The 72,089-nt window shown below is 42.0% G+C and overlaps 1 protein-coding gene across 1 annotated transcript; it reads left to right on the top strand.

Moving 5' to 3' along the window:
• Window positions 1-16,381: 16,381 nt before the first annotated feature.
• VAT1L (vesicle amine transport 1 like) lies at window positions 16,382-71,879 on the top strand. Its single transcript, XM_041458725.1, has 9 exons — window positions 16,382-16,705; window positions 22,645-22,774; window positions 26,485-26,700; window positions 36,961-37,103; window positions 39,214-39,317; window positions 40,152-40,207; window positions 41,905-42,099; window positions 67,081-67,164; window positions 69,008-71,879. The coding sequence occupies exons 1-9, from the start codon at window positions 16,476-16,478 to the stop codon at window positions 69,104-69,106; spliced, it is 1,257 nt and encodes a 418-aa protein (XP_041314659.1). The 5' UTR covers window positions 16,382-16,475; the 3' UTR covers window positions 69,107-71,879.
• Window positions 71,880-72,089: the final 210 nt, after the last annotated feature.

Below are 72,089 nucleotides of genomic sequence, written 5' to 3'. Positions count from 1 at the left end.
TATGAGGAGCTACGAAGACAGGCAAATATTAGCTAGCCAACTGGAAGTTACTGAGATGTGCTGCAGCTGAGCTGAGGGTTTCCAAGGACAAAGGCTTGGATGAAGCAGTTTCTGTACCAGCAAGTCAGCAGTCACAATTTCCTCTTTGTTTCTGTAAAATTAGGTGATCCTCTGTGAATCCCTGGCATTCGTTAAGCTGTTTTATGTGAGTGATTGGAGCTGGTATGAAAGAGGAGCCTGGTTCCTCTGTCCTGGGACCTGTGTGCTGGGGCTTTGACCTGCCCTTCCTCAACTCTTTAGTAGCTGAATTGGAACAACAGAAGTCTAATTGCTAATAAGCAATTGCTTTTTTACTGTTCTTGGAAATGATCTTTACTGATGGTGACGATGATGTGTTTTTGCCTTCTTGCTTTTGTACTGCTTTCATGCTGTGCTTTTGCTTGTTGCATAAGTCTTATCTCACTGCAGCCAGGAGATTTGCCATACCTCATCTGGTGCCTCATTATTTACCTGCTGTACTGCATGATTCAATTAAGTGAAATTATTTTTAACTGTTATTGTGGAAGGCTCAGGCTCTTTGGAGCAGGTTCCTCTTGTGAACGGCCCTGAGTGGATTGGGAAGAGTCTGGTGGGGGGGCTGTGTTGTGGGGTACAGGAGCGCCAGGCAGGGAAAACACTGTGGGTGGCCCTTGCTGCTTCGCTTGCCTAGTGACAAATGGGTGAGTGCCAGCTGAAATTGTTTCTGTGCCTCTCCTGCAGCTCTGTGAAAATTAGACCCCAAACCCTGACCTTCACCGTCAGCGGGAAGGCGCACGAGCCGCAGCTGACAGTCGTGTGCCCGTGCGCTCGCAGCAAGAGGGGAACAGCCGTGCTGCGCTTCAAGAGGCTCCGGGTGGGGCGTTCCGAGGTGCTGCCCCTGGTCATCCGGAACGACGGCATCATCCCTCTCAAGGTGAGGAGGACCTGCTCAAGGGATGCTCTGCTTTGGGAACAAGCGCTTGTGGCACAGGGGAAGGGTCCCAAAAAACATGGCAGACCTGGAAAGAGGTGTCAGAAATTCTTTTTAAGCAAGTGACTGACGTCTGTTCTCCAAGAAGGGAGTTCTTGGAAATTTTCTGTCCAGTCTGTCTTCTTTAAGCATATATATATATATATATATATATATATATATATCTCAGGGCACCTTTTGTTCTCATGGACATGTGTGATTTTCCAGTTCCATTAGATTGCATTTGATCCCCGTTTACTACATTTTAAGTAGACTTAGATGTGGTTTAATTACATTCTGCTTGTTACTTTCTGTCCTGTTTGGTTCTGTGTCAGTTCTATCCAGAGGCCTCTCTGAACTCCCTTTTTTCTTGTCTGGTTTGACTTAACTTTTGTGCTAAGTGCTGTTTGTAGTGGGAGAGGTGCTGAGCTCCCATGCAGGACCAGCAGCACTGCGGTGTCAGTCCCTGTGCCATCCTGTACTCACACCAGCATCACTGTGCTCTGGGTTCCCTTTTCTCAGTTTATGTTACGCCTGGAGCACGAGTACGGAGCGTTCTTCTTGAAAGGCAGAGCCTCCACACTCAAGGTATTCCACACTGAAGATGTGGAAGAGGACTCCGCTGGAAACGGTAAATTCATTAACCATGAAGTGTGATCCTGCACAGAGGGAAAATGTGTCCTCTGCTCTTGGCTTCTCTGAGCAGCAGCCAGATGTTAGGCACACTTTTGTTCCTTGGGCTCTCTGTGCCCCAAGCTTTTCCTGAGGCCTTTTTGCAGGGTTTCCTCCTAGCTCAGGCACTGTATGACTCTATGGAGGAGTCCAGAGAAGGATCATCTCCAGAGACTCTTGCCTTTATTGTCATTATTGCCATGCACACTCTTCTTGGGTGAAGGTTTTTTCTGAGTTTCTGGACCATTTTAAGGCTTTTAAACCATCCTCTTTTCTGTCAGAACATCTGCAGCTGGAGACTTTCCCAGTGAGATCTTTCACATCCCAAAATGCCCATCCCCGGTTCCCAGCAGTGTGGCTGTTGGTCCACACAAGACATCTGGAGAGCACTTTCTCCTAAGACAAGAACAGAAAGATGCTTTCTAGAACTCTTCAGTCTTGGGGTTCAACATCCACAGAGCTCCAGCAGGGGAACTTAAACCAAGTTTTGAGACCTGCTGGATTTATAGGGGACCAGGAAAAGAGTCAGTCCCTCTACAATGTTGAAGTACAGAGACTGGAGCACAGCTGTAGACTCCATGGGGATATTAACAGCTGTGGTAGTGACTGCTTTGATCGGTGGGTAGAAGCATCTACTGTAGCAGAACAGTCCCAATTGTGTCATCTTTCCAGGGAAGTAAAAGTGGATGGTCCTTTCTAATCCCTCTATGAGGCTGATCTCGGAGGCCAGAAGATCCCCTTCTCAGCCTGACTTTCTGGGCTCTGCTCAGTGATTCCTCCCTCCTCTGTTTGCAGGTGGTCAAGATAGCCCCGGAACCGGTTCACACTGTGGTGGAGGACAGCAGCCAGGAGGTCGAGGTGTACCTCAGTGCTGTTGTTGGCTACCCCGAGTTGAAGCTGAACACAGTGGTGGTTCAGTTCAAGGATACCTTGCCCTTCCACACAAGGACAGCCACGTGAGTTCTGGAGGCCTGCCTTTGCCCAGGGCCGGCCCAGTACCTGCTTCCCAGAACTCTGCCCCAGCCCAAACCAGCACAGGCCCATTTACGTGCACACAAAGCCAAGCAGGTGTGGTGGTCAGGAGAGGTTCAATGCTGCCAGACCTTTCTGCTGAGAGCAGCCATGACTTTGCTCACTGCATGTCACCTTTCCTCATCTGCTCAAGAATAAGTTTGCAGTGAAACCAAGACCTAAAGTCCAGAGTAAGCCCCTTAGCTTCAATGTCCTGGGCACCATGTTGGCCCTTTCCTCTTAAACATTCAGACTTGGAAATACTGTTTTGGGCCACCTAGCACAGCAGTCTGAGCATGGCAGGGTTGCCTGGGGAAGAAGATGCTCCTCAGCAGAAAGTGGTACCAGGAGTCCATCAGACAATGTTACTGTACTATTTGCTTTATATTTATTGGACATTTTTTTAATTCCTCCTTTTTGCTTTTCAGTTTCAGCATGCACAACACAGGGAAGGTAGCCCTGGAATACTACTGGGAGGAACCTGCAGATAAACCAGCGAAGAAGCCGTACTCAATCACTCTGATGCGTAAGGGCGTTTCACCCCAAAACACGAATTGCTTTTTCATCCTTGTCCACACGTCCACTTTCCTCAGCATCTTCCCAGCGGCAGCTGGAGAGTTTTCTCCTTGTCCTTCTCTGCCTTTCAGCCTTTCGTTAATTGTCAGCTTGTCTTGGTTGGAAAGACAGGTGTCTGCGGGACCTCTCTGGAATGGAGAATGGGGCCCTCTTCCCTCCAAATCACTATAACTGAAATTAATGGGGCTTTCGGGCAAAGATACGGGAGAGGAGTAGCCGTCCTTTACTAGTATGTATAACAAGGCAAACAAAAACAACAGTGGCAGCAACAACAAACAGAACCAGGTACCCAACCACAGCCCTCCCTCGGCTGCAGGCTGATAATGAATAAAGTAATTGCTAGAGAAATTTTAATTAAGCTACACCAAGGAATACACTGGAGAGCTCAAGCACTGTGTGATCAGTTCTGAAGCACTTATTGCTGTGAGGGAGTCTATACAGGAACCAAATAGAGACTGAACAATGCTCAATTTGTTAAAAGATAAATAAGAAAGTGATGAGAAAACACCCTAGTGAGGAAAGAGCCTAGCCCTTAGACCCTTTCAAAATATGCAAATAGATTACACTGAGTTCCCCAGAATACAGAGATGGAAATACCTTCTTGTAACAGTTGATCACCTCACCCACTGGGTAGAAGCCTTTCCTACCTCAACTGCAACTGCCTCCAAAGTGGCTAAGATGCTATTAGAACAAACCACTCCCATATGGGATAATTGAAAGAATAGACTCAGATAAAGGAACACACTTTACTTCAAAAATTTTATATTCTAGATGTGTTGTATTAGACATTGCAAATTTCATACCCCGTGGCACCCTCAAAGCTCTGCATGTGTGGAGAGAATGAATGCTGTCCTTAAGAACCATATTACCAAATTAATGATTGAAACCAGATCAGCATTATTAGGGATCAGAACTGCTCCAAGAAAGGGCATAGGAGTTTCTCCCTATGAAATATTATTTGGGTTACCTTATCTGGGAAGGTAAGTGGCTGAAACTAATGGCTTATATCTCAGAAATTCTTTCAGGCAATTGCACTCTCTCTCATGGCTTGTCCGCAGTGTATTTAATCTTAGTTTTTACATGAGATGTGGTCATGCATACTCTGGAGAACTGAAAACTGCTACGGGATTGAGGAGGAGCCAGGACATCTGCTACTGTGACACATAGTCTTGGTCACACATCCCACCTCAAGCTGCTGCCACTGGAACCCCTCAGCCTCTGCTGAGTCCCAAAGGGTCTCAAAAGTCCCAAAGAGACCGCAGGTCATGAGCTTCCCAGGGGCTTGGTTTAACCCTTTCCCAAAAATGGCTTTTCCTTTAAATCCTGCAGTTGGAAATTGGAGAAAGATCTGTATAGGGCCTGCCTGCATCCTGCTAAGGGGTGTCCTCATGCTATGGAAACACTTCAGCAGGACAGGAGTTCGCTTATTATCTCTGGGATAGAAGCAGCAGTTTTTAGCCTGGATGGGTCAGCCGAGGAAGCAGGAACTGCCGCACGATGGCATTGTCTGCTGCAGAGAGAGGCAGAGACTTCCAGCTCAGAAAACTCCGCAGGAGCCTTCCCTGGGGGCAGAGTGCGGTGTGAGCTCCTTGCACTCGTGTCCAGGATAGGGTTACACTGCCACTAGACTGGACTAACCCTCTCAAAATGGCTTTTTGTTCATGGAGGAATCTCTCTGTTCCCAGCTCCTGGCTGAGTTGTTTTAGCAGAACAATCAGAGCCTGGCAGGAACCTGCTCTTGCACTACAGTATTGCATGAGGGAGGTGTTGCCTTGCACTGAGGGAAACTGCAAGCAGCTCTTCTAGAATTAGATGGTCAGGAACGAAATTAAGAAATTAAGTCAACTGAGACAAACATTTATAAGTAACAAAAAAAACCCAAAATAAAAAAATAGTTACTCTGCTAAAGATGGCTAGAAAAGACAGAGCAAGAGGAAGAAAAATGGGAAAGGAACTGGGTGGTGGGGGGGAGAGACAGAGGCCTGGTTTGGAGGCGGGGAGGGCTGGACACAGGTGGCTCAGGGACACAGGTAGCTCAGGGACACAGAGATGAAGCAGGCAGGGCATCATCAGTCAGGGATGCAGGGAGATGGGACATATGTGAGGGTGAGCAAGATCCAGTGAGGGCCTCAGCAGGCTGGAGTCAAAGAAGAAACAAGATATAAAAGACCCCCGACTCAAAATACAAGTCTCAAAGCCCCCCCAAAAGCAAAAAGCACAGTCTCCAAAGCTTCCCCCCACTCAAAAAGCCAGGTTTGAAAAAACACCACGGGTTGTGTTGCAGTTATTTTTATGCCCCTGTCTCCTCCCAAAGCCTGCCTGCTGACAGGAGACCACTGGCCCAGTCCAATGTCCCAGTGCAGTCCATCGGCAGAGACCTTTTGCCATGGATTGCAGAGTGTCTCTGGGGTACAGTGCCTTTGGGGTTCCCCTGCTGACAGCCTGTCCCATGTGGCACACGAACTGGCTGCCAGGCAAAGTGTCCCCAGAGACAAGGCTTTCCTCCATCTCCTCAGTGCTCATGGATGTGGCACACGTATAACCCCTTCCCCATGTGCCTCTGACAACTAGGGTTGAGACAAACCACAAGTAAATTGGCTCCTCACCCAGGGTCATATGCTGTCACTGGTTTGGACACTGATGTGTCTGTGCCACAGTTTCCCAATTAAAGGCCTCAATTTTCTCTTGTTTTAATGATTTAAGGTTACCTCCTCCCTTTTAACTTCAGTTGTTCCCTTTCTGATGTTGCTTGCCAGCAGCAGGGGATGTGATCACTGTACCTGTCCATGAGAATCTTTGATAGAATTATTGGCAACTCCCTCTAAAACTCAGCAAGACTTGGCTCTGTATTTATCTGAGGAGGGCTGAGGTGCCCTGGTTCACATCTGCCTGCTCATCCAGGGAGCTGTCTGATGGTTGTGCTGTTCAGTGGTTTCTGTAGAGCTTTTGAAGTCTCCTGCAGGCCTCAGTCTCCAAAGCCCTGAAGCTGGAGCATGACTGCAGGAAGTGTGTTCTGTGGCCCTGATGCTTTTCGCCCACAGTACCTCAGACCACTGAACACTTAAAAGACTTCTTGCCTGTCCTAAAGGAATGTTTTATTTGGATAGGGCACACACTTTCAAAAGTAGCTCACAAACCTTTTTGAACAGCTTCACATGGATTTCTTTTTTGATGTGCTTGCTTCCCATGAACTGATAGCAGATTCTTTTCTTTAGGTATGTTTGTAGGGCACTGCCTTTTGTATTCCTTTCTTCATGTTCCTACCCACGCTTCTCTCTCAAAATAGAGAAGGTTCAACACCCCTGCCACCACCACCTTGTTAAAATAAAAGAAATAACCCGCAATGTTCACTTTCTAGAGCACTGTTCAGCTTTTTCTAGCTTATAATTAAGCTTCTCTTTTAACTTGATTAACCCAACAGTAAATTTAACTTTTCTAAACTGAAGAAATTAAATGCTTGAATTAAAGATTTGAAAGTAGTATAAGCCTTTTCCATTCTCCTCCTATGGGGATGACTTCAAGGTGATTAGAGACCCAACCTCTTAGTGCAGAAATTCCTTTTTGGACTACACATGCTTGACAATCCCACTGATTTCAAGGTCTCTGGGGAAACTTGGGTGACATTCAGCAGAAATAATTCTGATGCTGCAGCTCAACCAAGATAGTGTTGGTATTTGGATCTGATTTAGTAACACAATCCCCCTTCTCCAGCTGAGGTTCCAGATACTAGTCAGCATCTCCATGTTTAAAGAGAGATGCTGGCTCATTACCTGCCATGAAAGGACATTGCTTAGCTCATTATTAAAATATGAAGCCAGAAGGTTTCTATATCTTTTTCTTATGTGGGGAAAAAAAAAAATCTCTTTTTGTAGTGCAAAATACCAATACCCCTAAAAACCTCAGTTTCCTTTGTCCTGACTTCACATCTCATGTTACTTCTTCCTAACTTTTATTTTTGGCTGTAGATATAAACTGCATTTTGAATTATTTCTTCAAAGACTAAGGCAAATGCCAGCACTTGTACTGTGATTTTACAAAGACACTCCTGCTGAATTCCAAACTCTTGCCTAAAATGGTTTCCAACTTTTAATTTAAATCATCTGATAAACTGACCAGCTAGACTTTAGATATAGCTAGACTTTACCTCAAAGTAAGGGGAAATCAAAATACATACTCAGGAAGTAGTTGTGGCCCTTCCATTTTGCCCTGAAAGAAAAAAGATTTATCCAGAGTGCCCAAGTTTTCTTGCAGGTTTTCTTACACTGGATAAAAAAGATCAAGCAAATGATAGTTTACATTGGTACCCAAGTGTGTTATGTCATACAGGGAGATAGCAGGTGTGATCTAAACTCCCACAGAGGAAGATCATTTCATGAGGACTTTAAAGCCCTCTACTAGTGTCTCAAAAAGACAGAAACTCTTGAAACACACCAGGCAGTGCCAGGACATTGTGGCAGTAAGCGGTCCTCATTTCACCCCTTAACTGGGACTTCAAAGTCTTATGTGGCCAAGTTCTGCCATTCATCTTTAAATACCTTCACTGATCACTTGTTCATGATAGTTCACAACTTAGCAATATTCTAATCCATCTGTGCAATTTCTAGAGGGAGAAGAATAAGAATGCTGCCCCTATACAACCAGATGTGTTTGCCACAATGAAAGAAGTCAGAGAATGCTCTACAGGCTTTCATCTCCTGACCTTTTCCCCTCAGAATTTCCAAGCACACTGACAAACCCTGGAGTTTATTTGACCAGATCTGATTTCTCAAAAGACTGGAGCACTGAAGAATCATTTTTCTTGGTTGCAGCCTGGAAGGTTTGCTATGCAGCTTTTACATTAATTTTGTCTCCAGAAATCACCTTTATCTAACATTTATCTGATTAATGTTGAAAAGCACATCCAAAATTATTCTAATTCTTCTTCAAAGTCCCTAAATTATGTCCAGGTGTTAGAAACATAAATTACTTTTTGGTAGAATTGCTTTGTTAAGTCTAGGGCTTGACAGGCTTCAATGATCTCAGAGCTGGGGGAGGTTAGCAAAGCTTGGGAAGAAGGATGTGATTCTGATAGCAGGCACAGAGAATGCAGAATTTACAGGCCACAAGGACACTTTGCAGAACTCCCAAGATAAGGAGGAAACTAACAAAGTCAACTCAGCAACCATGCTAAAATCATCTCCAACTGGGTACAAGGCAATTCAGCCAGGGGAATATTGCAACCACTACCTCACAGCCACCAACCCAAGAATCCCACTGTCTGAAAAGAGAAAGACTGAGCATGGGAATAATTAGCATGGGAAGCCAAAGAATCATTTAACCAATCAAAGGCAGAATACCAGTAAATAAGAGAACCAGGTATCTTTTAGCCAGTGAATGCTGATACCTTTGTTTACTAAAATGGTGTGAAGTTTTGATGGTCAGAGAGCCATCCTCTTGTGGCTTACCCCCCAGCTCCCTGCTTTGCACAAACTAGAGCAGAAAATAGAAATACCTCGCCTTGTGCCTTGGTGTGTGAATTGGCAGCGTGCAGTGGGCAGCGAGCCCACACTGGGGTGAGAGAAGAAACAGAATGGCACAGTCAGTCCTCTTGTGTAGTTACACTGCTGTCAGCAAATGGTCCCATTTCAGACTACAACGCCTTTTTTTCCATTATCTTCCACTACAGTCAACTACAGCTACAGATGGAATAAGTACACAGAATCATAGAATCACAGAATCACAGAATGGTTTGGGTTGGAAGGGGCTTTGAAGGTTACCTCATTCCAACCCCCTGCCATGGGCAGAGACATCTTCCACTATCCCAGGGCACTCCAAGCCCCGTCCAACCTGACCTTGGAAACTTCCAGGGTGGGGCAGCCACAGCTTCTCTGGGCAACCTGTGCCAGGGCCTCACACAGTAAAGGATTTATTCCTAATATGAATTATAAATCTACTCTCTGTCAGTTTGAAGCCATTCCCCCTTGTCTTGTCACTCCAGGCTCTTGCAAACAGCCTCTCTCCATCTTTGTTGGAGCTTCTTCAGGTACTGGAAAGATCCACTTGGGTAGCCCTGAAGCTTCTCTTCTCCAGACTGAATAATCCTAATTCTCCCAGCCTTCCCAAAGTCATAAAACTGCAACACTTATCCTAGTGTTATTATAAATATTTCATACTGTGCCATTATCAATAGTATAAGCTCACCCAAAGAACTTCACTAGTATGCTTAACTATAAAATAAGGAACTACTTCTCTAGGTGAACATGGCATTAAGATTTTTCAGGCCCATTTCCTAATTTATGAGTTTACTTATTAAAATCAGTATAAAAAGAGAGATGTGGTTTTGGTTTTGCTGTGGGTTAACTCTAACAGGCAGATAAACTTTCTCATCGCTCCTCTGCAGTGGGGTGGGGCAGAGAGTCAGAAGGACAACACTGACAAAACTCGTGGGTTCAGAGAAAGACAGATTAGTAAGTGAGGCAAAGCTTTATGTGCAAGCAGAGCAAAATAATTCATTTATTCTCTGCTTCCTAGGCAAGCAGATGTTTGGCCATTTCCAGGAAAGTAGGGCCTCAGCCATAACTCCAAATGTCCCCCTTTCTTCCTTCTTTCCCCCAGCAGTGCTTGCTCAGCAAGATGCCATGTGGAATAGGATTCACCTTCCATCTGGTGGGATCCAGCTGTGTTCTCTCCCAGCTCCCTGTGCACCTCCTTGCTGCTGGGGTGGTGGGAGAAGCAGAAAAGGCCTTGGCACTGCGTAAACACTGCTCAGCAATAACAAAAACACTGGTGTGTTATCAGCACCATTAAGGTTGTAAATCCAAAACATGGCATCACATCAGCCTCTGTGAAGAAAAATAACTCCATTGCAGTAAAAGAGAATACAGGTTCTGAACCTCGCCTGCAAACTCAAATGCATTTATTCAGTGAAAATCCCTGTTTCTACCAGCCCAAGTGAGATGCAATCTAGAAGCTATGTAATGAACAGTTCCATTAGCATCTTAAGAGTGCTCAGAGGAAACCAATCTCCTAATAAGCTGGTGTTTATATTTGGTTTTATGGGTATTTTTTTTCCTCCATAGGGAGAGTAGAAAAAATACAGGGAGAGTAGAAGAGAATACAGCAGCATGCTCAGTTGGTTTATTAAAATCAATGAGTTGGAAAGCAGTAAGTAGCTATGGAACTGAGGAAAAGAAAATATTAATAGACCATGATAAAACACTCCATAGAAAACACAGTTATGCTAAAGAGTATCCTTGTCCTTTCTGCAAAAGGCCCATCACAGAAGGCGTAACCAGGATGGTACAAAAAGCTGCATCAAGAGCTTGTGGCGGGGGAAGAGAGTTCTTTGTGTTGTAATGCCTATGGAAATTCTGTGCAGTGTCAGAGCTCTTGCAAGAGCTTTAAAATGGTACAATGCCTTCAGGTTTAAATTCAAGATAGAAGCATTCCTGCTCCCAGAGCAGCCACTTTCTGTCACTGCTCTTGGACTGCAGCTTCAGGAACTGGCAAAACAGACCTCAGCTTACGAAACCTGAAAGCTCTCTTTGGTTTCCTTGATCAGATTCAGGAGCCACCTGTATTATACATGTTGATACTGAACAAAAAAAACAGGAGCCTAAAAAAGGCAAAACAGCTTGGTAATTTGTAGAAAGTTACTTGGATCAAAAATAAAATATGTTAATAATCTGAAGTTGACATTCACAGTGTTCCTGGTGATCTTGTGCATTGTACTGCAACAGAGGCTAACAACTGGACATAGCCAGTAGTAGGATAACTGCATATGCTTTTCAAACTTATTCTTAGTATTCATTGAATTATTCATTGAATTGTCATTCTTCTATACACTTCATCTCTGCTGTAAACTTCAGAGACATTTTTTCACAAGCTTCTAACAAGTTACTCTGGATCCATAATTACTGAGACCAAATTGAGTCAAAATGCCAAGTGGGATTACTCCTTCTCAAAGCCTGGAGTGACACAGAATGAAGCAGAATGAAGTACATAAATCATGGTGTGCATCCCATACACATATCAGCCCAGTTACTGACCATTGTATTTACACAGGGAGATTCAACATGTGCAATCATTTTTTACTTTTGCTACAAATTACCTAAAAGAATAAGCTACAAATAATATCTTGAACCTGTTTAAATTCAGGGTGGCATTGCAATACCCTAAAAAATTCTAAAGGTACCTACTGCTGGTGCAGTAATACAAGAGAACTGTAAGTGTGTATTACTAGTTGTTATTCATATTAGGTAAAAGTGGCTAAACTCAGCTTTACAAAGCAGGAAACAAGTCATGGAGAGTTGAAGTTATGGACACAGGAAGTGTAGCCAGTCTGCTTTTTATGAGAGATGCTCTTAAGCAGTGGCAGTAGTAATGTACTCATCTCCTGTAACTTTGCTCCTTGTGATCTACTATCCACCTCCGCAATTTTTTCTGACTTTTTTTTTCTACATTTCCTCAGCTGAGTACCAAAAGAAAACACAGAACTTCAATGTTACTACCAAAATAATGTATATTCTTTCAAAATCAAAAATATGCAGAGCTTTTAGAAAACACAACAGAATTGTTGGAGTGTATAAACTACAAGATATTGAACAGTATTTTTACATTATACTACATCAGCCAAATAAATGGATAGTAGGGCATGAGGAACAATAATATAAATGAAGTTTTGTTAAAAGGGCTTTTTTTGGTCTCTATGTGATAACTGTCATCACCATGATGTAAATACTGCACAATCTATTTAAATTTTCCTAAGTTGTATTATTTCATGATCAGCTATGATTTATTTAATTTCTGTTGTACTCATTGCTGAATTATCTGAGCACAATCTCTGAACAAGACAAATGGTAAAGTAGCAAAGGGCTGCAATAACTGAGCAGCCAACAGGATAAATCATGTATGGGCTTTGCCAAATCCTCTGTGAGTGCTTTCATTTCTTTTCCTCTTTGGTTTAAAATGCAACATATTTTCATTACTTCTGATGATGCCAAGGAGCTCTAAACTGCATCTGCTGAAGGGAACTGTACAGTTCTTTTTAGTGCCTATGATCAGAGAATTGCTTCATTGCTGCTATGATTCATACAGAGCTTCACCAGCAAGAGAAAGCCCCTGGCTAAGGTAAAATAAAATAATACAATTATCTTAATGTAAATCAACCTTAGGAAATGGAGGTCTCTCATTTTAAAAAAGCCCAAACAAATAAATCTAGCATCCTGTACTCTTCAAGATTCCTTTGGAAATATCTTTGTTAATATAGTCTACACAGGGTTACAGGTGGGAAAAGACACTAAACCAATTTTCTTATTGATAAGAGATGTTGTGGACTATAGGGCATCACAACAGTTTAAATAGGTGTTCTGAACATGTTTACAAAACATCATTTCTTTCAGATTTCTTTTCGGCACTAGACAGAATTCAGTGACAACAGACTGTAAAAAAATGCAATGTTTTGGAACTCAATGTATTAAAAACTGCCTTGATAATACATTAAAGCAGCCAGAACATACATCACTATGATTTTCTAATTTAATTTATAACTACTAGAAAAATAAATAATTTAACCTAACAAAAATGTTTATAATACTTTATTCTAAAGACAAAACATGATTTATGCTCCGGAGAAAATTACAGAGATAAAAATTGCATTCTAACTGAGGATCTGTTTTTGCCATTTATGTGTTACTTCCTTTGAGCAAAGTGGTTAGCCCTTATTCAGGTCTTCTTGTTCTTGTTAAGGATGGAAACTGATACAAAGACATCAAGTCCTTCTTGAACACAAACCTCATTGTTCTTCCAAAATGAAGTGGTCTCAAGTACGTCAGGAGTATCTAGTGGAGGATATTTCTTTTGCACAATGGTCCAAGAGTTGTTTGGTTTGCTTTAGTTTGCTTTCATTTGGTTTCATCTCCAAACAGCATCAAACCTTGCATTTAACTCATCTACTTCAGTTTTTGATTGACTTTCCACTGGGTCTGTGTTTCCAGTAGCAACTTCAAATTCTTCTTCTAACTTCTTCCAGAAGTATGGCAATACTACAGTCAGATTTATCCTGAATGACTGCTCCACACCATGAAATTCAGGCCTGAACCCTCAAAACAATCTGATGTAGTCATCTATAGGTTCCTTTGCTGAACAAAGGAACTTTATGTTCTGAATGTAAAAGATCTGAATCAGGAGGAAATGTTGACTGTGCCTGCCAGCATTTATCCACAAGTACACTGCTCCATTTCCCTCCCTTTCTGCACTGCATTTTAAGCACCACTTTCTCAAAGAGACATCCCAAACTTGACCAGCAGGTACAGAAGGTGGCGAAAGAACTCTTAATTCCCTTCTGCTCAGGTTCTCACAGCATGTTCATTAATATTGTCACTGCTTGTCTATATTTATCAAATCAAGTTCTGTGTTTTCACTTTTGCAAGTCCAATCTACCAGCTGCTGAAGTCAGTGGAAAGCCACCATTGGAATGCTTTTACTGAAGGCTTAAGTGATATGAATGGCCATCCTGCAGACTCTTTCTAGGGTGGTTAAATTTACAGTCAACTGTCAGAATAAATCCTGCTTTTACATCAGTGTATGCTTCTGTACTGCATCATCAAATATTCTTATAGAAGTGCTCAGGAATTAAATCAAACTAATGGAATCATGATTATGCAAAAATATCTGCTGTACATTACTTCGGTTGCCACAACTGACCTGTGCAATTACTGGTTCTACCACACATCATGTTTCTACAAAATGGCCATCCTTCGACATTTTGACTTGCAGACAATACAGTTAAGGTATTTTGGATAAATTACTTTTGGTTCAGGACCAAGGGGTAATAGAGGTAGCTTTAAATCAGTATGGGGAGGCTTATTGTTATTACAATGGAGAACCATTGCAAAACAAATGCAGTTTGAAGGCGCAGATTCACTTCTTTGGCTGTTGCGGACTGCTGGAGTGATGCGAGTGAGTTGTCCCCTACTCTCTTCATCATTCTGGATGTCACTTTGTTGCAATATGTTACCTGCTTTACTTTCCCCAGTCACTCTCTGCTTTACCATTCATTTGAGTTAGAGCTGTAACAAGATGCCAGCGGAGTGAATCATTGGGAGACAAGTGCATGTTATTCTTTATTCAGCTGCTGCCCGCCTGGTCATGCATTCAAATGGCCAGATCTAAAGTGACAGAACCTTGTATTCCCCATTACAGCACTGAATTAGCCAAGTGCAGGGAGCAGGGAGGGGATATTAATGCCATTACCATGGAGGAAAAAAGGTTCCTGATCTTTAAAACAGTTGGATCTTTTGACATACTGATACTTGGAAGGAAGTGAATGGCATCGCTTTAATATGTCACACATAAAATTCTTGATGGTGTTAATGGGCTTGTTCTGAGTCTTTGTCAAAACATATCTTCAGGACAACTTAAGTGGTGTTTGAGGCATCAGACTTCACTTTTGATAAAATCTGCTTAAACTTCTCGAGGTAATGGACCTAGTGAAGCTTCCCTGAGGCTAGTTCTATTTCTCCTTTGCTCCTAACATGTATTTATTTACTGCTTCATTTATGGCAGGCTAAGATGACAAATTCTCAGAAATGGCCTTTTAAAAATATGTTATCTAAAAGTTTTCACAGACTACAGAGAAAAAAAAAATTTCAAAAGAATATGAAAATTCTCTCCATTCCTCCACTATCTCACTTTCTTGTTAATGAAAATGCTTTTATCCCATTACCTGTTATAGCTAAGATATTTCCAACATTTTTGGTTCCTTCAAATACATGAACATTGAATACATGACCCAATATGAAATAAATGCACATTGTGAAATTAAGGAGTATTGATGAACTCAGACCACTACAACTCCACAGCCTAAAGAGAGGGTGGTCATAATCCCCATCAGATGACAGAGGGGTCCTGAAACTTCTTAAGGACTCAGTTGCTGCAGGTGGGGGTGGTTTGATGGAAGAACTGTACCCACAGGGAGGTCTGCAGGACCACTCACCATGCACACAGCATGCTGCAATGAATTTTGGAACTCCATAAATACATGCATCATTTTAGGCTGATTTACTCAAACCGTGGGGCCATCCACAAATTGGTACAGGGATCCAATACTGAACTCAACAGACACTCCACCACAACTAGTGATCCCCCCAAATCCACACTCAGCTGCCCCACGGGAGGCTGCAGGCACTGACCCTCATTAACACAGAGCTAAGTGGCTGGTGTCCAAGCCTCTTTAGGGACCCAAACCAGGACAGTCCCAGGGAGCTCTGCTGGGTGGGTGCCTTGCAGGACACCCTGTGCTCATATTAAAGGATTAAGCTTCCCACAGGAACCAGCGAAGACCAGCACTGATCACCAGGTAAAGATCTGTTGTATAAAGGCTTAAAAGTGCTCTACAGCAGAGTCTCAAGCTTGTGTTTCGTGCTGCAAAGGTGTGTTCCACTCGTGAGGCGGCTGCCCGCCCACATGGTTCTTGTGACACCAAGAGTGCTCACTGAGCTGGGCCGGAGAAAAACTTCAGGACACGGAACAGGGAAGGTGTGACTCTGCACACTGGGCTCCCCAGTGAGGATCAAGACCTGGGCATCTCGAGTGGAGATTTAATCCACAATGCCATGAGCTCTGGAGCACAGAGGGTGGCTGCTCCAGACAGCCTGGCCTCAGACTCAGCTCAGCGGGCTTCAGGCTCTGAGCTGGCCTAAGGTGACAGTAGGGCTGTTCAGCCTGGAGAAGAAGAGACTCAGTCAGGAGTGATCTTATGCCTTTCTTCAACTACCTGGACGGAGGGTGGAGCCAGGTGGGGATCTGGGGACCGAGCTTTTCTCCCAGGTAACGAGTGACAGGACTTACTAAAGCTGCACGAGGGGAAGTTGAGGCTGGACATTGGGAAGAATTTCTTCACAGAAAGATGATTAGACATCGGAATGGACTGACCGGGGAGGTAGTGGAGTCCCCATCCCTGGAGGTGTTTAAGGACTGGACGTGGCTCTCAGCGCCATGGTCTGGGTGACAAGGTGGAGATGGGTCACAAGGGTGAACTGTGTGATCTTAGCGGTCCTTTCAGCCGGCCCGGTTCTGCGATTCCTGCCGGGGGCTGCTGCTGTCGCGGGGCGCCGCGGGGGCGGCGCGGGGCGGAGGGCGCTGCGCAGCCGGTGCAGTGCGGCGGGCGGGCCCCGGCGGCTCCGCGGCCATTCCACACGGCGGCACCGGCCTCGCACGGCGGCACCGCGGGAGCCGCCGCAGCCCCGCCATGGCCAAGGAGGGAGCGCAGCGAGCCGAGGAGACGGAGCAGATGATCGACAAGGAGGGCGGCAGGGAGGCGGCCGAGGGCGGCGCGGGCGGCAGCCTGCGCGCCGGGGACGCCAAGGAGATGCGAGCCGTGGTGCTGTCCGCTTTCGGGGGGCTCAACAAGCTCCGCGTGTCCAAGAAAGCCATGCCGGAGCCGCAGGAGGGCGAGCTGAAGATCCGCGTCAAAGCCTGGTCCAGTATCGCCCCTCGCCCTCTCCTTGCCCCGGGGCGCGGGCGGGTGCGGAGCCCGCGGCGCCGGGCGGGGTGCGGGGTCCCGCGGTGCCCTGCGGCCGGGCATCGCTGCGCTCCGAGCGCGCCCTACGAGCCCCGCAGCCCCGGCTCTGGCGCCGACTTCCCTCACCTGTGGCTTCCCCGCCGGAGCCCCGCTCCCGGCCGCCGCCGCCCCGTCCCTTCCCCGGCTCAGCGCTGAGCTCGGGGCTCCCCGGTCCAGGGCGGGCAGCGGGGTCGTGTGCGCTCGGCACGGCTGCTAAGGGAAGGAGATTGGCCGTGGTACTTCACGCTACCAGCTAGGGAAAGCCTGGCCAAGTGCGTTCGGGGTTTGGGTTTCTGTGAGAAATGTGGATGCCAGGTTGTGCGTGTTGCTCAGCACCTGTCTCTTTCCCTTCTGACACGCTGGCTGTTGTTTTTCTCCTGGGAATCACTTACTTAAGTCAGCATCCTTTTTCATCGGAGCTGCTGTGGCAGAGTGGCCAGAGCTTGGGATAATTTCCCAGTGTTAGTCCCTGTGTCCAGGTGACAAGTGTCCAAGGTCGGGCAGCATCCTGCAATGAGTTTTCCTAGATGGCTTTTTTTCTCCTTTCCTTTCCTTTCCTTTCCTTTCTTTATTTTTTTTTTATTCACAGACAAGCAGAGCAGACTGTTCTTCCTAGATTGCTGGTTCTTAGTGCACGTTCTTTCATGAAAGTAGGATTAATTTTTTTTGAGTGGCAGAAGCCACATTAGACTCTTACTACACAACTTGATGTTTACCAAAGACTGAATTAATTTTGCCTAGGATTTATCTTCTGTTGTCCTTTTCTGCTATATGAAAACATGGTGCTTCTGGAAGATAAATTCCAAGGTGAAGGCCAAGTTGTTTACTTTAGAAGGAACTTTTGTTAAAAATGTTACTGGTATGGGGGAGTGAGCTTGTTTTGAATCACATATCAGTGGATCTGTTTCAGTTCGGAATATCCTGGTAGGTTAATGCAGCTGAGTGTCTTGACCTGTTCAGATGCTGTACTTTCCATCCTGTTCTTAATGGGGCTCATAAAGTTTGTGACCATTGTGAGTATTCCCACTGCCAAGGTGTTGCCTATGAAAAATAGTGATATCCATTCATCTGCATGAGTACTAGTAAATAATGGGCTGGGATTTTTTGCATTAACATTTGGTATTAGGGTTTCTTTTCTCTTTACTAGCCACAATGGAAAATTCAAGAAATTCTGTGCTAAATGAGTAGAAGTAATGTTTCTTGTTTCCCAAGTGGTTTTTTTTCCCAGCCATTGGCTTAACAAAATTTAACATGCAAAACTAAAAATGTTATTAGCACATGGATATAGTTCTCTAAATGCATCAGGGATTTACTTTTTCCAGTACATGTATGAATTCCACTTTCATGAAAGCAGTAGCTGTGTATGTATCACAAATAGCAAGCTACCTGCACAAGAACGCTTGGCTGTAAAATAGAATTGTGCAGCCACAGCTGCAGCTGCTCTCCAGGGCTGCAGTGTCTGTAGGGCTGTGAGAGTTGCAGGCGTGCTGTTTGACATCAGCAGACCTGCTCAGCTGCTCCACAGGTGACTGCCAGGTTGCACAATGCCCCCTGTGTTTTGGGAGCTTCCCTTCCTGTGGAGGAGCCTGCAGGCGGGAGAGCATCTGCTTGTCATTCCTGACTGGAAATGGCCACAGGGCTGAAATGTCACCAGGTCACCCAAGTGTGCTTCCAGGCAAGGCAAAATCAATTTGCTGATCCTCTTGACCCAAGCCTGTAAATGCAGAGGATTGATTGGGATGATGATGGACTCGGGAGATCGAGTGAGAAAGGGGTTGGCTTTGCGCAGGGCAGCGTGCACACGTTGATGTGGGCAGTGCTGAACACACACTAGATGGGTTGTTCCAGTCACCAATACTTCTTACAAAACACGTATTCTGTTGAATCAGTCTTGTAGCTGACCACCACTAGAGATTATTATTATTTTGACTCAACAAATTGGTGGAGGAAAATAAGATTTCTTTTAAGAAGGATATGTACATGCTTGATAAATAGTATACACCAGTAGAACAACAAGTTCTGTGTGGTCTCTGAATTCCCTGTGGATAAAACTAATTGAATCACATGTTTAGACCCCTTAAGTTGTATGTATACACTTCATAGTGTGGTACTAGAAATGGAGGAGATGGAGGAGATGCTGCTATTAGCACTAAGCCAGATGAATAATTCTTTTGAAGGTCTGGGATATCAGTGATACAATTGAAAATGTGTCAGCTGAGATGAGTCATGTGTTAGGCTCATTCAGTGACTAAGAAATGGAACAGCCATCGATGTCCAAGCTGAGTCACAGCTTCTGCATATTTCCTGAAATAATTTTTGATTGATAATGATGAAGCAGTTGAAACTCCTGTGTTTGTTTGTATTGTAATTTGCAGGCAGCAGAACATTGGGACACAGAGTGTTTAAAAGATGAGACAAGTAGCTGGAATGAACGGAAGCCATGTTTCAGATGGGCTGTGTGAATTAGCAATGGTGTCCTATGATCACCTCCCTCTATTGTTCTTTTTTCTCTTACTGTTATTTTTTCCTTGTACTGCTGTACATGTGTATTATGAGGAATGAGCAGAAGTGACCCTTCTGACTCTGTGACTGTGAGATAAAGGCACTTTAAAAAAACTGGAGCAGATAAAAGAAATCCTAAGTGTAACAGAGCAGCGGAAGAGAATTGGTGTTGCTCCTAAAGGCAGTCTGTTCTTATGGTGTTGGTTTCTGCATAAAAAGCATGAGACCTGATAATTTTAAACCTTTCCTTTATGTATAGACATGGTTGGGTTTGTTGGGTTTTTTTGGGTTTTTTTGTTTTTTTTTAATTTTAAGATTGGGCAGTTTGCTGGCTGTGGTTAAGAGGAAGGATTTTAAGAATGCAAAACTTGATGGTTCTTTTGTTTGCTCTGTGGCTTTTCATTAATTTCAGTAATTAATTTTAGTGGATTTTTACAGTGAAATAAGAAAGACAGATCAGAAGCAGCACCTCTCCAAACCATGTCATGGAGTGTTCTGCATGATTTGGGATTTTGAAATGGAAGGTATTGGGCATCCTCAAGTGTATGGGATGGAACAAGGAGAAACAAATTGACTGTTGCTTTCCACACTTAAGAAAAGGGAAATAAAAATGCAGCAAAACTAAACCACAACTATAGAGAATAATATTCAAGGTCCTCAAAAGGACCTGGTGTTCAGGTAGAGCATTGCAGACTGAGAAAGTCAGATTCAGATCCAAGGATAATTCCATATTTGATAAAGTCTGCCTCCAGTAACGCACAGTTAATACAGTCTGTGCAGGTCACAGAGACATCCCTGCTCTGTCACAGGGATGTTCTTGCAGAACCCCTATGTCAATGTATTGATTATGATAATTCATATCCTTCCCTATTTTCACTTTAATCCAGCTCTTGATTTCGGATTAAAAACATGCTGTGTACTGTTTGTCACTGGATTGCTTTGCATTTACATTCTCCCTCTGCATATGCCCTTACTTAAAGTTCAGGAGTCACTTTCTCTGGCTGCACACCAGAGCAGGCTATCCTGCTTTGCAGTGGTACAAGAAATAAATTGTGCTTAATCTCTAAACCTACCACTCTTCATGAAACATATTTTCTGTGAAGTCAAACTTTTCCTGAGTGTGCTTGATTGAATCCCAATGAAAGAGCTGGGTGTCTTGGGTGTAGTTACAAAACTTGCCATCCATTTTTAGGCCCTCTTGGTTATTCTAAGGAAAAAAAAAAAAAAAAAAAAAAAAGCTGAGTTGAACAATACACCATAATCATGCTTTCAGATCTACTGATCTTCAAATTTTCAGGTAAAATAAAACTTCTGTCCTTCCTTCAACATGGCAAAGAATAGGAATAACGGCACGCATGAGAGAAGCAGGGATGCCACAACATGTGAGAGTAAAGGAGATGGAAGTGAATGAATAAGAAACTCTCTATAAAGTGACTAGTAATTATTAGAAAGCCTGGTCAACACTCCATGGTTCAACTAGTAATTAAAACAATAAGAACACATGACTTGATTATTGTTTACCTTATGTAGTGTGAGGTCTTGTAAGTTCACTGTAGTAGAGATGAACTCCCAATATAATTTTGCTGCCCTTTGTGCCCCTTTGGGGAAAAAACAGATGAAAAAGAAATGGAACTAGGACAGAATTGAACTGCCAGTATTATATCATTAGATGCAGAACTGAACATGTGTCTTTTCAAAAACTGTCTGACAATTTACTTCATGAGAAGGAATCTATTTGTGATCATTGTCATGAGCAAAGAGCAATGGCCTTTGCATATCCACCTGTCTCCTTCTTGCCTACTTGTTATGACACCACGGGGTGTGTTCCTGCCCAGGTTCCCTCATCTCCGTCCTGCCTCCAGCTGCCTTTCCTAGCAGGAATGTAGGGGAAAGTTAACTTTTTGTAAAACACTCTTGTGTGTGAAAGATGCTTTTAAAAGACCATTGCTGAAATTAATGTACACAGACAGTGGTTGCCACCATCAGCGCTGTGGAATTTTTGTGGTTTGTTTTGGAATTTTTGTCTGTTTGTTTGTTCCTTCTCCAAACAATGGCTGCCTTGCAGGCATTTTGCTGTTTGGAATTTCTCTTTCATATCAACATCACAGCGGCAATGTAGGAGGTGGTCTTACCCACTGAATAAGAAGTGATCTTTCCAAAATAATTTCAAATTTGCCAGCTTAACTCTGTGAAAACCCCTCTTAACCTTCCATGTGGTTGACATTATAAGCTTTGTGTATGAGTATTTTGAAAGGTGTGGGTTCAGGTTGCTCCTAAACCCTCCACCACAATTATGAGTGCTTACATTTGGTGGGATTTCCTTCCCCCTCCCCAGTGACCTACATCCCATGAATGCCATGCTGTTCCTGTGCTAGGGCTGGGTGTCTGCTCTGTCTGTTAATTTGTTGGGTCTGTTCAGTCTGTCTGTGTCTTGATTAGTATCTGACTAAGGCTGCATCTAATAAATCCTTGTGCCCATCAGTAATGTGGTGCATCCAGGCAGTTGCTGCTATCATGTGTGAGTAGGACTGGCTGTGTGCTTGGCTAACCATAAAAACAGGGCTGTGTTTTAAAGTTTTAACTATGGCATTAAGGCCAGTAATCAATATATGCACATAGTAGATAAGTAGTGCCTTTTTTCTTTTCTTTTTTTTTTTTCTGTGTCTGCCTAGAAAACCATAAATTTTTCCTTTATACAGTTGCATACAAAAGACAATGCAAAAGTGCTTTAGGATTTTTGCAAAGCTGAGACTGCAGGGAAAGACCTGTATTTTTTTTCTGAGCATCTAACCTGACGACTTCAAAGATCTTAATAACTTTTGAAAAAATGTACAGTCATGATCCAGGAAGGAACAGTTTTAAAACAAAAGCCTATCTGGTGCTTAGTAAGTTCATGCCAGAGTTTGGACTCCTGCCTGAGACAAATACAAGATGCATTCCTGGGGTCACACCAAAGGTTAGGACAGTAAGATCATGTTAGGTCATTGGGCTCCTAGCCCCAAATAACTATAATGTGTGAGGCTTGGGGTTTTCTTCTTAAATTGACCTGGCTTTCCTTGCCAGCTAGTAGTGCACTTGTAGCAATCTCAGTGTTTCACTGCACTGGATTCTGAAATGCCCTGTGTGACTGCTGAGCAGTCTGGGGCTGCTGTGCTGTGCTGGCACATGCACCCTCTGCCCAAGGCTCAGCATCCCAAGAGTGGGAATGTCTGCTGGCTCCCAGTGACCCTGCAGAGCCCAGCTTTTCAATGCTGCCCTGGAGTTTTCTGGCTGTGCCTTCATTCGGGTCAAGTTTTCCTCCTCTGCTTTGATCTATGGTAATAGTCTTGATTTTAATTTTTCCTGTGTTTTACAGTGGTTTGAACTTTATTGATTTGATGGTGCGACAGGGGAATATTGACAACCCTCCTAAGACTCCGCTTGTTCCTGGGTTTGAATGTTCTGGAATTGTAGAAGCTCTTGGAGACAGCGTGAAAGGATTTGAGGTAATTTTTTTTTTCAAAGTGATAGTTATAAGTCCCATATAAATAATCATCAGTTTCTAATCCCTTCTGCTCTGCCAGTGACAGCAGCCTTCACCACCCTGCTGAGATTTGAAAGGTCAATTTTTCCTTGCTGCTTCCCAAGCATGAGAATGACCTCTTGAATTAGTTTCTGACTCCACCACTGTCATCTCCTTCAAATCCTTCCTGAAAGACACTTGTGCCATGTGCACATCCTGATGGCTAAATAGGCACTGGAAAGCATGAGTGATGTCCTTTAATAAAATGAAAGAAATTAAGTTAACTTGTTAAGTTTCCTTTCTTGGCCAGGTTTCCTGTCATCACTGCTCTTTTACTCAAAGCCCAGGTGCTGCTGATTCTGGTTCCAGCTTTTGAACTGGAGTTAACAGAGCCCTGTTTACAGTAAGCATTGCTTCTTACAACTGTGTGCATTAATGAGGTGCAGATTAAATTAGGATTCTGATTCTGGATATGGGACTTAGTCTGATTGCTCAGGAAAAATATCTATTTCACCTGACAGGTTGTGATAAATGACAGACATTTGATGTGTATAGTAAAGTTGTCATAAGTGGTTATGGACTCTTTGGTATCTCTTATGGCATATAAGCAGCATTTTGTCCTGCCTCCTATTCTGTTGTTGATATTAAACATCTATATTCACTGCAAACTTGCATTTTATTGCCTAAGCAGGTTGAAAATTTTGGAAATAAATCCTGAGTTAATACATGTCAATCCTATCTTAGTTATTTGCAGAGTCAGCCATGTCAAAAGCTAATAAAGTTTTCCGAATTCTTATAGCTGGATCTTAAGAAGATATAAATATTTTTATCTAAAGACAACATTTTTTTCTTCTCGAGCATCTAAAATTTGTCAGTTGGATGAAGATAATGGTCAGTTTAGTTTAAACTATGGTTTCAGTGGTGAAATCTTCTTATGGGATTTGTCTCAGTTCCCCTCCTGCCCCATCTCTGCCTTGAAACAAGTTGCAGTCTTTCAATGTATTTTGTTACAAACAACAGCTGAATGATAAGTTTGCCGTTTGAAAACCTTTTGTGCTTCAGTAGTTCTGCTCTAGCATCTGTACTTCATAGCTGTGCTCCATATCGAAGAATATTCTCTGAAAGGAGACTATTCTCTAGAAAACCCCTGCTCCAGATCAGCACTCTCATTTTTAAAGTTCTTGCTATTTTTAAAGGGCATCATAAGGCTACAGCATATGGTGCTTGTTTGAATAACACTGCACCTGACTAGATATACTGTGTCTCTTTTTGAAGTGACAGCTTTGTTCTGACTGTGGAGCACGCTTGTGCACTGGTGTGCTCCTGCCGCTGAAACAAACTGTATTTTACTTTTTACACATAGCCTTCACAGCCATGGCTGTGTCGGAGTGATCTAGAGAAGGGCCCACACTCAGAGTGACAGCTGTGCACGGGTGTGAATCCACCAGCAGGAGAACATGCCGTGAGGATGGTGGAAGAACGCTCTGTTGGTCTCTTTATGGAATCCTTGCACAGAGCAGGGGCACACCAGATGCTTGCTGTCTCCTCGACATGTGTTGTTACCTCTGTCCACAGCAATGGCCAAGACTGCACCCTCTATCTTCTGACCTCCTTTCCCTGGGTAAATCTCTTCCAGTTCAAGCCCTCCTAAAATAGGTGTAATGCCTATTCCTTCTGCCATTAAAAGAAATAGCTGCTTTCTGATGATGACAGCTGTATCAGGCCTGATCTCTCTCCAGTTTTGGGGGTGATTCTCAAGAAATGAGATCTAATCTGACTAGGCTCTGAATAGTGTCTGTGGTAAAATGTGGTATTTAGTGTTACCAGGAAGTGCCTTGGGAATCACCAAGAGGGACTTCTCTGCATTCTTTTTGGTAATCATTTATGATTTATGGCAAGGATATAGGGCATATTAACATCTGCACTAATTAATCCTAGCAGACTTTCTACTTTAGATGCTTCTTTAAGAGCAAAAGGGAACCACAGAGTGATTACCAGTGAGGCATTGTTAATTTGAACGTATTTCAAAAGGAGGAGGCATTTCAGTGAAATTGGAATGACAGCTCTGTTTCAGCCTTCTCATTCTAAAAGAGACAAACCTTCAGAACTGTCAGCAGCCCCTTAGCTTCGAGCAAACCTGCAATATCCCAAAGCAAAAGTGATGACTCAGGAGACCAAAATGTGCTTGTGCTGTAAATGTTTGCCTGAAGGCAAAAGTGTTGTGCTTTACTCCATACCTGTAGTTCCTAAAGCATTAAAGAGCATTGGTAGAATGTAAGAGAGTATCAGGCAGATAAGCAAAGTTATTTTAGAGGGACAGCTGCTGTTAGTTTTAGTTAAAACACAAAGGCCTGGAGTTTGATGCTATTCCTGTCTTACCCTGTGGCTCCATTGCAGAGCTCCTTTCATGGTTCAGGTTGTTGTTTTGGTTGGTGTATTCTAGAAAGGCAGAGGGTCTAAGGCAAGGTAAAAGATGCCATGGGGTTGCTGGTAGTGAGGAATTATTGGGAGTTTGTAAGAGTTGTGCCTGTGAAGATTTTAATACACACTGGGCAAACATTTGCTCAGTGTGGCTGTCCCTCGTAGACCCAGCAGCCCAATTTCTGCTTTAAATTAGTGTTGCTGTCCAAGTCTCTTGTGCCTTGTTGTTACTCTTGTCCATCTGAGAAGAGTCAGTATCTCTGCCTTAAAAACCTGAAGCTGCAATGAAGGCCAAATGCAAACAGTTGAGCTTGATGTGCCTGGACCCCTGAAAGGTTCCTAGGAGCAGCCAACTGTATCTAATATTTACAGAAAGCCTTTTTTTCTCCATAGTGAATTGTGCTTTCACTACCATATATTTTCAGAAGAAACTGAGCAGAGAAATGTTGCACTGGAAGATAATATTTCATTGCTCCTTTAAATCTTGTCAAATTCACTTTGTAGATTTAACAGCGCCTTAAAATCCAAAGGTATATTTTTGATGTTTAAGGTGGCTTATTTGAAGTTGTAGAACTAAATTCTGCTCTGACACATGGCTGTGGAGATTACAATCATGGGTATATCTTGGTAGAATCAGTTAATAAGATGGTAAAAATAGAGAGTGGGTACAGATGGTGTTATCTTCTGAATGAGAGCTTTTGCAACCCTTTCACGTGCTCCATTTACCAGAGCACAAGGCCTTCCCTTCTCAATCCACAGAGAGGAAAAGTACCTCTAAATTAGTGTGATGACTGAGAAAACAAAGTTAAAGTTATCCTAGGTATAATTTTCTTTATTCCATGCTTCTCATCCATGTAATTATAACCTTTCCCCCTCATCTCTTCTCTTTAGCAAAATTCCTGGTTATTGCTAAGAATGCTGTTTTCATTATTTACATTTGTTATTTGGGAGCTCTGCTAGCAAAAGATGATCTGTACTGGTGATGATAGAAGACTGCTCTATCAGAGAAGAGTGGAGCGAATAAAAAAATTTAAAAAAAAAAGGAAGAGGTGGCTTTAACTTCTTTTTGTTATTTTTGTTGACATTAGAAACAGTAAAAGCCCAAAGCTGAGCAGCTTAATTGCTATTTTTCCAAAGATGTGGTGCAGCTTTTTTCCTCACAGTCAGGCAGTGACCCACACCTTGAACAGGAGACTTGCAGGTCTCATAGGTTGCTCTCTACAGCCTCAACTGCAGTCAGATCCTCAACGTTGTTTTCTTCCTTCTTTGTAGATTGGAGACAGAGTCATGGCTTTTGTGAACTACAATGCCTGGGCTGAAGTCGTGTGTACCCCAGTAGAATTTGTCTACAAGATCCCAGATGACATGAATTTTTCCGAGGCTGCTGCATTTCCCATGAACTTTGTAACTGCCTACATGATGCTCTTTGAGGTTGCTAACCTGAGAGAAGGCATGTCTGTGCTGGTTCACTCGGCAGGAGGTGGGGTGGTAAGTTGGAACTTCTCTTCCTTTCCTGTCACTGAGTAACTGAAAGTCTGATGCATCTTCATTCCTGAAATGAGCCAGAACCTGCAGTTTGATGTGATATTCCTCTATGTGAGGGATTGCGCTGGGAGGAACTGCATCTTTTTTCCCATCAAAATGCTGATGTGAACGGTTGGCAGGAGCTTTTGGTGAAATAAAAATGTTATGGCTCTAGACTCTATGAAAAACATCTCATGGAAAAACCCCTAATTGGTTGTCAGCAGATCAAGGATCAAGCATTGTCTCAAATATTGCATTCCTGAACTTACACATGTTGTACTTCTACGTTAAAGAAGGGTGTAGTGAAAAGAATAAGCTCCCTGCAAAAGGTATTTGTATGTAACCGTAATCCTCTTTACAGTAAATGTCCCTCTCGGAATACTCCTGCACATATAATGTGTGAGTGTGTGTGGTGCTTTCTCTGTGACAGATTTTCTTTTCCCCTTCTCGTAGAGGGATTGAAGGCAGTGAAAAGTTCTCATGTGAGCCCTGAGGAAAAGGTACAAATTTGAAATTGTAGCCAGTGGTGGCTGCTGCATGTTGTAGTTTGGATCATTCCTGAGGAGGCATTCCTGTGTGGCACAGGCAAAGGATGAATTTGTGGGAATACCAGCCACACAGTGAAATAGAGTCGGCATTTTGCCGCGCCAGTTCCTTGAAGTATCTTTTAGGAAAAGTCTCTTTCTTTGGAAATTATTAAAGTTTTGTGCAAAACATTGTGATATTGACTGCGGACTTTTATACATTTGAAATTATGCAGTCCTTTTTCATAAGACAGATTTTATGAGCTGAGACCATTAGCAGATAGCAGCCTTTGAAACTCGAGTACCTTTCTATGTTCTTGTTGTGCCTTATTTATGCTAAAATAATGTTCTGTTTTCTGCTGAGGTCTGGTGGGTAGCCCCAAACACGCCATCCTTAATTCTGCACCCTTAGCCCTTCTTTCAGGTTCTCATATAAATGAAGGCTGTAATCAAAGGAATAAATTCATGAGTTCTCTGTACAAGGTATTTTTAGCCAGCCATAATCCCAGTGGCAGTGAAGGGTCGGTGCTGTTGGAACAGTGGAGTAAATGAATGGAATTTATAATCCTATTATGCTGGGGCACAGTCCGGCCCACAGTGCTGGGGCTGACTATTGTTCTGTAGTGTTCAATCTCTTCGTGTGGAATTCAGGGCTGCTAAAGCAGCATGAGGCCACACATTCAGGGCAATATTCTACAGGAATCAAAGTCTCAGCTGTAGCTCTAAGGCCATTTGCCCACCTGGCACTGTACAGCCCCTTTGTGGGCTGAGCGTACAGAATTAGCCCCAGAGCAATCCCTGCACGTACCTGTGTATCTAGAGAAGCTGAACCCCTCCTCCTTTTTCAGATTCCTGTGTTTCTTTCTCGTTCTGATCTCACTTTTCTCTGTTATTTCCTCCTTCTTTTCCTGAAGGACTGGTAATGCTCTGTTAAGGTCAGTTCTCACCTAGCTTCTGCTCTAGTGCCTCGGTGCTGGGCTGTTCCTGGAAGGAGCTGCTGGCTTCCTCTCTCATCCCAGCTGTTCAATGGGAAGCTTTTGGCTGGTCCTCTGCTGTGGCTGCTCCAAACCTTCTCTGAGACAAGCTAAAGGAAGGATGGGTCCTGCTTGGCTGCCTTGAACAAGGAGGAATCAGATCCATCACTTGCTAAGCAGTTAAATAAAGCAGAGTTTCCAAGGGAAAGGCCAGACATGCAGGAAGAGCAGCCAGGCTGGCAGTAAGGGATGGAGGGCTGTGTGGGATCCAGGGGGACTGCAAGGAAGAGGGAGACAGGGCTGGCCAGCCTGCAGGCCAGGATGCTGATCACTGTCCCAGGGGAGAGGGCCTCACACAGCCCCTTGTTTCTTGTAAGGGAAGAGCATGGAGAACAAGAATTGGAAATTTTCCCATCGCTTGATAGGTTGTTTAGGTAAAATATCACTCTGAAGGTGCGTGGATTTTTTTTCTTTCTGCTAAGCAGACATAAAGATTTCAGAGGGGTCTGTGTTACTCTAATAATCTGTCTATTAATCCTTTGAAAAATCTGACAGTTTCAGATCAAGCACATCATTCTCACAAAGGTCTTTCTTAATGAACAGAAAACTGGCACTGAAGCTGCTATAGAAAGAGTTATTTTTGTGCTGTTGCTTTAATAGATAGAATGCCCTTCCCCACTTCCAGCAAATCTGTCCAGTTTGTTTCTAAATGTCAGAGAAATTCCAGAACACTTTAATGAGACAATAGGCTCCCTGTGGGACTAGAAGTTTCTAATTGTTCATTTCTCATTATGCAAGATCATTATTTTAGCTGCTTCAGGCAGTTTATGAAAAAGAACTTGTTGCTTCAAAAATGTTTGTGAGGTTCTTTGTTCTGGCTACTCAGTCCTCTTTAGGAGGATCCTGCAGCTTTTTCAATAAGTGGAGACAGGCAAAATTCTCTAGGACCTTTACTCTTGTGTACTATCTCAGTTTATTTATGTGGCCTTCTTTTGTTGGTAGATACTTTTGGTAGTGAGGTAACTATAGCAATTGTCTTCCCATCTGTGCCTGGAGTGTGATTAGTAGCTTTAATGTCTGACAGGATGCTTTAGATAAGTCAGGTTATTTATTCCAGAAGTTCCAGGGAGCATCAGAAGATTAGGAAGACAAAAAGGAAACGTACCAAGATAGCCTGTCTTGGAAAAGGTCTCACACAGCTGTCTCTGTGTTCCAGGCTTGAATCATGCTCCATGTACCAAACGAGTGCCTTCCCTGCCCGCAGTCCCTGGGGAGGGCAGAGCATCCTGCATCTTCCCTGGTCCTGGAAGGAGAGCGGCCACTTGTGGGGAAGCACCTGGTGTCCCTGAGCCAGGGGACAGGAGGACACCCCCAGACTCTGCTTCTGGCCCCTGGGATATTGCACCCTTCCCTCAGGGGAGGAGGAGCTGCTGCAGTGCTCACAAGGGGGATTGAAGGGAGAGATGACATTTGGTTTTCGCAGGGTTTGCTTTTCATTTGGTTTTCAAGTTTTTCAGCTTGTTGATTTTGATTGCTTGGGAAAGGGGCGGCTTAGGCTTTCCTGGCTCTTTTTTCCTCCATGGGACAGGGGCAGTGGAGAGAGAGTGACTCTCAGCTCCCACCCCGGGCAGGGAAGGAGGCTGAAGATATTTCAGGAGCCTCCTCAGAAAGCACAGAGCAGGCTCACAGTGGCATTCCGTGATTCCCTCAGGCTCTGACAAGAGATGAACTTTTCAAGTCCTGCTGCTGACTAAAATCTAACAAAGTTGCCATTTGCTCCCCTTTCAGGCCTCTGCTTGGCAGGACACTTAGAACTTCTGATTAAACCGTCAAAGTGAGTATCAGGGCAGTTCAATAATTAACAAAAAATAGAATTGTCTCATACAAATAGAATTTAGTTGCTTTAAGCTACAGAAATGTTCAAGTGCCCTTCTGAACTGGTTGCTAAATCAGGGAGAAAGCCAGCTAACACTAAACATCATAAATAGACATTAATGCTGAAAATAATGACTTTGCAAGAACACATGACTTACTGTAGGACATATATTGGTCTGCCTTAACTGTACAACACTGCAATTAATGTTTGAAATGACTGTAAGGCAATGGAAGAGTAGCTCCCTTCACAAATACACTTCCCCATCTCTTTAAAGTGAAGCAAAATGACAACTGAGGAAAATACCCCAAGAAAACTGAGCAGTTGTGTGCACCCTGCTGGGACTGGTCTGCCCTAAGAGGCAATTAGTTCTTTAAAATAAAAACTCTCTAAGTCAGTGCATTCAGTGCAAGTCACAGCACAGGCTTGTATGAGGTTGTAAAGTTTTGTTCACAATTATTTATGTAAACTGTTGAATTAGTATAAATACAGGACTGTTGTAGTAAAAAAAAAAAAAAAACAATCGAAAAAAGCATTATGCTTTTCTCTTTGAGCTTCAATAAATCCAGTCCCTATTTCTATGATATCTACCTGGAAAATTAATTCCTCCAGGGCTTTATATTTGTGACAGAGAGCCATTATATCCATTTGCTTGTTTGTTTGTTCTTCATGTACTTCCTCTTGTGAATATTTAGAGCACAAAGCTTTGGTTATTTACCAAGATTTTGTAAACACCATTCTCATCACTTAACTCCTCAGACTCAAGGCAGAATTATTAGCCAATTCTTTAGCATTTTGATCTTGCAGATGCTAAAAATAAGCCACCTTCCATGCAGGAGCATTGATTGCTTCTGCTGAAGCTGTTGTCTGACCTTCCCTTTCAGGCTCAGCAGCAAAGGAAGTGCAAGCAGAGTAAGTTACAGATGCAGTTCTCATGTTTGAATTTGAAGGGTAAATCTGACTTGGCAACAGATTTAGGCCATCCTGGCAGGATTTGTTACTGCTTGGCAGGAGCCCTCTTTTTTATTGTGTCTCCCCTGCATATATTGCAAATATTTGAGGATGTGTTCCCAGCTGAATCACTGAAGTGGTGACATTCTATCTGACAAAGAACTGGCATTTCTTAGTGAATCTAGTCACCTGCTATCACAGACAGCATATAGGAACCCTTGCAAGAGAATGATCTAATTTCTTCCTGAAAAAACACCTAAGTTTTTATCCATTCAGATTCTCTCCACTCTGTCTTACCCAGTGAGAAAACTTTCCAGACTTTATTCATGGCCAGTAAATGCATCTTTGTTCTTTGAGAGTTGATGTATCTTCTACTTAATGATGTTATCCATTAATTAAAATTAGGTCCTCTTTCTTCTTGGAGCACTTCTTTTAGATCTTTTTGGTAGGATATATATGTTCACAGCTACAACAAGCTCAGCATGAAATCTCTCCTTGGCCTGTATTTTTCAGTCTGAAGGAGGATTGTTTGCTCATACCCTGTTTTTGTAAGGTTAGATGTCTGTTTCCTGGGTCATCCTCCAGGCAGGTCCTGCTCCAGGCAGATGTGGATGTGTTTCATGGGCTCTGAGCTGGTTGGGAGCACAGCAGCAGCAAGATGGTAGGAAAGGCAGATCCTGTTAAAGCAGATCTCACAGCATTCCTGATCCTTTTAAATATTGCATGGGTAGGCTGCTCTGTCTGCACTTAGCAGGGAGAAGCACATTAAACAGCACTCCTGTGTTAGAGTCAGGACTCCTTGAATGTGAGTAATTAGAATTGACTCTTCTCCTGTGCTGCTCCTGGCCAGCCCCTGTGCCAGGGCGTTCATCCAGCCCACTCTGCTGACGCCTTCACCTGCTACCCGGCCTGCACTGGCTGTTTTCATGCTAGCAGTTCATAGCTCTTCTGCATTTGATGAAGTGCTTTCCTCTTGTTTCATCTCCAGCAGCCAAGGGAGGGGATAAATCAGCTCACACGCTGTGCCACCAAGTCTGGGCTGCTCTAAGTACCCAGCTGCTGGAGCCAGGCCGGGTGGAGGCAGTGAAGGCTTCTGAAGCCATGGATGTGCTGCCTGGTGAGAGTCCTGGTGCCACAGCCCAGCCCATTTCCAGACACTGCCTCAGAGCATAATCTGCTCATCAAACACAAAAGCCCAGCGAGCCGTGCACAGAGAGCAATTTCCCTGACCAAAGCAACTGCAGCCTTTGAAGCCCTTTCTTCTTGCCTCTCGCAGCCCTGCGCTCCCCAGAGGACATGTCCTGTCCCCAGGTCACTGCAGTGCTCAGCTCTCCCCTGGCTGTTCTGCCTTCCCAGGTGGAGTTTGTTTCCCCTGGCAGAGTTTGGCTGGGGTAGCTCCACTGAGCTGCAGAGGATTTGTGCCAGATGAGTTTTTGATGCAGCTCAGCTGCACAGTTTTGCAAAGGGATAAGAAAAACACACCCTGCTAATTGTTGCAGAAAATGTGAGGGTGAGAGAGATCATTATCTCAGGGTCACTGTCCCCCTGCCCTCCATTCCAAAACTCATTTGTGGTGAGCTGAGTGTAGCAGACGCTGCCTTATGCTTGTCCAATAATCACATTTTAGTTTGTCCACTCTGCAATGTTGACCCAGTGTTTGGTTTCCAATTTCCTCTGCTGTAACTGGGAAGTGACACCTTCAGGAGATGAAATGTTGCGTATCAGACTTCTCCTAACGCCAGAGAAGAGTTTTCCTGATGCCACAAGATCAGTAGATGATGCCCCTTGCAGTTTTCTTACTGTGTTTGAGTACTGCACAGCACCTTCAGGTATGCTTAGGTGGAATCAAAGCATTTTGGAACTTGGATTCTTCTCACATCCAGCTCCAGACAAGTTTCTTGTGCAATATTAAGTCTGAATACTCTTTTAAAAAATGCTGTAGCACCTTTAGGCTGCAGAAATATATCATAAAAACAGTGATGCTTTACTGATACAGTTTTGTAGGATGGTATCTTTTACATGGTTTATTCTCTCCTGCTCTCAGGCTGCCCTCAGTTTACACAGCAGCAAAAAGATGCTTTCTTGAAAGGATCCCATATCTGCTGTAATTCAGCGTGCAGCTGGCACGTCAGGCTGGTGGCATTAGGTCAGACCCTTCTGGAAAGCCACTCACTTGTACACCTTATTTATATTTCATCAAGCATTGCATTTGTGTTAACAAGGTAATTAGATTAGTGAGTTTCATTCTATTCATACTTTCTATATTGACTTTTAAATATCGATGACGTTTTTTCTTTGAAATTGTTGAAATGCACTAAACAGTCTATTTCATTGTTACTTCCTAGAAAACTACTTTTCCATTATTTTAGGTGATTATCTTGGTATGAGAAGTTTCCAATTCTGCAGGCTTCGACTTGGGTTTTAAAGCAATGAAATATGGAGACTTTTTTTTTTTTCTGGATCTAAAACTACTGTAAGGCTATAAATTTATATTAATTTCTGTAATAATCATATGTGTATATTAGGTTCAACATACTGGTTTTATGAATTTACAGGATATCTTGAAGAGGAATCCATCAAGCAGACTGTGAAGCTGGGGAGACACATCCAGCATTAGCAGACATCCTTCATTCCACAAGCTATTAATTTCTCTAATCTAAGCTAATCAATCCAAGCCATTAATTTCTCTAAGGTTTCACCACATGATGTTCTGCCTCACTGGAAGTGTTCAAAAATGTGTGGATGTGGCACTCCAGGACAACTTAGTGATAAAACATGGTGATGGTGCTGAGCTGGTGGCTGGACTTGATGGTCCCAGAGGTCTTTTCCATCCAGAGTGACTCTATGATTCTGTGATAAGTAGTATGTAAAATATATGAGTATATTAAAGGAGATTAATTCCACTTTAAGGGAATATTGTGTAACCATGTCTATCCCTGATTTCTTTTCTGTTCCCAAAGACTGCTAAATTCCATTAAAGGTAGCATTAATTGTCCAAGTGATAATTATTTTTTGCCATTAAAACTTACTAGTTTTCCTGGTACAGAAAGCAAGAATCTGGTCAGTACATCTATGTAGAAATTGGCATTGTATATGAAAAAATGAGATACGTGAAGATTATTTTTCAACCCATGCTTGTAAAATTTAGCACCCTCTTGGAAGGTTTTGGAGTTCATACACTATTTCTGCTAACATGGTTCTTGCTGCCAAAGCCAGAGAGGCTGGTAGCAGAGCTGAGGTGGTTCTGCCTGGGCAGGGAGGAGACAGAAAAGCCTCTTGTCCCTGTTTGCCACAGAGCAGTTGTCAGGATCCAAGTGACAGGACAGGCTTCGGCAGCAAAACCCTTTGTGGAGGCTTCATTTGTGCATCGGGGTATTCTGAACACTGGTCTCAGTATTTGCAATTAAAATGTGTCACCTGCTGAACAGTGGTGACTAATCCAGAGGCAGCTGCGTGATTTGAGGGATTAGAAAGGAGACTTAAGAGTGACTTGCATAGCCACGGTGCTCTTTTGGAGCTTAGCTGAATTCCACAGAAATTAGGGAAATGGTTGAGTTCATAGGTTGAGTTCAGTTCCCCTGTTTTGATGGGGAAAGCATGAAAAGTCCAATATCAGCCTTTATTCCTAGATTTCTGATAGAGCTACTAAAAATACTTTGCACAGACATAAGTAAGAGTCAACTTCAAATTAAGATTGCAGAAAACTGTAGAAGAGTGTTTTGTGGGATTGCTTCAATACACTTCATCCAATTTTAAAAGAGCTGGTCATATGAGTCAGTTGTGGACTTCAAATATCTACAGAAAGCTGGAAGGTGTTCCCAGCTGATCTGGGATTTTAGATAAGCTTATCTCCGGGGGGAGGGAGAGGTGTACTACAGAGTTTGAGTCAGGAGGAAAATAGGTTATTCACATCCCAATGTTTGTGCATTTCTCCTATTCATCTCACTGTCAGTTTGTTAAATGTTAATCATCTTCTGAAGGATAAAAATCAACATGCTTTCTTCTTGAATGTTTGACCTTTTAAACATTCAGTGGTTTTGATTCAGGATATACTCATTAGCCCTTCTCTGCCCAAGTTAGATTGAAAATGCAGAAAACTAATGAGAGAATAGATCAATAATGTCAGAATTTCATTCAACTACCATGCATTATAAATTACTGATTTATCTAAATCACTGTGGGTGTTGGGTTTCTGTGAGACACAGAAGTGAGAAAAGACAATTGCTTAGGAAAATTGCTAAGAAAAGAACAGCTACAAAATCCCCAATTTTTTTTTCTTTTAATTTTATATTACATTATTTGTGGAGGCTAAAATCTGGGAAGGGTTTAGAATGAGATGGTAAGTAATAGAGACATGAAATATCAGAATAGTAAAACATTTTCTGCTCACTGAAAACAGTACATCTTTCAAGATGAGACCCCCTCAGGAATGGATTTTCTTATGATTTTTGAGAGATTAGGGATTCCAGCCCAGGAAAATAATGGATACTTTTAAAAAGAAGAGGTAATTTTTTATTTGGGGTCGGATTTACCATGCCAGGAGTAAGCATTGTTACCTGTGAGCTTCTCTGAGCTGCTGGACAAGCTGTTCAACCTGCTGTGGTGTTCCATCCCTCATCTGCAAAGCAGGAATGAGAATGATCCCTTCTCTTGCTCTCTTTTCTGTGTCTGTTTGCCTGTCTAAAGATCTCCTGAGCTGTGCCTTGCTGAGCAGGCATTTACTGAGTAACCCAGCAGGAAACCTCTCTGAAATTCCTGGGTGCCACCATATGTAAATAATTCCCTTGCCCTCTCTGGTGATGCTCAGCTTGGAGTTACATTCAGCAGAATCCATGAGGATGCCAAGACCTCCAGGCTATGCAGGGCTAGCTAATTATCCTGCTCTAAATAAAACCCAAGTGCTAATTACTGGGATGTACAACTAATAATCAGGGTTTCTGGTTGGAGTGAACAGAAATGTGTTTGTCCCTGGGTGGTTTTACTATCATGCATACAGTTTACAAATGACAATCTTTAGGCTGTAGATGTAAGTAAGAGTCTGCTGAATTCCATCTGATAGTTTTTTTTAAAATGACAGTGCCTTTTTTTAAACTTCTGGATATATCCACTGGCTCCAGTGGAAAAATGTGGTTGCAAGGGGAAGTAGGGTGTGGCTACCTAAAGTCTGGTTTTCTTTTGTTGGTGTGTTAAGAGTAAAACAAAACCTAGGTTTGTAGAAAGATGACCTTTTAGGATGGTTTTTGAAATCTAGATGGCTCAGCTGTTAAGCTTCCCTTCTCTCAGCCTCACGAAATAAGAGGTTAAAATTCTATAAAGGCTTTCTGGGGCCCAAAACTAGAAACTCAAAGTACAGACATCTGATTGCACAAATTCTTCAATGCCCTAAGTGCTACCTAAAGGCTGGCATAGCATCTGATGGACTCCACTGGGCTCTTGCCCAGACCAGGAGGAAGAATAATTTTCCTGGACTTGCTCTGGGCTGTTTTATCCTTTTTGCTGTTGATCAGTTTTGAGCCTGGGGTCCTGCTTCAGCAGACCTCTCTTAGAGTGACTGGGGGCTATTCCTGCATTTTGAATACTCAGTAATAACTGTTGTTATCAATAAGAGGTAAAGCAGATTTTCTTTATTATGTAGCACTTGTTACAGCAACTTGCTGTCTCCCACTGAGACCCTAAGGAGACATGATCCTACTGTATTGGGACTGCTTTGTCTTCAGAATATCCTTGTGATTTAGTGTCTTTTTTCCTGTGGCTGAACTGCATTTCAGTGGAAATAAACTGGTTTGGGAAGTGCTTGCCCATGCTCGGTCTCGAGTTTTGCTGCGTCAGGAGCGAATGGGCAGCTGCAAACTCTGTCAACCAATTTCCATGCCAGTGAACTAACATAATAATGTATTTGCAGGGTCAAGCTGTTGCTCAGCTCTGTTCAACCATTCCCAATGTTACCGTTTTTGGAACAGCTTCATCTTTCAAACATGAAGCAATCAAAAACTCAGTAACTCACCTGTTTGACAGGAACGCAGACTATGTTCAAGAAGTAAAAAGGTAATCTTGTGTTTTCCTGAGTCAGGTCTGTATAGTATGTGGCAAAATACTATGAAAGGCACCAGGCTGATCATATTTATGGGAGGCTATTACATTTGTGAGTTTGGGAGCTGTAGTTTATTCCAGTTATTCCATCTGTCCACTAGGAACAGGATAGTAAGCATCTCCCTATGTTTTGATAAGCAACATGAAATTTTTCAATCCCTGTCCTTATTTGGAACCAGTTGTGAGCAAAGTAAGTGAAATAAACTAAAGGTCTTAACAGAAGGATGTGCTTTGCCTTCATTTGCATATGTCCTTGCTTACTGTAATGCACCAAATAAGATATTTTCAGTGGATTTGTAAGGGATCCAGGTTTTGGAGTTTTCTGGTGTGCTTTTATCTGCCTGGGTTTTTATCCTCTGCCAGGGATTGATATCAGAGCACATGATGTCTGCTTTAATTTCAGATCCTTAGATTTTGTTTGTTTGCATTCAGATTAAAATCATCCTGTTGCCTTTTGAAGTCATCATGTGTGTTTCTGTTTATGTGCTTTCAAACACTTTGGTTTTCAGTTTGTCTAACTGTTGATACTGGTGTTGGTGGAGGTGGCAGGACTTCTCTCTGGGCTGTTAGCACTGCAGGCTGGTATTGCAGGAGAAATCAGGGTGGGTACAAGAGATGAAAAACCAGGGGTGTAACAAGCCAGTTTGTGCTTCTTTCCTGGCACAGAGGTGTTTAACATCAGCTCAGTGAGTTGTCCTGATTGCAAGACAGAAGTGGGACCCTGTAGAATGTGCCAGCACTCTGATTTGTAACTCAGATCCTTCCATTTTCCCTTTGCATTGAAAAGATCTTTAATAAACCACCAGCAGTAATTCTGAGAGTGCTGCTTTGACAAATTGTCTCTTGGCAGCAGCAGCAGCAGCAGCGAGGGAGTGGGGCAGTTGTTTGGTTTGATGGATATTGGCTGTGTACTGTGTTCTGCTTAAAGTGTTCACTTCTTCAAAGTCTGTGAGCAGAGCAGGATGGAGCTGTGATGGAGAAAGGACAGAGGTAGGAACCTGCTTTATTGCAGGTCACAGGGGCATGCAGCCGGGAGAAAACTAAAAAAAAACCAGAACAAAACCAAAGCAACCACCAATGACTCCAAGCAAATGAAAAAAAAACCAAAAAAATCCATAAGAGATGTTATGAATGTGGAACTGTTCATAGGGGATGAGGCATCAGTTCAACCAGGGAAGCCACCAAAAGCTATTTCTTTGTAAAATGTTTATTCCTGTACAGTGGAGGCTGATCCAGTGGCCTGAATAGAAGCAATTCATTGTCCCAAATGTGGCAGCAGTACCAGGGACTGAAGTTGCCTGGTTTTGCTGCTGTTTGTAACCAGTGGATGTCTGGGTGTCACCTTTGTTTTGTGAGGAAGCTGAAAGATGCGTTACAAGGCCAAATCGGGATATTCAGTGTATTTTCTTTTCTTCTTCAGCATCATATTGACATTACATTGACAGAGCTGTTGGAAAGTTATAAATATGCAAACTGTTTATTGAAACAGTACAAAATGCCTGATTGTAACACTTGTGCTGGATTTCTACCTCTTGGTGGCTTCTCTTTATGCTTGATTTAAGTCTTAGCTGATAGCTAGTTGATAAAATATCTGAAGAAGAAGACTCTGCAAATAACTTTACAAGTAATTTTGTCTGAAATTAGGATAAGATCTGTTTTCTTACAAATTCAGAAAAATAATATTAGATGTGAATAAGAAAAATATCCTTTTCCTCTATTCACTAAACAAGTATTCGCTGATATTTGCATTCAGTCAGAAAAGAACTTTTTATCTCTTGCCTATCTTTTGCTAATATAATTTTCCTGAAAGCCCTGAAAAAGGGGGAACAAGATGGTTTCCCCCTCTTTAATGCCTAAGAGGGATGGGTTGGCTAGCCTGAAAAACTTGCACTGTGCCACTGAATGGGTCTGAAATTTATTTTGATGAGGGTAAAATTTTCACAGTCAAAGTCTCAGCCTTAGAGTCCTTTCTAAAGAACCTGGAAAATGTTAGCATTTTGTTAACAACCAGCCTGACCAGCCCTGTGTATCTTACTGCAAAGTAAGAGATTTTTCCTTGTTTTAGAATCTCAGCAGATGGAGTAGATATTGTTTTGGACTGTCTTTGTGGAGAAAATACTGGGAAAGGCCTCAGTCTTCTCAAACCACTTGGGACTTACATTTTATATGGTAAGTGGGAAAAAGCAGGTGCACATTTCAAAACTAAAGCTTTGCAGAGCTTAAAAGCATCCATGCCCCTTCTTCCAGAGCTGGTGATTGACATGCTGTGCTTGCTCAGTGTGATCACTTCCAATCAACAGTTTTAGTGAAGCTGACCATGGATTAAATTATTGATAAATAAATGGTAATATAAAAATATGTTTTAAAACTATTTAGAAAAGTAAATCCAATACTGAAAGTGAACCTACATTACAGATTGTTAAACATCATTGGGTGATACAGGAGCAGCATGGGAGAAAGTTTGGATCTCTCATTCTGGGAATCATTGTGTGGCCAAGGAAACTTCAGTGTAGTTTTTGTGAGAGAGAAGCTTGAAGGAAGAATTTCAGGAAGAATGCTGTTGGGTTTATTTAACATGACTTTGAGGACTCCAACCCAGGCTTGTGTTCACAAATTTCCTCTCCTGTTTGTGGACTGCTCCTCACATGGAGCAGACCATCCCCCTGCTGTGTGCCAGGCTGCCCTGCAGCGTGGGGAAGCTCCTGTTGGAGGGCACAGCCAGAGGGATTCCTGTATTTATGGGCAGGTGCCCAACACAACCTAACCTGCCCCTGACCATTTGATAGATTGCCAGTGTCATCTCAGAATTCCTGTAAGCCTGGAGGGCTTGGTTGCCTTGGCTTCTTTGTTATTTTTTATTCTCAAAGGGTTTTTACTAATCTCTTTTAAACCTGGGCAAGTTGTTTTCTTAAATGTGAATCACAGAGATGATTTTACATGCACTAAATGGTCTGCTGTAGCTTGTAATAATAGGTTGTGTGTGAATGTGCTCATCTTTTGCAGGTTCATCTAACATGGTTACTGGGGAGACAAAAAGCTTCTTCAGTTTTGCAAAATCAGTAAGTGTCTCTGTGATGATGCTCTTTCCTCTAACTTTGGTCTTTTCTGTAGCTTTTTCATCTTCATAATTTCCATTTATCTGTGCTAAGTTGTTACTTCTGATGTTGTGGTTTTGTGCCATGTTTTCTTCTGGCAGCACAGCTAGATCAGAATTGGATCTGTGTGCATTTCACATTGCCATTGAAATTGTCTGTGAGACATAGATCTCTTACACAGCTAAGTTTAAACTGCATTATTTATTTATTGTGGCAAAACATCACATCCATGGATGTGATTAACTGCACCCTGAAGGTTACTTGTCTCTGAAAACACTGTCAGGACCATGCAGTGAATTAAAGGAGATGTATCTCTAACTGGGGCCTGTGTCCAGTCAATTTCAGCTTTTCAGAGATTTGTTGTATACAGAAAAACATTTTTCAGTTCTCCATGTTCAAGGACATCAAAGAGATGATGACGTGGCTTTTGTTTCCTAATTGGTGATGTCAAGAAATTCAAAGTTCAAATGTTTTGGGTTTTTTTCTTCAGCTTACTACAACAACAGAAATCTTTGCAGAAATCCTAGAGATCAAAAGTAGGACAAAAAAATCATATAAACTGCCAGGAATAAATAAGTTAACCAGGAGTGAAAGCAATTCCTTCATTCAGGAAAAACATAGGGAAAAGTCTTTTCTGAACATCTGTCCTATGATCTTTTTGCCAAAATCTCATTTAGAGCTTCCAGCAGCACCCCCTTCCCAGGAGGAATTGGCTTCAAAAGTCTCTGTGTAGCTGAAAACAAGTCAGAGACCGTAGCAAGGAGCTGCTCTTTGCCTCCTGCATTGTCTTAATGGTTGTAGTGGGAGGATCCTTGTCATTGTCACACACTTGTGACCAAAAACAAGATAATCATTGCTATGCAGCCTTTTTACTGGTAATGTAAGAATAGCCAGATGCATATAATGTGTAGGGTAGCTTGGCCCAATGAAATAAATTTCAGCTGAAGTATTTTTCAGATAGTATTGGTATTTACTGATGGAATAAATGTGAATAGATTGAAGGAATAAAAGAACATACAAATTTTGTATACAAGTATAACAGTTTCTTTATGTAATTGTGCTGCAAAATTAACTCATAAAAATTGTATGAAAATTCTAATTAAAAATTTACCCAGTCAAATGAAATTTGCAGGGAAGTGGCATCTCTCACTCTCAGTGATGCTCTTGGGCTAAATGAAATAAAATCCTTTCATCAGACACTCTGAGGTATGCTCAAGTGTCATAAACATAATAATGAATGTGGAGAACTGGCAGCTGATAGGCAGTGCCTGGTTCCCTTGGCTTTGAGCAGAGTCATGGCCAGGAGCTGCCAGTGAACATCTGGGCACTTCAGTGGCTGTCTGGAGAGAGCAGGAGAGCAGAAGGGGCAAGGAAATCCAGACTCCTTGCTGCCAGACCCTCTTCCAAACCCAGATGTGTTCACCATCCTTCTCACAGCCTGACCTCCTCCAACACGGGTTTGTTTTATTCCTGCTTCTCAGTCAGCTGCACACTTTCTTTCCTCATCCTTAAATCAAATCCTTGCTGCTTCTCTTGGCTGCTGCTTCAGAGCTGGCAGATGAGTCATTGATCACATCTGCACAGACAGCTTGCTTGTGAACTTGCCTGTACAATTCTTGAAAAATGTTTTTCTAACCGTGCTGTTGTTTATTGGTTTCCAGTGGTGGCAGGTTGAGAAAGTAAATCCTATCAAGCTGTATGAGGAGAACAAAGTCATTGCTGGATTTTCCCTGCTGAATCTACTTTTCAAACAGAATCGAGGTGGCCTGATCAAGGGTGTGATGGACAAACTCCTAAATCTATACAACAGTAAGAAGATCAAGCCTGTGGTTGATTCATTATGGGCTTTGGAAGAGGTAGGAGTCCTCATTTTGAAATTTCTGAAAAATATGCACTTTTAGAGGTAAAATAATATTTAAACATGTTTTCTAGTTATTAATGTGTTCTGCTTTTTAGTTTGTGCCTGTTGTCTCTAGAGCCCCTGCTATTTGTAAAGCCAAGATCCAGAGTTATCCACATATTTCTCTACTAAGCAGATATTTATGGAAAATGCTAATAATAAATATATTTTTTCAATCTTAGAAAACTTTCTTTTTCCTAAGTGCATGAAACACGTGACTAACGAGTGCAGAGTGAAATGCAAACAATGGAATTGAAAACAAGTTAGATTTTTTTCCTCAGAATGCATTTTAATACACAAGCTTTAGTTCCAGTGCTACAGTTGTGCTAGCAAACCTTGGAAGTCTGCAGGTTTTCTGTCAGTTATTGAAAACGTGTCAAAGACCAAGAAATCAGAACTCACTTTAAATGTAAGTTGCAGTTGTGGACTGTGGCTTTCTTATGGTTCTTTTTTTAATGCCTCTAATTGCTCAGCTCTCCTCAAAGACATGCAAAGAAACCAAGTTGCTGACAGCCTGGGCAGTTACAAAGCCCTTGTTCAAAGCCTGTTTGAGACATTTGTAGTTAAGATGCTGCTGAAGGAAGAGAAGTATTTTTGGAGGTGTGAACAAACATTACTATATGAAGAAGCAACACAATTATAGAACACCACCAGATTAATACTCACGGTTTATGTGTCTGTGAAGTGCACTGAGCCTGGCACATCCCTTGGGATGTGATCCTCTGCTGAGTGGGGCTGTGTCTGTAGTGTTGTGTTTCACTGCTCAGAGGGTGCTGCAACAAAATCCTGTCTGTGTTGGAACACCGTAGGTGGTGTTGCCATGAGGGAGTAGTAACCTCCACCGGGCTCAATCCACGAGTAGTGCTGCATTTTACTGAGATTGTGGCTGGCCTGTGAGCTGTTTCCTGAGCCCAGCGTGTCCTGTGCTGTCCCTGCAAGTGCCCCAGTGCATCCCGAGGTGCCGCTTGGTGTGGCAGAGGTGCGAAGGGTCCGGCCCCTGCGAGCTCCTCGGTGATGACAACTTCCCTAGGAACCCCCTTCTTTTCCTCTGAAAGGTCTGCCTGAGGCCACACTGTCACCAAGAGCCCCCAGGGACACCTGGGGCTGGCCCAGCTCTTCTTGGCATCCACCTGCTCCAGGAATGTCAGGTGTTGTGACAAAGAGCAGCGGCTCAGGCAAGCCCAAATCCTCTGCTGCTGCCTGAAAGGGAGAGCCCTCTGCAGAGCAGTATGAACCAGGAGTGGGATCAGATTTGTGGTTCTGATGTATCTTTTTAAATTTAATTATTAAGTAAGCTCATGAAGGAGCTTAAAAATGTAAGTGGCACAGGTCTCTAGACAGGAATTCTGCAATTTCTCTGTTCATGTAAAATACATACTTTTCATGTACTGGTGAGTAAGAGAAGGATAATTAAAATAGTAACAATAGCTTAAACAATACTTGATTGAGGACATGCCATAACATGAAAAATTACACATGGCAGGCTGATCTCAATAGTCAGCATGATGGGAATTTGGTGGGAGACTTCTGTTTGGTAACATTTCATCTAACATTTGGCAGTAGCATGCACCATCCCCACCAGTAGATTGTGATATGTGTAAATACATCTGTTGTAAAGCACAGTCTAGAAAACTCCAGCTCATTTGTCACACCTGCTGGCTTTCCATGAGCTGTCTGGGAACTGGCAGAAGAGCTGTCTGGCTGTACCTTAAGGGATATGGTAGTGCAAGAGTTCTTTATTTGATTGCAAAGTATTACTGAAATACTGCTCATCCAGGGCATTATCATTTTTGGGATATATTTTTGTAGGCATAAAAATAATGTAGGGCTGACTCTCAAATTAATATGATACAGAGAGAATGTGTCATAGCTGAGGACTAAATGGAACTAGACTGAAGAAAGGTTGGTGCATTTCTGTTCTGTTTTGGTAGGTTTTAATTTTTAATTTCAGAGCTTGAACATCTCCTTTCAGAGGTGGACATTTGATTGTTTTTCACTTCCTGCTGGATAAGCTTGATGAGCTCCAAATGTCCACTTTCATTTGCTCTCTCCCAGCAGGCTTTATTGGAGACTAAACCAAAATACGACCAGCTTTTACCAGGTTTCCTAAGGAAACTTCCTGACCCATAAGAGCACTGAGAATGTGCATTAACCAGAGAGTGGCAGAAAGGGGGACTCCCTGCATGGCATTTGAAAATGAATGGCTGATTAGTTTTCTGTGCAGGAATATTGCCTTTTGCAGAGCCTCATGGGGGAATTCATGTGTCCTCTGTCTAGAAATTCCACCCTAGAGATTATCTTGAATCCAGTCAGAGACATTCAAAATGAGAATATTGTAAGGAAGATTCTCAAAGGAGCCTTCACAATGGGACACCTTTCCAAATGTTTTATTTTAAATATCTGAATGTATCATCACATAAATAATAGGTTTGGTGTCTGTATGAAAGGCATATCCCCAGCACATCCCTTCAGTTCTCTTTGTTCACTCTGCATCTTCATTTGTTTTCATGTATCCCTTTGTGAAAATATCAATTCACAAATTAATGCAGACTCTCTAAAGCCAACATGGAAGACACCTGGTTTTGTTTCAAAGCTGTATTACAGTACAAATGCTGCTCTTTTCAGTCCTGTATCAATTTCAGAGCAGAGGACAGTGAGTTACCTGCACAGTGGTGCTCCCCTTTGCTGCTCAAGGCTGGTTTCCTTGCATGATGGCCCCAAAATTGAGGGCTTTATGTTCCAGTGCATGTGAGAACAGCCAGAGACAGGCTTTGTGTCAGTTTACATTGGTCTTCATGAAGTGTAAAAAAAAATACTTCATTCTTCTAAAAGCCTGGTATGGTTCCTTGAACAGCATTTATTTCTTAATAATTTCTGCAGGAGCACACAGTTTGAATTATAAAGAATATACTGATGAGAGAATATTGTAATGGCAATTTCAAGTGGCAATAACATAGAACTTAGAGAAAGTTATTAGATTCCCATTTGCCTATTATACAGTCTGTGTTAATGATGCCCAGTTGATTGTCAAATTATTTTATAGCTAGAACTGCTCAGAAATTATTAGATGGACTTAATTTGATACTGTTCCTGTTGAACCATGAAGGTTTGCCCGAGTGTCCATGAGATCATTCTAATTTGGATATAAACCCTTCAAATGTCCTCCTTTCTCTGCTTTAGGGCTGCTTTCAAAGGCCACAAAGTCTGTGGAAGGACTCCTGGCTGCACTGGCCTTTGTTTTGGGATGAGCATTGTCCTGCCTCTTCAGCGCAGGCTGCTTAAACAAATTTGCCAACTGACTGAAAAGAGGAACTTAGAAGTGACTCAGTTTTCTTCAGTGCATCAGATTGCTGCTGACACAAAGGAGCTCTGGATCCAGACTCTTGACTGCTGCTGGGGAGCAAAACTATTTGTATTGCTGTGTTAGCTGCTGCTGTTTGTTTGGGAAGGGTAATTTTAATCTCAAACTTACATCCATAAATCCCAGTAAAGCCAAGTCTTGTCTCAAGTAGGCAATTAGAACCACTTTATTGCGGAAAAGTAAGCAGGATTTAACTAAAAGAGACAGTAACAAAATCCACAGATACTTTAAAATGGAAATAAACTTGGGAATTGCTCATCATGAGATGAATGAAGTCATACAATAAATTAGCTGCTGGTGAGATATCTTGCTGCTTTGCAACTATTTGTTTATGCATTCAAGTGTTTAAAAGATGAGATGATTTGTAGTGGCACATGCTTAAAATGCTGCTCTGTAGTAAAAAGCTGATTGTCTGGTAGGATTGCATTTCATTACAAAGAGCAGAGTTTAAAACACAATTTGTATTCAGCGAATATTTTTTGATCCTTTTAGTTGTTTCTTGGTTAGTGCCTATTTACCACTCATCTTCATTCTGATTAATTTGTACTGTGCATTTATGCATTAGCATTCTCCTGAGGGTCTGTGAGTATTTGGCTTTACACAGTAGTCAATTAGTAAGCAGGATGAAAACTGACAGTTCTCAAAAAAATCTAGTGTGTTGAATAAAAGCATGCACGTTGCACTTTTCTATTAAAATTCTGTGGTTTTCATCTCTTTATAGTTGCAAAAAAAAAATTTATGTTCAAGGTAGATTGACACAGAAGTTATATGTGCCTTCTTTGGTGATTTACAGCAGTCAAAGCTAGCACTGAGCATGTGTAAAACAAACCTCACAAATTCTTGCACAGGAACTGCCAGTCATGGTCAAAGTCATCAAAACATCTGGGGCACCTTTCCCTTTACCTGGAGCTGTTTGTTTCAAAAGGGACTCTCAGCAGCCAGAAAGTTTTCAGACTTGGGCATTTTGATCCATGTGGGTGACAAGTGAGATTATGGAGAAACATCCTGCCTGCAGGTCTGTGTCACATCCCAAGGGATTCACTGCATTCCTCTCTCCCAGAGGATTTAAAGCAGTGCCTGCTGTGGAGCAGCGGTGGTATCAAAGGCTCCTGCTGCCTTAGGGTCGGTAAGAGTGATGAGATACCGAAACCTGTGCAATAGAGTTGTTACTCACTGTTAAGAAGTAGGAGGGTAATGTGGTCATGTCCTGGCTGGCACAAGGTGTGCATGCCACCCGGTGTCATTGGCTGTAGAGATAATGCAATAATGCCTTTAGCAGCACCTCACTTCGTGAATGGTCCTGCAAAAGCCACAGCCCAGACCCAGGAATGCACCATGGCACTCAGCTGTGATCAAAATCAGTGGAATCCAGGCACTAAATATTACAGATCATGATATGACTGTCAGAGAGCTCTAGTGACTGTGCCTTGTGGTCAGTACATAGAATATTTCTAACTGGAAAGAGCCCTGCACCTTAATTTAGTTTGTAATGAGCAGTGCACTGAGTCACTGAGTTTTTTTTGGCTGAATAATTATGAGAGATCTTCCTGTAAGGTTTGTATTATTTTTCCCTTGTGTGCAAATAACACTGATAGATAATGCAGAGAACAGATATATGTGAGAACAGCAACATATGAGCAAATGTGCCTTTTAAAGGAATTACTATATCAGTAGGTCTAGCTGTAAATATAGTTATTATCTAAGTGAGATTTCCTGCTCTTGAAGCCAGAGCTTTTCTCTGGTAGTTTGCTAGGAAACCCAAGCTGTGTTTAAGAACCTGAAGCTAAAGGAATGCAGTGCAACTGATCACATTCCAGTGATATTATAGAGTACCTGCTGATGCAAAACTTTCCTGTAAAAGGCACATTTCACCATGGGTTGCTGTTCTCACACTCTTTGTTCTCTGCATTAGCTATCAGTGTTGTTAGCAGGCAAAGGAAAAGAGTAGGAACCCTACTTGAAGATTACAGCTTTATTGAGTCCCAATCCAGTGACAAGACCTGGATGAAGGAACATTTTCCATACAGAATTTATGGCATGTCTTGGGGAGGGCAAAGCAATCACAATATGTCTGCTTTTATCACTGCTCACTGGCTTCAGAGGATTCAGGTACTGTAACCCTGTGTTTTTCCAGTGAACTCATCCTCTCCTATAAATTACCATCTCAGAGCAGGCTGTTAAATACCAGCAATATCATTATTTGAGAGGCAGGGTGATGGGAAATCTCAAAGCCTTGATAGCAGAATAATAACAGTGGACCCCCTAAAGGAGGGACTTCAATTTCATCAAAAGCTGTTTATGCATTTCTGTGATCTTGGCTTCAGGGCAAAAAGCCTGTCATGTATCACTGGAGTGAAACCTAGAGAAAATTGACCCATTAGTTACTTTTAATGTAGAAAGAGGCCAATCTAATAATACCAGATTGGGCTGGTATCTTGTTAGGAATACTAAATACCATCTCAGATATTTTTTTTAATAGTTACAATGTCATAATAGTGTGTGCAGGTTTTTTTGTCTTTCCTGCTTGATGAAAACATTCTCCAGCAGAGCAAATTATGCCTTTTTTGAAGTCAAGGACTTCTACAGTGTTTATTCTTCAGGGTATACAAAATAACAGAGTAACCAGAATAAAAGTGGAAGTAAATATATAACCAAAATAATTACCCACTCTGAAATACAGAAAAGATTAATTTTTTCATAAGCATAAAACAATTTACTTTGCAGTCAAATGGTGTGGAAAGAGGGAAGTGCAGCTCATTCTGTGAAACCTCCCACAAGCTTGTCAGTGTTTCTGTGCTGTGATTGCTCCTCCAGCACCACAGAGCAGACTGCTGGATTTGAGTATTTCTTTGACTGAACAACTTCTTTGCAGTTGTTCATGAGCAGCTTTCCTGATGGACAGGTGTTAACTCTGCCGATATCCTGTCCTCTGATACTGCCTTGGAACTCTCTGTGTTCTTCCTCTCTGGGGATTCTGTTCCTCTGACTGGATGAAATAAATACTTGAGGTTCAAAGTAAATTTAAATGCTTTATCTGTTCATCACCATTGTTTCCTTGTATACATACAGGTCTAACACAAGCTTAATACAAGATATCAAAGCACACAAAAATGCAAGGAGCTGTGTCTTTCTGATGTAACAGGTTTGAAAATGAAGATGTGGGGAGAGCAGACTGAGGAACAAAACTTCAGTAATTCAGGGCAGCTTGATTCTGTGTTCACAAACAAATTATACACAGAGGCCAAATATCTTTCAAATCTATTTGAAAGAAAGACCATATCTTTCAAATGTGGGGGATCTCAGACTCATGGAAAGGTTTGGGTTGAAAAGACCTTAAAGCTTATGTCACTTCACCTCCTGCTACGCAGGGACACCTTGCAGTGTCCCAGGCTGCTCCCAGCCCCAGTGTCCAGCCTGGCCTTGGGCACTGCCAGGGATCCAGGGGCAGCCACAGCTGCTCTGGGCACCCTGTGCCAGGGCTGCCCACCCTGCCAGGGAACAATTCCTCATTCCCAATCTCCCATCCAGCCCTGCCCTCTGGCACTGGGAGCCATTCCCTGGCTCCTGTCCTTCCAGCCCTTCTCCCAAGTCAATCCTCAGCTCTCTTGGAGCCGCTTTAGGGGCTGGAAGAGGCTCTGAGCTCTCCCTGGAGCCTCCTCTTCTCCAGGCTAAGGGGAAAGCTATTCCACCTGAATTTTACCTTGCTAACATTAAATATAATGAACACAAGTTCTAAAGGAATGTAAACTGGACCATGAGTAAGGTGATCTTTAATTTAGGCTTGGCAAAGATTTTTTTCCCAAGATGTCTATCTGAAATAAATATTAATTAAAACTCCAAATTATTTTGTTGGTGTATGCTTAGATGAATGAAACGTATATTGGAAGTACTGGAGATTAATTAGGTATTTTAATTTTTTTCCCTCTAAAACATTTTGTATACCTGACTATGGGAACTTTGCTGCTCTTGGGTGAATTATTAAGTTCCTACAAAGTGCCTATAAAATTTCATTTGCTTTTCTTATGCATTTAATTCTGTTTAACAGGACTTCGTGTTACTTCATAATTCATTCTACCCTTCCCACCACTATCAGGAAGCAATGGCATAACCCAGTAGTCTTTTTAGATTGACACACTGTTGATGGCAATGATTATGATTTTATTAAAAGCCTGGGATTTTTAAACAAGACAAGACTTTGATATTGGCATGGTGGCTCTGTAATAAGGCCTCAGATACACGACATTAACTGTGATTACCACAAAATCTGATTGGGCAAATGAGCTGTTTTAGGAAACTCAGACTTGTTAAGTATGTAAGCAGAAGTCAATTCTTTTCAATTGCTATATATTATTCATAAACACTGTATGCAATTCAAGCTACATGAAAGGAATTTAATTAGACAAGTAATTTATTTCTGCTCTATGCTTTCTAGCACTTTTTTTACAGCCTCTGAAATTTAGCTTGTTTTCTCTAGCCTGCCAGTTAAATACCTGTATTTAAACAACAACCTAGAGTCTTCAGAATGTTCCTTTATGCACAGGGAGCATATCTGTGCTATAATACCCATTTAGTAGACGAATAACAAAAGAGATGGTGGATGTCATTACCTGCATGGTGCATGGAGCACAGTAGTGGAAAGATCAGGGATCAGCCTGAAAGTCTCGAATTGCCAGTTCTGGCCTCTCCCGGCCATAGCCCTGGGCTGTGTCCCAGCATCTCCAGGAGCCTTTTGTGCCCTAATGGGGGCTCTGATGCGCAGAGGGGTGAGTTCTACCGGAGGTCAGGGAGCTCTTTCCTTCCAGGGGAATGGTATTTTCTGGTACTGGAATGAGGTGGCAAACACGGAAATGTGTTTTGGCAGTCCTGATGAGCCCCGCTCCTGTGCTCGGGTTTGCTGTCGCAAAGGTTAGAAGCTGACCAGCCTGAGACTGAACCTCGCCATTTACATAAATACAGCCTGCAGCTCTTTCCTGATCTACTTAGTAAGCACTCTGCTAAGAATTAATTAGTTGTGGAGACTCAGAGGCAGAAAACACTTGGTGGAAGGCGTGAGACACTGGAGGCTGAAGGCGCTCTGGTGAGTGGTGGTCGTGTTTCTGGGGCAGGACAGGCTGTCACTGCTGCACCCTTGGGTGCCTCAACAGCTTCTGGAGCTGCAGCAAAAGGGAATAAAAAGTCAATCTGGTTCCTGATGGATAGTGCAAGGGCAGGAGGAAATAGGCAGGAAAATAATATAGGAAGCATTGATGGATTCCTCTGAAGAAAAAGTGTGCGCTATTAAAGATAAACTAGTCACATGCTTCCAGTTAATTAAATTAGCAACAGGAGGCTATATGGGGAGAGCTGCTTTGCCGCTTGTAAGAAAAATAAGGACAAAGCTGTTATATTGAGCAAGCTGCTGATTAATTACTATGAAGAAGCAGTATTTTACAGGAGTAGTCTGCCTTCTGAAATATATTAGCTGGCTTCTAAGTAATAAATTGGCACACATTCCTTATGTATGGAGCTGATCTGGTGATGCTGCTCCCCTGCAAGGAAATGAACAGAGACCTGGTTAGGGAAAGCTTTGCTGTGGATATCAGTGGCACCAACATTTGTGCACAGCCCCAGAAGATAGAGTGTATTCCTTCTGTCTTTATTTGGTATATTTGGCTCTAACACAGTTGTTTTACACTTCATTTTTGCTGTCTGTGTCATAACGTGTAAGCACTTCTCAAGAGACAGGAAAACAGGGTGTCATGGGATCATTTCCCTATTCAAAAACAATTTCTACACTCTTCCTCAAGTATCAGAGAACAAAAGCTGCTTGTTTTTATACCCCTGATCCAAGTGTGCTCCAATCCATTCCTTTTTATTTCTACCTGATAATGCAAGGAAATATCTGCCTATCATCTGCCAGTCTTGCATGTGGATGAAATATATGCCAATACATTATTGCATCCACCAGCAGAAATAGTTTTAAATGAATTCTAAGAGAAAGTTCACTGTGTCTCCTGCTCCACAGAGCTGGTAGTACCACTAATTGGTAAGGAATTCTTAAGGGTTGGAACAATGAGTGTTTTCTGTCACTCAGAAATAATTGCTGGATGCTGTGACTCACTGAAAAATAACAGGTACTAGAGGGAAAATATTGGAAACAAAGTTTTCAAAGCCACATTTAGATGCTCTTTCACTCTTGTGCTGGGCTCTGCTAGTGTGCCACGGAGCCTATGAGCAGAACCTTGGAGTTCCCTCTGTCAAAAAATTCCATTCATGCTTCTTTGTTAATTAGTTGGGTGGTTTGGGAAGGAAGCTCTTGGTTAGTCAAGTCAGACTGGCAGAGAGTGCTGATGTGAGAAATTCAGCTTTTCCCCAGGGATACCAAGAACCAGAAATCTGAGGTTTCTGTTAACAATTCCTCCTGATTGTTTACATTCTCTGAGAAACTTCTTTTAGTCTGCATTCAAATTAAAGAAAGACCTATTTTCACAGATGCTAAGGATTAAAAAAAAAAAAAAAAAAAAAGAGAGAAATAATAATGAAGTCTACTTGGTTGAGAGAGTTGAGAGGTGTCATCTTATATGTCTAGCACAACAGAGAATACAAATAATTTGGATTCCTCCTGCCTTTGAAATATTTCCATTTTCAGACTGATGCTTTTGGGTGAGGTTTTGGCCACTTGTTTTGAAAAAAAAAAATCAGACTAATTTTTTTGTTTTGTTTTTCTGTCTGTAATCTATGAGTCTCTTACTTCATTAATCAATGAATGCCCAGAAATCCACTTAAGAAGTCGCTGAAAAAAAATCAGAAGGGAAGTGGGAGATGAGAATAATGAAAATATCTCTATATATATTTAAATCTGATGGGTCCATTTTGTCTAAATGATTCTGCACTGGCAGCATCATCTCTGAGGCCATTTCTGTTGGCTGCCAGGGAGCAGAAAGGTTAACAGAGAGAAGGAACAGGGCAGCTTTCATACCCTGCTGCATCACCGGGGTGAGAAACAGCAGAAGAGGCTGCGCCTTGAGCATTTCTGCTGTAAATTCATGTTTTTCTGCTTTGAGGAATTTTGGGTGCTTGGCCTGCAAAGAGAGAACACTGACATGAGCTTTTAGCGGCAGTAGAAGGATGTTTAGATGTGAATAGATACTGAACTCTGGCACAGTAAATTAAATTAAATGGGCCTTTTTGGTTTTGGAAATGCCTTTCTAAGGTGAGTATTCGAGCTCATTTCCTGGGATCAGCTTATGGGTGTATCTGTGTAACAGTGGCCAAAGAAAAAGTAAATTATTAGTTCCATCAGCAAAGCCAATTCTGTCTCTCAGCAACTGCTCATGTTGATGACTGGTTTTGGCAGACTGCTAGAAATTTTGGAACTCTCTTGAGCAGTAGCACAAAATTACTCTGCAGGGTTATTTTAATTTTTTTTTTTTTTTTTGTACTAGTGTTCTGATTAGGTTACTAAGTTGCCTTTATTGCAAAGAAAACATAGGTTTTGTGTTCTGTTTCACACAACTTTGCTAAAATCCAAAAAAAGGCATCAAAAATTAAACCTATCAAAATAACACTTCATTTTAGTGCATAACAATTGTTAATCAAGATAATTGTTCTCACCTAATGATAATGGCTCATATATTCTTTTCAGTCATTTTAAACACAGATGAATTTTAAAAGCAAAATTAGTCTTGGGCATAAAGATATCTCTTAGCATAATATAATCTAAATTTAATGTGATAATTGAGAGTTCTATGTGGTATTGCAGCTTAGTAATAATATTATTGCTGATTACAGATAATGATTTAAATTTACACCGAGGCAGAGAAGCAGATACATTGTTGATACTAAAAGACTCCTAAATATACATTAACCTGTTGGGAATGATTGAACCCGAAGGTATTTTGTAGGGAAAAACTCCATGCTATGAGCACTGACTTTGAGAAAACAATACTGAAAGGCAGCAATGCAATTTAAGAGTTTCGAATGAGCGCTGATTTTCCAGAGTTTTTGTAGATGTAACAACCTAGTCAGAGAGCGAGAAAACTAGGTAAGTTTTCCCAAAATCAGCTTGTGAGACTTTAGAGAGTTGAAGATAAACAATGATAGCTTGTTATTATAAACAACCTGCACGTGTTGTTTTCCTACTCTCTATTTTCCTGTTTTTCTCAAAGACTGTTTACAAAAACTGTTTTGTTAATTAACCAATCGAGTAAAATGTATTGATTAATTGACCAATCTAGTCTATCTGTATCAAAACAATGTATAAAAAAGAGAATTTCAAAGTAAAACAAGATACTGTACAAAGCAGCCTCCTAGAGAGTCTGTAGCACTTCTCACTCAATAAGTTTTGATTGTACAGGAAATGATGGTTTGAGCATCAAAGCTTGGGCTTTAAAAGAAGGTGGTGTTACAGTGCACACATCTGAAAATGTTAGAACATACCTCTGAGAAATGAAGCCTCACACAGCACAGGCAGCTCCAAATCTTTGTTTAAATTAATTCAGTTGAGCAGAATAGAGGCTGTAAAAGTGAATTCCTGACCACCACCAAATATCCACAACCTTGAGAAGAACCTGAGGGCTTTTTCTATTATATGCTGTGATTATGTCCTGGCTAAAATATCTTAAAGATCCTGAAGTTTCCTGAGCAAGAAGGGCATAACCTTTGGGTTCTTTAGCAGAAATAACACAATCCTGTATCCTTCCTTTCAATCTGAAGGAAACACCCAGGATAATTCTCAGAGTTCCTGCAGTTAAACCTGTTTGTAGTTAAGCAAAATGTGTGTTACTGAGGCTCTGCCTATTTCCCTGCATTGCTGGGGCTCACGCAGAAGCCTTTGGGGGTCAGGGCACATCCACACCTGCAAATTCCACAGAATTAGAGGAGAGGCTGCCTGGGCTGCAGCAGGGATGTTCTGTCACATGGACACTTGTGCTTGAGCTCTGTGCTGCCCATTCTTGCAGTCTGAGCTGGGTCAGGAGAATGAAATGCTGTGCTGAATCAGTGCTCACACTCCAGCACTAAACTTGTTGTAAACTAAATCAATTTTATTGCAGTCACACTGGTACAATGCTAACAGGAAGTTAAGGTCTTTAATATAGGCTTAGAATGAGACATTTTGTAACAGTGCCAGGAGAAATATTAAGTAATAAAGCAAATAGGACTGCAATATATATTGTAAAACTGTCAACCAGCAAACAAGATAAATTCAAATACCTTTCATCTTGCCTGGATGAATTATTTCAATCTTGCTGTAAAGTGATGTAGCTCAAACTGAGGATAAGCATGAATCACGCTCTCTGTCGTAACAACTGTATTACAGTTTAATATAACAGAGGGTTTTGGTTTTGTTTAGTTTTAATGAAGTTACAGAGTGGCACCCAATGGCAAAATCTGACTTGGAAAGCTTTTTGATTGATTGAAAAATACTGTGATAACTTACAAAGAATTAGGTTTGCAGTCCTCATGGCACTACTTTCTGAAACAACAAAAAATTCCACAAGGAAATCACAAGAGAAGTATTTTCTTATTTGTATTGTTAGGACCTTTGGTATTTACCTTGATGAGTTTCAAGGATTTACATAATTAGTTTACTGATTGGGGATGGATTTTACTGAAGATAAGCCATTGTTACAAGATAAAACGGAGACAGTTTTCAAGGTCACAACATTAATGTGTCCTGCTAATCTGATCCCAGTAGGTGGATTTTTACATGAAGCTTCTCAGACTTTAGAAATTAGAGTGTCAAGACTTTTTACTGATTACCATCTGGAAGACTGAATGTTTACTGTATTTTGTAATCAGTAAGTTTAGTTCCCATGGTGTTGGAATAGTGCTTCTGGAATAAAGCACAATTTCTGCTCCTTAGTAGTAATAAAGGAGGATTTAGAGTTCTTTGGAATAAGTAGATAAGTCATACAGGATTTTCTCATTCTTTTAATAATTATTTTAATATCCCATATTTTGAAATAAGTAGCTCAAAAGAGAGGTTAAGGAGGAGTCTGAGGAATAAGTATGGAAGGTCTTTGGGAGAAAAAATACTTGACTCATTTGAATAATTTAGAAAGTAAGATGCAAGGTTATAGGGGCTGAAGCCATGCTGGTCACAGGGTTTGTGCCTGACTTTCAAAAATATTCACCTGCCATTTGGGAAAGGTGCAGCACAAGCACATGTGTTCATGGGTCATGTAGAAGAAAGTAAGGAAAGTCAGGGAAGTTAAAGGGAGAAAAAAGGGAAGCTACTCTCACACAGGTTGTGTGCTTGAAGTGTGGCTTCAAAAGTGTTGATGAGAAATGCAAATAAAATTGTTGGTGCTGGTAAGAGATGGAAAAACCTCTACTAGACTGCAGAAATTAGTTTTGTGTGATGATCCAGTTATTGGATAGTGGTTCTAGTGGATCACAGAACTGGAACAAGCCTGACAGACAAATCAAGTGGAACTAATTCAAGCCACCAGCATGGAGTGCTGGTAAAATAATAGAAGATATAAAAGGACATTGCATGTGGAAAGATTTCTGTAGTTTTGCATCTTCCTGAAAGAAAGAAAATCTGCTCTAGTGAAATACACACAATGAAATACCTCCTCTATATAAAATAAACTCTTTTGTTGTGAATAGACAGAAATTTGAGTAAACAGATGCTGATGAAAGCTTGGGAAGCAGCAAGAAAGTAATCATCTGTACAGTTCTGGTTTTGTTGTATTCAGAAGGGGCTTGGAAGGGCTTTTGGTCTGAACATAAAACTAAAAAGAAATACTTTTTTTACATCATAGTAGCAAGGAATTGATAGTATAATTATCTCATGCTTACAGACACAAGCCCAAAGGGCGTAGGTAGATCTGCATCACAAGGACTTCAGAAGCTCAGGGTTTCATCCACAGCACTGTGCAGCTTCTGGGAGGACAAGGACTGCTGGTTTGAGAGGGACAAGAGAAGAAGCAGCCCATGGAAGATGCCCTCTGAGTTCTGTGGCATCCCTTACGTTATTTGACCCCAATTCTGGAAGCTGTAATAGCCTGAACACTAAAGCAGGGCTGTGGTGGGGAGGGCCCCCTGAGCCCTGCTGGCACACAGCAATATTCCTGTGGAGCTCCAGAAAGGCTGGAGGAGCTTTCCCTGGAGGGGAGAGGGCTCTGCTGGATTCCCACAGGGAGGTAGCCAGGCAGGATTGCTGCTGCAAGGCTGCAAGGGGAGAGCAGCAGCAGTGCCCTTCCACAGTGCAGGCACTGTGATTCAAAAGCAAACAGCACCACAAATGCAGAGGGTTTAGTATTAGGTCTGCCTGTTCTGGGGGTGGAGGAGCAGGAGAGTTTAATGGCACTCATAACTGCTGGAGCTGAGGGCAAGAGAACAAATAAGATCATCTTGTGGGTTGGTGCAGTTTTTCTCCAGATGATTTTTAAAGAGATCACAGGGCAACATTGCTGAGGGAAGAGTTTAAAAACTGATGGCATGGAGCTTGGTAGTAATAACAGCATAAGCTGTCTTTTTCTTTTTTTTTAAACTGCATAGTGATGAATTTAATAAAGTTTATTTCCTGCCACAATTTGTTATAGCAGATTGTGATGGAGTACAGGAATACAGCAAACTGAGCATCATGTATTAATTCAATTTAGGCAGCAGACTGCTGCACCCTAACAGAGTACAGAGGGTCACTTTTCCCTGTGGCTGCCAAAATTCATCTGCAGCTAAAGGAATCTTACTCACCATAAGAGCTGCTGCTGCAGACCAGCCTCTCTGAATGTTCCAAACTTCAGGGGTGTCTGAGGCATCCCTGGCTGGATGTGATCCCAGGTGTGCACACCTGCCTGCAATTTACTACAAGATGCATTAATGCCAGAAAGGTACCACGAAGGGGACCAGTTCTGAACTCCTCTACTTGTGGCTTTGATGTGCTCAAAACTATTTTCCTAGCATTGGGACCATGTTTTTATAATTTCTACCATCACTCCCAAAGGTTCAGCCAGTCCCGGGGAGCCAGTGGCTCACAGGAACAGAGTAGGAGTTCTGGCTTTGTTGCTGCTCTAAAAGAAATACCAGTGGAGACCCTAAAGCTGCATCCTGATTCACTGAATGTGTCTTCTCTGAAGCTGAAATGTGTCCCAGGGATTTCATCACCAAATTTCTACCCCACAGAAACAACTTTTTACTCTGACAGGAATAAGGTAATAATTTTCTATAGTAATGCAGGAAAAATATTAGTTTCTTCAAGCTTATCTTAGTAGTAAGTGTTTCTGAGAAAAGATGTGCCAGTTTAAATCAAAATGAGTGTCCATTCTGGCTCTGTGCAGGTTCTGAGATAATGCACAGCCTCACAGAAATTCTATAGCACTTTGCTGCAACCAAAAGTTTGTCTTTAGCTGTCAGTGCTGGATGCCCCTGAGCTGTCCTAACCTGCTGGAATTCCCTGTGTTGATGGATCAAATTTCAGGCTCTTCTCCTCTTTTATCATGTAGAAAAGCTCCCACCAAACTGATAATCTAAGCACTGCTCTTTAGTACTTCTAAATATTTAATTTGTTGTTGATTCTCCCTTTTTTTTCCTTCTTTATCCCTGTTGACTCTGTAAGTAAAGGCTGGCAAGATTTGGCTCAGTTATTCTGTAATTACAAGGCTTTAAATCTCTTTTTCTTTGAATTTTACTGAGACAAAACAAATACTCATTGACGTCAGCAGGAGCTTGTAGGAATAAGGAAGGAGTGAAAACAGCCCAGTTCTGCAGCTGCAGCTCTCCATCCAGAAGATGTATCACTTAATAGGTATCTTCAGCAGCCATGGGAGGACTCTCAGTTTGCCTGTAGCATCAGTTTTTATTCCTTTGACATTTTCCTCATCTTGGGTTCTGGTTTTAGTCTTGCTGCCATGGCAACATACAGAGAGGCTAAAAGGTACTCCAGAGAAAAGGTCTCTCCTCACTGACAGGCAGCAGAAGGGAATAGAGGCCATTGCTGCTGTTTGCAGCTGCAAATAGCACTGAAGGGATGAAAGGGATACAGAAAGTATTTTCTGTTTGCACGTGTGCAGGCAAAACCATTGGTGCAAAAGTTCAGTGTGACAGGGTGTTGGATAAAATAATTTCTGCTTTCAGATGGCTTCAGGCAGGGCAGGACACTACGTGATGTGACTTGACATGGAGACAGACTTCATGATCCAAGTTTTTCCTGTAGAAAAAATACTCTAACCAGCTCAAAATCATTGCTAGTGGTACTGAATTTTTACATTTTGATTGTATCTATGTTTTCTCCATGCCCAGTAGGCGTTTATGAAAATTGGGCCCCGCGTACCCTGAGTTTGATGTGTCTTCTTACATATGCTCAGTACTCAATTTCTGCATCTTAAGAGCTGGCTGCATTAACCACAGGCAGGAATAGAGCCTATTCAAAATCCTGTAAATATTATGCTGCTTTTCCATCTGCCATGCAAGCTGCTGCATACCCTCAGCCTCCAGGAGAGCTGAGAGTCTGGGAGGTCTCTTCAGTGTAGGTGAGACAGGAGGATGGCTGCAGATGTGGCTTTGCCAGCCTCCCATATACCCAGCTCCCACACAAACAGGTCATTGAAGGATTTTGTCACGGCAGATAAGGCAATTTAACACTAGAAGCACTTCTCTGCTGGCTATTCTGCTACACAGTGCAAGGGAAATATTCCTATCACGAAGGCAGATCATTCCCAGGGAAGTGTGCTGTGCTGAATACAGGTTATTCCATTGCTCTCAAGGGAAATAATCCCCCACAGCAAAGGATGGCTTTGCCCAAATAACTGTCTCTAGCAGGATAACTGTCACTAATCACACAGGAAAACAGGTTTTTTACAAAAAGCTTGTACAGAAGGCAGCTTGAGAAAGGGAAGTATTGTAAACTCACTAAAAAAAATGAAAACAAAAAAGCTTTGAAAAAAACCAGCATGTTTTTCACTGAAATATTGCCCCACAACATCATATTGTATAAACATGAGAGAGACATTTCAAGATTATCAAAGAGAAAATACAGCAGCAAAACAGCAGGACTGAATTTTGGCAGATGCCTCTTTTGGGAGGAGAAGGGCAGCTGTGAGCAGAGGAGCCAGTGACAGCAGCCACGTGTGTCCTGGCTGCCCAGGGAGCCTTGGCTGTCCCTTCACTGAGCCCAAGCCACCCCAGCAGGGACATTTCCCTCTGCTCTGAGCTTCCCCTGCCCTGACAGCCTGCCAGGGTCTGCAGGGAGCAGAACAACACAGGTTCCCTCAGAGCTGCCAGCAGGTTCAGGAGCTGCTACCCTTGTTCTTGAGTTTCTTCCCTTCCACAGACCAGACAGACATAATCCAGAAGTCAGATGATGTGGTTTTTCTTTGCAGCAACTGCAGTGTTAGATTTAAAAGCCATATATAGGAAAAACATGAAAGAAAATTCTTCTCCTGGTCTGAGAAGTGTATCTGCAATCAGAATGCAGCTCTCAATCCATATTAAAGACATCATAGCTTTGTAATAGGACACAGCAGTGAGCCTGAGGAAAATTATTTTGCTCTATAGCACCAATGAAAGCTATAGTACTAAAGCTTGGCTTATGTGGGATCTCAGCTAGAATCAACTGCAGTATGCATCTTTTTTTCTTCATTACTGTCTAGAAATAATGCTTAAATAATCATTCTTGCTATTGTTGTTTGTAATTCTAATGAAGGTAGCTCTGGGCTCATTGCAATAATGCCAGTTATGAGCAGCAACAGAACAAAGTCAGCCCTAGAATGAAAAATGGGCATGTTTTTAATTCAGATTATTTTTTCATAAATATGAAGGAGATTTGGATCATTACCTGTGACACTTGGGTTGCCAAAGTAACCTTGACTAGCCAGCTGATGTTTGCACAGCGCATGGCACTGTCACCATGGAGACCCTGTCCATGTGATTTCGCAGGCATGATGCAGGCATCTCAGAGAGGAATTAATTGTTGGTGAGCAATGCTCGTGCAGACAGCTCTGCCCTGGCAGACTGAGCCTGCACTCTAACACCAGCTACATTTTTCCTTTGTGTTTTAGCTGCACAGAGAGAAGCAGGGCAGGGTAACAGGAGGGAGCTCTCTGGGCTGTCCTGAGGCAAACACTGAGTTCTCTGATGGAAAGTTCACGCTCAGATTGGGAGGAGTGGTCAGAGAGTGCTGATCTGTGTAAAACACACGCTTGAATGATAATATTCATTTACAGGACATTTGTTTGAGTGATGGAAGGCTATGGAACACTGCAGGTATTCCTTTTTTCTCCTCCCAGTACCTGCTCTCCCTCATTCATGTGCGACCTAGTGATGTCAGGGAAGTTACACCAGCAGAGCAGGGACTGAAATCTGTCTGTGTATATAGGATATTCAAAATTCTCCTCCAAAAGCAGCTGTCGTGCTCTGCTTTCCATTCTGACCTCTGATGAACCTCACGATGGGACTGCGAAGTGGATTTTGGATCTGTTTTGCACGATACCAAACCAAAGGCCACCACACAAACCTTTTGATAATAAATATGGTTCTGTTTCTGAAAGTTAAGCAGGCTAAAGGGTGCTCCCTCCTTCCTCCCCATATTCTTTGGAGAACAGAAGTCAGCCAGCCTCAAGATAAAGTAATTTTGCTGAGGTGAAATGTTTTGTTCCACCTCTTTTACTTAATTAGGAATGGGCTGGATGATGACAGCAGGTCAAAAGGTGCTGTTACTATTTCTGGTGCTGCAGCTGTGATGAGCAGGCTGCAGCAGGATCAGCTGGGGGTTCTGTAGACATGACATACACCCCTCAAGGAGACACAGTCCAGGCCTCAGAAACTGCCCCAGAGCCAGGATGTGAATGGGTGGGGCAGCAGGAGAACAGTGCCACTGGGTTTGGGGCATGCAGGGACACTGGCATTTGGGGAACTGCTGTAAAGAATCACTGGAGCAGCAGCTTTGGAGATGTCTGTGTTGGACACTCTCTTATGTGAAAAAACACTAGAAAACACCAAAAAAATGGATGTTTAAAAATAATACTGGGCAGAAGTGCTCACAGGAGCGGTTGTGGGCAGAAGGGACTTGGGTTGTGACCAGATGCAGGGAGTAAATGTTGCTCCCTTTGGTTTTGCTTCTGGTCTGAAAAGCCAGCTGAAGGATTAAAGAAGGGGGGTGTAGCTGGAAAAGTAGGGCTTTAGGCTGATGTGTGCAGCACAGCTTAAAATTTATGAGGGGATTATTTCATGGCTAGAGGGGAACAGTCATGACATGCTGGAAGGCTTGGACATTTTCAGTGTGTAAGCAGAGGATGAAAGGTGATTCTTTGAGATGATGTATAAAAATAAACAGCAATCTTGAACCTGAAGGTGTGGAACTAATGAGAGGGAAAATTGCAGTTGTAGATCATAACCTGGACTGATGCTCTGCTTCACTGTGCCCATCTGGTACTGAGGGATGTTTCCTTTGGGTGCTGATAACCTTTTTGACAGCTCGTGATGATACAGTGTTAGAATGACTGGGGAGTTTTACAGATTACACTGAGATAATCGAATTAATATCACTCCTGGTTTGGATTAAATTTGTAATCTTGGCATAAGATTCTTTAGCCTTTCACGCCGTGGCCTGATTTATCAAGAAGGGGAGTGAAGGATTCCTTTAATTTAAGTAGAAATCCTTTCAAATATCTCAGGGAAAAACACTGTCATCAGAGAGCCTCAAGAAAAAAAAGGGCAAAGCCCTCTGTCACTATCCAATAAACCTCCCTTAGCTGACAGTGAGGGGGTAAAGAAGTTGTCTGCAAAAATGGAACTGTAATCTGTAGATGGGAGTTTGTGCAACAGACTGCATCCAGCCTCATGCAGCTAAAGAAAATCCACTCTTCTCCTCACCACTGTCTTTCAGTGCCTTTTTTTCTGAAGTAAATGAAGAACTTCACTAAAAAACACAAATCAGTAAAATTAATCACATTACTGAGCTAAACAGCTTCACGTAGGATGATGAAAACATTGTGTTGTGACATTTCCACTAGGAAGCTTTTCCATGGCATGTTGCCTTCATTGTTTCTCCCTCCTAAACCCCCATTAGTGATGTGGGCCTGAAGCCCCCAGTGTGTTATGCTGGCAGAGTGAGTGGTTTCATGATCCAGCTTCCCAGTCTCTTCCATTTTACTCCTGAGACTGGTTCCTTGTAAGAGCCAAATACAGAAATGGATCATTGTGTTTAAAATAATATCCAAAGGCTTGAAAATAGCATCCGTTTCTTAGGTAGGCTGCATTTCTCTTTCACACTGCGAAATGGTGCAGCAGATAATTAGTAATACTTTTTCCATTCACATTTCCCTGTATTTATAAAGCAGTAGACTGCTCTTGCTAGGTTCTAACAGCAAAATGAAGTTCCAGAGCCAAGTGAATGTCAGCAAGAATTTATGAATATGTCAGTAGAGATTACTGCTGGCTCTTGATTTTGAATGCAAGCAGACAACAAATTAGTTTGGTAGTAAAATGGGTAAGTAAGTGGGGGCTTGACTATAGCAATACAAAAGTGGAGCATAATTGTTTGTTTCAGGCATGTGTTATTTATAGAGGATCAGACTTGCACCCAGGAAAGTGTCTCTATGCAGGAACTTTCCAAAGGAAAAGGAGCCAGGACAGCAGAGGTGGAGACCTGAAATAAAAGACTTAAGATGAAAAGCCAGACAAGAAATGTGTCCCAGTTACTGATTCCACCTGGGACAAGCTAAAAACAAACAAGAAAAATCCAAGGAGAACATAGGAAAAGAAGGAGAATTAAGGCAGGTGTACAATATGTATTTCAGGGGGAAAAGAGTCTTTTAGTTGATTTTAAATGGACTGGTTTTACACCCTGACATCAAAAGCTGTGGAAAAGCAGAGTAATCAGAAGCTGGCTGCAAATATGCAAATACAATGCCAGCATGTTATATTAGTTGTTCTGTTTGGAATACACCTTGCTTTATTATTGTGTTTTCATTGTTTTAGCATTGCAGGTACTGTTTGAGTAACAGTTGTGTAGTGCCTGCTATTTTTAATTTCAATACTAAAATCCTTTTTGTCTGGTCAGAGTGGTTACAGTAATAACATGTTTAATTTGGAGCTTTTGTAACCTATATTTCTCAAAGAGAAGTGTATTGCAAATTAGTCAGGAGCACTGACAGAGACTTCACTAAACTTCTCGAAGTCATTTGTGGGTATGTTGTGATTCCTGAAAGCTGGTTTCTTACTTGCAGTAGCAGTGCTTCACTATCTGCTATTATTAGTAATTTACTATGTAGAAGGAAGAAACTAAGATTATTCTTATTCTCTTTTTTCTATGCAAGCTTTTATTTTACTTTGAAGGAAAATTGCTGTCAGCTCACTAAAGACAGAATAACTGCAATAAAATCATGCCATGCTCCCGGTGCACACACAGGTGCTGTGTTCAGTAGTGGAAAATAGTTTATGACTGTGACTGTAGAGGATTCACTTTTGCTTTTAATGAAATAAAAACTTTGCAAACATTTAACTAAATATGGGTTTTCTTGAGAGAAACTGCATCAGTTCAGTGTATCACTGCTGCCAGGACCAGTGGTCCACTAATGTGTAATAATTCTGGTTGCACTGCAGAGCTTTGATAGAAATGGTGTCCATCTGGGGGCTCTCAAGGCTAAAACCTGTAGTTTGGACTCGTTTAGACACAGACCCTCTCAGGGCTGAGCATACTGAAAGCAAGCACAGCACAGTGGAGTTCTGTCCTTTATTCCAGTGGAAACTCTTCATATCAGTAAACACCTCTTTGCACTCTTTCCAATCCAAGAGCCCTCTGATGATGATACTGCACAAGGATAATTTCAATTCACTCATCCACATAAAATAAAATCCATTTACTTGGCTTTGAGCTGACAGATGCAAACAATATAGCAACCAGTATGGGATAATTGGTGAAAAGGGATTTAGGGATTCATCTTACAGAATGCTGTAAGAAGAGGGGAAACCTTGTCATTCTTTTCTGCTGGATGTTTATTTTGAATCAAACTTCAACCACTTCAGGGAACCTCCAGTAAATTCCAGAACTTCTACATGCCTCCTTTTACAACCAGTTAAGCCTGGGTCTGGTTTTAACCAAGTACAGAGGGATGTCTTCATCCCTGTCTTCATTAGGGATATGCAAACACTGAGGCACAAACTCACAGAAGCTCCTCCCTCTGTGAAAGGCACAGAAAAAATGAAAAGTTTCCATATAGTCTGTGCAGAACAACTTAACCATACTTGCACAGCAAAGAAGGTTTTTAATCCTCTCTGTCCCCTATAGGAGAAGAGGGAATGGTTTTAAGAGGCACCTTGGGAAACAAGTAGTTGCAGTCTTGGTTGAACAAGTGGACTGTTAGCAGCCATAAACATAAAATTACTCATTTCTAAAATAGCTCATGGTCTCTTAACTCAGACATTGTGTGCGGAATGGCACTGCACTAGGACAGAGCTGGACTGGCTGGGTAGGTAAGTTGCAAATAGCACTAAAAGGCACAGATGTTGTATCAGCTTTTCAAATTCTTTTCAATGTTTTTATATATTTTAATAGCTCCATCTGGATTCCATAGCCACTATTATTGTTACAAGTTTTATTGTTCCCTCTGCCTCTGCCTGCTGTTTGCATTTGCAAGTTACTTACAAGTGTCTTGGAAACAACTCCTGAGCCTTTCTCCAGGGGCTTAAATTTGATATTGTGAAAAAAGCAGGGAGAGCACATTTTCTCAAATTTGCCTTGCTAAATATGATATGTTACAAATTAAAATAAATGTTGCATGCCCTGCTTTCCACATGATGTTCTGGTTATAAATTTCAGTGGACGGGCAAGTGTGTTTGCTGATTTCTCCAATTCTGTTACTTATCCTGTGCTGTAACCTCCTAAAAGCTTGATTTGGGTAATAACAGACATAAAAATTATACAGCTGCAGCTTCTCCAGCATCATGGTTGGATAAAGGAATAATATCCACAGTGCAGAGCTAGTCTGACAGGATAGTTGAGTGTTGTTTATGCTCTAAGGTAGCTTCATAAAAGATATTGTGATACACTTGCGGTCAGCCTGCTATCCAGTAGGATTCATAAGATTATGTTTTCTGAGGTGAGTTTACAATAATGCCCTAAATTAGAAAGCCGTTACATTTGCAGTGCAATTTTTCTTTTGCTCTAATAGAATTTTTCTTGAGTCTGGTATTTAATAATTGAGGGAATACCTCTAAAATTCAAGGAGTAATTCTGAGTTCACTGCAGTCAGCTTCCCAAGTAAGGCTGACAGATGGGAAAGACATTTTGTGCTGTGCCCAGTATCCATTCAATTTAATTGGAAGTTGAATGCTGTATAATCTTTAAAAATCACATACCTCCTTCTGTATTAGACATTCAGGGAACATTCTGGGGGCCTGGACCCCAATTCAGGCTTTTAAATGTACTGTGGGAGCCATCAGGTCCCAGCTCAGCATTTTCTTTCAAACATATATGCCATTATTCTTAAAATATTCAATAGAACTATGTCACAGGTGCTAAATCCTATTAACACAAAGGTCATTTTTGTCTCAACTGACCCTGTTATGCTGGCAAAGAGCAGTGTGATGAGGATATGGGACAGCCTTTATGGGCACATTTTCAGTTCCTGAAGTTTCCCATGGTGAAAGTGAGGAAACTCTTGACATCTTCCAATTTTTAATGATTTATAGAACCATAGATTGGAAGAGACTTTAAAGCTCACCTCATTCCAACCCACTGCCATGGCAGGGACACCTTGCAGTGTCCCAGGCTGCTCCCAGCCTCAGTGTCCAGCCTGGCCTTGGGCACTGCCAGGGATCCAGGGGCAGCCACAGCTGCTCTGGGCACCCTGTGCCAGTGACTCAACAGTGGCCTGTGTGCTGCACATTAAACATTCAGTGCAACACACTCACACACAAATTCAATTTGTCAACAATGATCTCTCCTGAGTTGGGAAGCTTCATACATCAAAATAAGCCTCTCTCCAGTGCACTTGTAAGAAGAGGTTCTTGTGCCTTTCCCACATGCACTAATTGCAGCCAGCTGTTAAACAGATGGTTTTGGTGATATGGTAGGACACCAGTTATTTAACATTTTTATTTAAAAAATAAGGGGAAAAGTGACAAAAAAAGGAAATAAATGTTTGCCTAGGCAGCAAGACCCACAGTACTGCATTATTCCCAGCCATAGCGTGGGCATGGCATTTCCTTTCTGGTAACCCATAAGAAATTGAAAAATATCATAGGTCAATTATAAAAATGTTTCATACTTTTAGAGAAAGTAGGATGTCTTGATAAATCAAAGATTCTGCAAAGATGGAATGCAATGAACCTTTTAGAATTACCTCCCTGAGCCTGTGTTTCTCCCTGCACCTCAGCTATCCATCACTTCGGTTCTGCATTAACCTTATGGATGTGTTTTGCTGTTCAGAGACTGTCCTCAGGACTCACATCCCGTTTTGGCAAGAACAATGCAAAAGCCAGACCTTACAAATTCACTAAAAAATGTTTAACTCTTGGTCTTTTCTCAAGCAGCTCTTTTAGTGACCTTGCACAGAGCACACCTTAAATGTTTCGCTGGCTTTGGAAGGGAAGGACTCAGGGTTCTCCTAGGGTGAGACTGAAAATTATCAACAGTGATCTTTCTTTCAGGTGAAGGAGGCCATGCAGAGAATCCATGACCGAGGAAATATAGGAAAACTCATTCTGGATGTGGAGAAAGCACCCACTCCCCTGGTGAGTGCAAAGCACAGACATGATGTACAGCCAGGCATGGTACAGCCTGGCAGTGACTTCTGGGCACATGTTCTTTTTTGACACTGATTTCTTCTAAACCTGTAGCACCCAAATACCACCAGTAACCATAATTTCTGTATTTAACCCAAGTGAAATGCACTTCCTGAAGTGCCAGCAGTTGCTTCTCTTTACTGAATCACTATCTGCTTCTCCAAAAATGTGCCAGCAATTGTTGGACTGGGGTAAAACTGCCAAGTGTCTTTCTGCCCCTGTGATGGAAAACAGACTTTTCTCAAACTAAAAAATTCCTCTATTAATAAGTGAATTGAACGGGAAAAAAAAACAGTCAATATTGCTGCAGTGGGCAAACATAAAAGTGCTTTCTGATTGCCACACTAAAGTTAGAGTATACTTTTGGTAGGAATTTAGTTTACTGGTTTGTGTAATATATGAAGTATAACACGTAAATATTTCCAGAGCTATCTTGAAGGAAGATAGTATTGATGGAGCTCTGGTCCACTAGATTTGGAGCACTTAGGATGATCCAGAAAGAAACCTTGCAGAGAGCAGTGGTAAATGAAAGCCAGGCTCACTCCTGAGCATTCACTGATGGTGTAGGAAAGAGCAGTAAAGAAGGTAATGCAAACCTGACTTTAAATCAATACTGATGTGTGAAGTTTGCTTTCAGACCTGAGAAACCTCCTGTTTCAAAAGAAAAGAAAAGAACTTGGACCTAGAGTTAAGCTCTTACTCACTCTAAAACTGCCCCTCAATCTCATACAAACTCTCTGCAAGGAAAAGGAAGGCTTTGAGGACCTCTCATGTGGAACAATACACTTTCATCAAAGGGTGTTAACTCAAAAGTATGGTTTACTTCAGAGCTATGTTTTTTCTGCATTAAAATCAGGTTGTGTTTGAGATTTTTATTTCCACCAGAGGTTAATAATCAAACAGGGAAGGAACATCATTACATTTCTCTTTAGAAAGTAAATGGGTCCCTTGCTTGTTTGGTTTTGAAGTAGTTGCAAGCTAATACAAGAATCTTCTTGTGTCCTAAGAGAGGTAACGTGGGTGTATAAGAGAATCCAGTCACACCAATGTGTGCTGTTAAACACTACCCCCATCCAGTGAACCAGACTCTTGTGCCTCCACAGACCTGTCACACTGACAGTGTTGGAGGGTCCTGCACCTGTGCACAGCTTGTAATAAATATTTCCACGAAAAAAACACAGTGTACTCCTCAAATGCTGAACTACAGATTCCTGCAATTGCCTACTGCCTGTGCAGGCATCTTCAGTAAAATATGAAAATGCAGTTTCTTCCCACTCCTGTATGATCTGGGATCTGCACTCTGTCGTGGGTGTATCCTGCCAGCATCTATATCTGTAAAGTTTCATTGGGTTTTTAATACATAAAAGAAAGGAAATTTCCCCCTGAGTTTTCACAGGGTGCCTCAGATGGGGCCGTCCATTAGAGCAGATACAGGAGTTGTAACCCAGAGGTCTCACGCTCTGTATACTTCCCATACAGCTGTGTTTCCTATCCAAGACCCTTACTATCAGTTTACTACAAGTGCACAGAGCAGAGTCCTCATGTGCAGCTGTCCCACAAACAGCCTTCTGTGAGGAAATAGAGCTGTGAGCCGTGGGGGAGCAGCCTGCAGGTTTAGCTGGAAGTGGTGCAGAGCCGGCAGAGGCTGTGCACAGACAGAACGTTCCTTTTCCTGTGGCAGCCCTGTCCTCTTGAGTTTCCAAAGTCGCTTTACCCAGTGAATCAAACTGAAACGAGGAGCAAGCAAAGGGTGAGGAAGGTGCTGTGATGTCCTTGATCTTTCCTGGTGCAGATGGCCAACGACAGCACGGAGACGAGCGAGGCTGGGGAGGAGGAGGAGGACCACGAAGGGGACAACGAGAACAAGGAGCGCATGCCCTTCATCCAGTAGCAGCCAGAGCGCGGGAGGCAGCAGGAGCCGGGAAGGAGAAGGGAACAAGGCTGGGAAATCTCTTCTGTGCATCAGTGAACAAATGCTGTAGTACAGTGTGTGTTGTATTTGTTTGCAGTCAGCTGAGCTATGAGCTGTTGATCATTGTTGTTTTGAACTCAAGTGCCATTCTCATCCAGTGCAGTATTACCACATTTCTGTGTAATACCCAGTTTCCCTGTAGGAGTCCCATGGATTTTTCTGTTCTTGTTTGAAAGCCTTATTAACTTACTGTGTAATTTTAGATGGGCATCTTTCTCATGCAAATTCCAACATCTTGCATAAAGTTATTTGGGAGGTATAGGCTTTTTTTGTAAGTTGGAAACAGTAAAAAAAAAAAAAAAAAAAAAATCCCTACTTGCTGTCTGAAAGATTCTAGTAACTGGAGGGATAATTTTCTGTTTCTGAATTTTCAGTGTTAAAATAGTTTTCCTTTAATGAACCACAAATAAAAGTTGCACAAAGATTACTTTTTATTTTCCTCAGTCATACTTCATCATTTCACAAGCAATCCTATCTTCATTTTCAAAAGTACCTCATCCAGAATCATGGAATCTGAAATTGTGCGAGAAATCATTAATTGAGATGCTTTGATCAACATCTTCTGGTAAGGACATACTGACTCATATGTCAAATTCAAACCAATTTTAAATTTCATTTTTAAATTGCATTGGTAAGGATCACTTATCAGGATGTGGAAAGAAATTTGGTGATGGAGTTTGTTGCTCTGAAATCGCTAATGTGTGGTCAGCTGTCAGGCTGGAGCTGAACTCCTGCAGAAGTTAACCCTGTAAAAAATGAGGTTTAGGCCTTAATCCCACCACAAATCATATAGGGACAACTTCTGTCTAGGTGTACAGGGACAACTTCTATCTAGGTGAATTGTTCTATCAGAAGATCTGCTCCTTATGTACAGTTACATTTATAATTATTTACAGGATCAAGTATTCAAAGACCAGCTAGTCTTATCTACCTCCCACTAGTGGAAACTATATCTAAACAGGAAAAAAGTAAATATTTTTTCCACGTCCTTCCCCTATCCAAACAGCAGCTACTCAGGTCCTCAACTGTCTTGTTAAAACAGTTATTTTAAAATTACTGTGATCACGTATAATAGAAATGCTGAAGGACTGGCAGAGACCTTGCATAATGCCTACAGCTTCAAATTAATATTTGTTTTTTCAAAAGAAGGTATTTACCCAGACATGATTAGTTGTTCACCCAAATCTACAAGTAGCACGTTATGATAGAAGTTAAAAATTAATACAGAAAAATAAAAAGTGGGGGCTTCTCAGGCTTTTCTCAGTGTGAGAGGACTTCTGGGTCTGGATGACTTTTATGTGTGGTTTTAGAAGAGTCTCATTAGGTTTTTTCTGTTTGTTTGGTTTTGCTGCCTGAGTATTAATGTCCATCTCTTTACACTGTACTCATGAAGTCGCTGTCAGATAATTGTGCAGATGGTTCATTCTGAAGGAGTTCCCCTTGGGTCAAACAAATTCAAAAATAACAGCAAGAAATAACTGTGGGGAAAATGCCAAAAAAGCTGTTGAACTATTGATCCAACCAGAACTTCATTTTTCTCTTCACTTCATTATAGTTGAGTTTATTTTCGAGCTGGACTTTCCTATACTTCCAGTGCAATTTCGGGCCCAAACAGGGGCTTTATCCACAGAAAAAAATATGTATTCAGTGCGAGTTTTCCATTTATTTGGCTTGCCAGTTGGACTTTTAAGAAGGGCCATTAGGTTTTCATGACTCATCAGCTGACAGCAGTAGGAAACATGCCCAATTTTGTTTTGCAGCTAGTGTAATGATGTTGTCCTGCAACAGACCTTAACATAACTAGGAATTTTGATTTGACGCCAAAGTGAGCAATATTGCTGGTGACCTTCGAGCTGGCAGTAAGTGGCATTCTCAAGGCCTTAAATTAGTAGGGCAAGCAGAATAGCAAACCCATTCTTCTGTTCTAAACCACAGTCTGGTGGGCTCTGCTTCTAAATTACCCTGCAAGACAAATATGGGTGATCTTGGTCATGGCCACAGACACCACAGGGACAACAACTACATAATTTTGGCTAGTTCTTTCTGGTTTTGTTAGCAAGGCAAAAAATACTCTTCATGCTAATTCATACCAATTTTAGGGCCATTTTCTGATCAGCAGAATATCAGGTAATTGCAGTGAGTACAAAGGAGTGCTACTGGAAGTACCTGAGTGCAACGCAGCCGAGTGTGACCATCAGCAAGCTAAACTCTGCTCTGTGTTTTACTGCTATCAATAGAGCATGAGGGAGGCTGCTGCTGGTATAATGGAAGTTTTCCAGGCACCCATTCTGGGAGCAGGATGTGTGCTAGCAGAATCTGGCCCACAAGCCCTAAGTACCTTTCAGGAGACCACAAGCAGTAGTGTCACGCTGGCAGGGTGTGCTGGTCAAACTGGTGAAGCCAAGGCTTGTCACTGACCAAGTCTTACTGTAGCAGAAATGAAGGGTTGTGATTACTACTGACAGTGTTGTTTAAACAACTCTGAGACAATTGGATAGTTTCTTCAAGTGAAACAAATTATTTCTCAATTTGCCTTAAAGGAACTGTGAAAGCTTCTTTAACTTAAGCCTGATTGAAGTGAACTGAAACACTGTTTAATTGTATTTGTTGCTTTAGAGCTTTTGTTATATTGTGCCTACAAAGCAAATTATGTTTACACAAAAATATAAATAAAATGTTGAGCATAGCATTATCCTTGGTCTCTATGTTTTATTCTAATATTATGGTCACTTTAGGGAACTGACTTGGAACTGCTTAAGAGGAAAATGTGAGGGGTTTTATTTTCCATTTTGGTCACTGTGGGATATACAAATAATTTATTTTGAGTATTACAGAGTAAATCGAGGTTATTAAAACTGCTGTGTGCTGCTTTACAGACCATTAAGAATGTAGATATAAAATT

Source organism: Pyrgilauda ruficollis, unplaced genomic scaffold (assembly GCF_017590135.1).
Source record: "Pyrgilauda ruficollis isolate IOZ18807 unplaced genomic scaffold, ASM1759013v1 scaffold13, whole genome shotgun sequence".
NCBI lineage: Eukaryota > Metazoa > Chordata > Aves > Passeriformes > Passeridae > Pyrgilauda > Pyrgilauda ruficollis.
Note: the sequence above shows the minus strand (reverse complement) of the source record. Positions and strands in the feature narration are given on the sequence as shown.

Excerpts from the sequence above, each read along its gene's own strand:
- VAT1L (XM_041458725.1), top strand. The coding sequence starts at position 16,476 with ATGGCCAAGGAGGGAGCGCAGCGAGCCGAGGAGACGGAGCAGATGATC. Across the intron at positions 39,318-40,151 it reads TGGGACTTACATTTTATATG|GTTCATCTAACATGGTTACT; the intron begins GTAAGTGGGAAA and ends CATCTTTTGCAG. Across the intron at positions 67,165-69,007 it reads AGAAAGCACCCACTCCCCTG|ATGGCCAACGACAGCACGGA; the intron begins GTGAGTGCAAAG and ends TTCCTGGTGCAG.